The sequence below is a fragment of the Alosa sapidissima genome, chromosome 6 (assembly GCF_018492685.1).
Source record: "Alosa sapidissima isolate fAloSap1 chromosome 6, fAloSap1.pri, whole genome shotgun sequence".
Classification (NCBI taxonomy): domain Eukaryota; kingdom Metazoa; phylum Chordata; class Actinopteri; order Clupeiformes; family Clupeidae; genus Alosa; species Alosa sapidissima.
The window spans coordinates 29837031-29909119 of NC_055962.1; the positions used below are offsets into that span (position 1 = coordinate 29837031).

The 72089-nt window shown below is 44.2% G+C and overlaps 1 protein-coding gene and 2 long non-coding RNA genes across 4 annotated transcripts; 1 reads left to right on the forward strand and 2 right to left on the reverse strand.

Annotated features, from left to right (window-relative positions):
* Window positions 1–25764: 25764 nt before the first annotated feature.
* On the forward strand, window positions 25765–38206 carry LOC121712316. Of its 2 annotated transcripts, none has more exons than XR_006032586.1 (3): window positions 25765–25796; window positions 36534–36585; window positions 37325–38206. It is a non-coding gene; the product is annotated as an uncharacterized LOC121712316 (long non-coding RNA). The 2 variants fall into 2 exon arrangements; XR_006032585.1 differs by lacking the exon at window positions 25765–25796 and having other exon boundaries at window positions 36084–36585; window positions 37325–37492; window positions 38126–38206.
* Window positions 38207–43239: 5033 nt separating this feature from the next.
* On the reverse strand, window positions 43240–54964 carry bmf2 (BCL2 modifying factor 2). The gene is made up of 4 exons (XM_042095690.1): window positions 54830–54964; window positions 52260–52460; window positions 51235–51524; window positions 43240–47241 (listed from the first exon to the last, which is right to left on the reverse strand). Exons 2-4 carry the CDS (start codon window positions 52435–52437, stop codon window positions 47122–47124), a joined length of 588 nt encoding a protein of 195 aa, XP_041951624.1. The 5' UTR covers window positions 52438–52460; window positions 54830–54964; the 3' UTR covers window positions 43240–47121.
* Window positions 54965–58675: 3711 nt separating this feature from the next.
* Window positions 58676–59958, reverse strand: LOC121711880. The gene is made up of 3 exons (XR_006032477.1): window positions 59923–59958; window positions 59584–59656; window positions 58676–59020 (listed from the first exon to the last, which is right to left on the reverse strand). It is a non-coding gene; the product is annotated as an uncharacterized LOC121711880 (long non-coding RNA).
* Window positions 59959–72089: the final 12131 nt, after the last annotated feature.

The window sequence follows — 72089 nt, forward strand, 5'->3', positions numbered from 1 at the left end:
GGCTCCCCCAGGAGCACCATATCGATAGCGAACTTAGCGCGGACACCCGATCGGCATAGTCCGATGCAGCCCAGAACCCCTGCGCTCAAACGATCCGCCAGCCTCAGCCTCCCAAACGCTTGGATTATAGGCGCACGCCACTGCACCCGGCGATGGACACAGTGATTCGGAGAGAACTTCAAGGTGTGTTGCTGTGACGCCGTCAGAGAGTGTTCTCTCTGCGTTGTTTTTGAGCAAAAAGTATCTTTGGATCTGGAAGTGTGTGACATTAAAATACAAGTTACTGAAAAAAGGGACAGCTCTGAATGCTCAGTTGGCCTGATGTGTAGATAGTTTGGTTGCATTTAATTAGGCCACCAGCATGTAAAAATGAGCAAAAAACCTGAAAAAGACAAATTGCACCCACTACAGTGACCTATCAGTACCTTTTTGGATAAACACTGCAGTTCCAGTTTGATTCCTGTAGGAGACAGTGTGCGCTATAGGCATTTTAAGCTAGTAAATAATTGCCTGATAGAAGTTTTTGTTGTGAAAGGCAAATAAGTTGAAGATAAAAGTTATGATGTGTATATCACGTGTTGTGTTTAAACATAAATGATTTTTTGTGGCCAAAAATAAAGAGGCTGAGTTTAAAAGACTGGGTCCCGCTGTATTGCTCAGGCTGCACTGCAGCGCCTATTCACAGGCGCGATCCCACTACTGATCGGCACGGGGGCTTTGACCTGCTCCGTTTCCGACCTGGGTCGGTGCACCCCTCCTTAGGCGACCTGGTGGTCCCGGGCTCCCCCAGGAGCACCATATCGATACCGAACTTAGCGCGGACACCCGATCGGCATAGTCCGATGCAGCCCAGAACCCCTGCGCTCAAACGATCCGCCAGCCTCAACCTCCCAAACGCTTGGATTATAGGCGCACGCCACTGCACCCGGCGATGGACACAGTGATTCGGAGAGAACTTCAAGGTGTGTTGCTGTGACGCCGTCAGAGAGTGTTCTCTCGGTGTTGTTTTTGAGCAAAAAGTATCTTTGGATCTGGAAGTGTGTGATATGAAAATACAAGTTACTGAAAAAAGGGACAGCTCTGAATGCTCAGTTGGCCTGACGTGTAGATAGTTTGGTTGCAATTAATTAGGCCACCAGCATGTAAAAAGGAGCAAAAAACCTGAAAAAGACAAATTGCACCCACTACAGTGACCTATCAGTACCTTTTTGGATAAACACTGCAGTTCCAGTTTGATTCCTGTAGGAGACAGTGTGCGCTATACTGTAGGCATTTTAAGCTAGTAAATAATTGCCTGATAGAAGTTTTTGTTGTGAAAGGCAAATAAGTTGAAGATAAAAGTTATGATGTGTATATCACGTGTTGTGTTTAAACATAAATGATTTTTTGTGGCCAAAAATAAAGAGGCTGAGTTTAAAAGACTGGGTCCCGCTGTATTGCTCAGGCTGCACTGCAGTGCCTATTCACAGGCGCGATCCCACTACTGATCGGCACGGGGGCTTTAACCTGCTCCGTTTCCGACCTGGGCACCCCTCCTTAGGCGACCTGGTGGTCCCGGGATCCCCCAGGAGCACCATATAGATTCCGAACTTAGCGCGGACACCCGATCGGCATAGTCCGATGCAGCTCAGAACCCCTGAGCTCAAACGATCCGCCAGCCTCATCCTCCCAGACGCTTGGATTATAGGCGCACGCCACTGCACCCGGCGATGGACACAGTGATTCGGAGAGAACTTCAAGGTGTGTTGCTGTGACGCCGTCAGAGAGTGTTCTCTCTGCGTTGTTTTTGAGCAAAAAGTATCTTTGGATCTGGAAGTGTGTGACATGAAAATACAAGTTACTGAAAAAAGGGACAGCTCTGAATGCTCAGTTGGCCTGACGTGTAGATAGTTTGGTTGCATTTAATTAGGCCACCAGCATGTAAAAATGAGCAAAAAACCTGAAAAAGACAAATTGCACCCACTACAGTGACCTATCAGTACCTTTTTGGATAAACACTGCAGTTCCAGTTTGATTCTTGTAGGAGACAGTGTGCGCTATAGGCATTTTAAGCTAGTAAATAATTGCCTGATAGAAGTTTTTGTTGTGAAAGGCAAATAAGTTGAAGATAAAAGTTATGATGTGTATATCACGTGTTGTGTTTAAACATAAATGATTTTTTGTGGCCAAAAATAAAGAGGCTTAGTTTAAAAGACTGGGTCCCGCTGTATTGCTCAGGCTGCACTGCAGCGCCTATTCACAGGCGCGATCCCACTACTGATCGGCACGGGGGCTTTGACCTGCTCCGTTTCCGACCTGGGCCGGTGCACCCCTCCTTAGGCGACCTGGTGGTCCCGGGCTTCCCCAGGAGCACCATATCGATACCGAACTTAGCGCGGACACCCGATCGGCATAGTCCGATGCAGCCCAGAACCCCTGAGCTCAAACGATCCGCCAGCCTCAGCCTCCCAGACGCTTGGATTATAGGCGCACGCCACTGCACCCGGCGATAGACACAGTGATTCGGAGAGAACTTCAAGGTGTGTTGCTGTGACGCCGTCAGAGAGTGTTCTCTCTGCGTTGTTTTTGAGCAAAAAGTATCTTTGGATCTGGAAGTGTGTGACATGAAAATACAAGTTACTGAAAAAAGGGACAGCTCTGAATGCTCAGTTGGCTTGACGTGTAGATAGTTTGGTTGCATTTAATTAGGCCACCAGCATGTAAAAATGAGCAAAAAACCTGAAAAAGACAAATTGCACCCACTACAGTGACCTATCAGTACCTTTTTGGATAAACACTGCAGTTCCAGTTTGATTCCTGTAGGAGACAGTGTGCGCTATAAGCATTTTAAGCTAGTAAATAATTGCCTGATAGAAGTTTTTGTTGTGAAAGGCAAATAAGTTGAAGATAAAAGTTATGATGTGTATATCACGTGTTGTGTTTAAACATAAATGATTTTTTTTGGCCAAAAATAAAGAGGCTGAGTTCATAAGACTGGGTCTCGCTGTCTTGCTCAGGCTGCACTGCAGCGCCTATTCACAGGTGCGATCCCACTACTGATCGGCACGGGGGCTTTGACCTGCTCCGTTTCCGACCTGGGCCGGTGCCCCCCTCCTTAGGCGACCTGGTGGTCCCGGGATCCCCCAGGAGCACCATATAGATACCGAACTTAGCGCGGACACCCGATCGGCATAGTCCGATGCAGCCCAGAACCCCTGAGCTCAAACGATCCGCCAGCCTCATCCTCCCAGACGCTTGGATTATAGGCGCACGCCACTGCACCCGGCGATGGACACAGTGATTCGGAGAGAACTTCAAGGTGTGTTGCTGTGACGCCGTCAGAGAGTGTTCTCTCTGCGTTGTTTTTGAGCAAAAAGTATCTTTGGATCTGGAAGTGTGTGACATGAAAATACAAGTTACTGAAAAAAGGGACAGCTCTGAATGCTCAGTTGGCCTGACGTGTAGATAGTTTGGTTGCATTTAATTAGGCCACCAGCATGTAAAAATGAGCAAAAAACCTGAAAAAGACAAATTGCACCCACTACAGTGACCTATCAGTACCTTTTTGGATAAACACTGCAGTTCCAGTTTGATTCCTGTAGGAGACAGTGTGCGCTATAGGCATTTTAAGCTAGTAAATAATTGCCTGATAGAAGTTTTTGTTGTGAAAGGCAAATAAGTTGAAGATAAAAGTTATGATGTGTATATCACGTGTTGTGTTTAAACATAAATGATTTTTTGTGGCCAAAAATAAAGAGGCTGAGTTCATAAGACTGGGTCTCGCTGTATTGCTCAGGCTGCACTGCAGCGCCTATTCACAGGTGCGATCCCACTACTGATCGGCACGGGGGCTTTGACCTGCTCCGTTTCCGACCTGGGCACCCCTCCTTAGGCGACCTGGTGGTCCCGGGATCCCCCAGGAGCACCATATCGATACCGAACTTAGCGCGGACACCCGATCGGCATAGTCCGATGCAGCCCAGAACCCCTGAGCTCAAACGATCCGCCAGCCTCATCCTCCCAGACGCTTGGATTATAGGCGCACGCCACTGCACCCGGCGATGGACACAGTGATTCGGAGAGAACTTCAAGGTGTGTTGCTGTGACGCCGTCAGAGAGTGTTCTCTCTGCGTTGTTTTTGAGCAAAAAGTATCTTTGGATCTGGAAGTGTGTGACATGAAAATACAAGTTACTGAAAAAAGGGAGAGCTCTGAATGCTCAGTTGGCCTGACGTGTAGATAGTTTGGTTGCATTTAATTAGGCCACCAGCATGTAAAAATGAGCAAAAAACCTGAAAAAGACAAATTGCACCCACTACAGTGACCTATCAGTACCTTTTTGGATAAACACTGCAGTTCCAGTTTGATTCCTGTAGGAGACAGTGTGCGCTATAGGCATTTTAAGCTAGTAAATAATTGCCTGATAGAAGTTTTTGTTGTGAAAGGCAAATAAGTTGAAGATAAAAGTTATGATGTGTATATCACGTGTTGTGTTTAAACATAAATGATTTTTTGTGGCCAAAAATAAAGAGGCTTAGTTTAAAAGACTGGGTCCCGCTGTATTGCTCAGGCTGCACTGCAGCGCCTATTCACAGGCGCGATCCCACTACTGATCGGCACGGGGGCTTTGACCTGCTCCGTTTCCGACCTGGGCCGGTGCACCCCTCCTTAGGCGACCTGGTGGTCCCGGGCTTCCCCAGGAGCACCATATCGATACCGAACTTAGCGCGGACACCCGATCGGCATAGTCCGATGCAGCCCAGAACCCCTGAGCTCAAACGATCCGCCAGCCTCAGCCTCCCAGACGCTTGGATTATAGGCGCACGCCACTGCACCCGGCGATAGACACAGTGATTCGGAGAGAACTTCAAGGTGTGTTGCTGTGACGCCGTCAGAGAGTGTTCTCTCTGCGTTGTTTTTGAGCAAAAAGTATCTTTGGATCTGGAAGTGTGTGACATGAAAATACAAGTTACTGAAAAAAGGGACAGCTCTGAATGCTCAGTTGGCTTGACGTGTAGATAGTTGGTTGCATTTAATTAGGCCACCAGCATGTAAAAATGAGCAAAAAACCTGAAAAAGACAAATTGCACCCACTACAGTGACCTATCAGTACCTTTTTGGATAAACACTGCAGTTCCAGTTTGATTCCTGTAGGAGACAGTGTGCGCTATAAGCATTTTAAGCTAGTAAATAATTGCCTGATAGAAGTTTTTGTTGTGAAAGGCAAATAAGTTGAAGATAAAAGTTATGATGTGTATATCACGTGTTGTGTTTAAACATAAATGATTTTTTTTGGCCAAAAATAAAGAGGCTGAGTTCATAAGACTGGGTCTCGCTGTCTTGCTCAGGCTGCACTGCAGCGTCTATTCACAGGTGCGATCCCACTACTGATCGGCACGGGGGCTTTGACCTGCTCCGTTTCCGACCTGGGCCGGTGCCCCCCTCCTTAGGCGACCTGGTGGTCCCGGGATCCCCCAGGAGCACCATATAGATACCGAACTTAGCGCGGACACCCGATCGGCATAGTCCGATGCAGCCCAGAACCCCTGAGCTCAAACGATCCGCCAGCCTCATCCTCCCAGACGCTTGGATTATAGGCGCACGCCACTGCACCCGGCGATGGACACAGTGATTCGGAGAGAACTTCAAGGTGTGTTGCTGTGACGCCGTCAGAGAGTGTTCTCTCTGCGTTGTTTTTGAGCAAAAAGTATCTTTGGATCTGGAAGTGTGTGACATGAAAATACAAGTTACTGAAAAAAGGGAGAGCTCTGAATGCTCAGTTGGCCTGACGTGTAGATAGTTTGGTTGCATTTAATTAGGCCACCAGCATGTAAAAATGAGCAAAAAACCTGAAAAAGACAAATTGCACCCACTACAGTGACCTATCAGTACCTTTTTGGATAAACACTGCAGTTCCAGTTTGATTCCTGTAGGAGACAGTGTGCGCTATAGGCATTTTAAGCTAGTAAATAATTGCCTGATAGAAGTTTTTGTTGTGAAAGGCAAATAAGTTGAAGATAAAAGTTATGATGTGTATATCACGTGTTGTGTTTAAACATAAATGATTTTTTGTGGCCAAAAATAAAGAGGCTGAGTTTAAAAGACTGGGTCCCGCTGTATTGCTCAGGCTGCACTGCAGCACCTATTCACAGGCGCGATCCCACTACTGATCGGCACGGGGGCTTTGACCTGCTCCGTTTCCGACCTGGGCCGGTGCACCCCTCCTTAGGCGACCTGGTGGTCCCGGGCTCCCCCAGGAGCACCATATCGATACCGAACTTAGCGCGGACACCCGATCGGCATAGTCCGATGCAGCCCAGAACCCCTGAGCTCAAACGATCCGCCAGCCTCATCCTCCCAGGCGCTTGGATTATAGGCGCACGCCACTGCACCCGGCGATGGACACAGTGATTCGGAGAGAACTTCAAGGTGTGTTGCTGTGACGCCGTCAGAGAGTGTTCTCTCTGCGTTGTTTTTGAGCAAAAAGTATCTTTGGATCTGGAAGTGTGTGACATGAAAATACAAGTTACTGAAAAAAGGGAGAGCTCTGAATGCTCAGTTGGCCTGACGTGTAGATAGTTTGGTTGCATTTAATTAGGCCACCAGCATGTAAAAATGAGCAAAAAACCTGAAAAAGACAAATTGCACCCACTACAGTGACCTATCAGTACCTTTTTGGATAAACACTGCAGTTCCAGTTTGATTCCTGTAGGAGACAGTGTGCGCTATAGGCATTTTAAGCTAGTAAATAATTGCCTGATAGAAGTTTTTGTTGTGAAAGGCAAATAAGTTGAAGATAAAAGTTATGATGTGTATATCACGTGTTGTGTTTAAACATAAATGATTTTTTGTGGCCAAAAATAAAGAGGCTGAGTCCCGCTGTATTGCTCAGGCTGCACTGCAGCACCTATTCACAGGCGCAATCCCACTACTGATCGGCACGGGGGCTTTGACCTGCTCCGTTTCCGACCTGGGCCGGTGCACCCCTCCTTAGGCGACCTGGTGGTCCCGGGCTCCCCCAGGAGCACCATATCGATACCGAACTTAGCGCGGACACCCGATCGACATAGATGCAGCCCAGAACCCCTGAGCTCAAACGATCCGCCACCCTCAGCCTCCCAGACGCTTGGATTATAGGCGCACGTCACTGCACCCGGCGATGGACACAGTGATTCGGAGAGAACTTCAAGGTGTGTTGCTGTGACGCCGTCAGAGAGTGTTCTCTCTGCGTTGTTTTTGAGCAAAAAGTATCTTTGGATCTGGAAGTGTGTGACATGAAAATACAAGTTACTGAAAAAAGGGACAGCTCTGAATGCTCAGTTGGCCTGACGTGTAGATAGTTTGGTTGCATTTAATTAGGCCACCAGCATGTAAAAATGAGCAAAAAACCTGAAAAAGACAAATTGCACCCACTACAGTGACCTATCAGTACCTTTTTGGATAAACACTGCAGTTCCAGTTTGATTCCTGTAGGAGACAGTGTGCGCTATAAGCATTTTAAGCTAGTAAATAATTGCCTGATAGAAGTTTTTGTTGTGAAAGGCAAATAAGTTGAAGATAAAAGTTATGATGTGTATATCACGTGTTGTGTTTAAACATAAATGATTTTTTGTGGCCAAAAATAAAGAGGCTGAGTTCATAAGACTGGGTCTCGCTGTCTTGCTCAGGCTGCACTGCAGCGCCTATTCACAGGTGCGATCCCACTACTGATCGGCACGGGGGCTTTGACCTGCTCCGTTTCCGACCTGGGCCGGTGCCCCCCTCCTTAGGCGACCTGGTGGTCCCGGGATCCCCCAGGAGCACCATATCGATACCGAACTTAGCGCAGACACCCGATCGGCATAGTCCGATGCAGCCCAGAACCCCTGAGCTCAAACGATCCGCCAGCCTCATCCTCCCAGACGCTTGGATTATAGGCGCACGCCACTGCACCCGGCGATGGACACAGTGATTCGGAGAGAACTTCAAGGTGTGTTGCTGTGACGCCGTCAGAGAGTGTTCTCTCTGCGTTGTTTTTGAGCAAAAAGTATCTTTGGATCTGGAAGTGTGTGACATGAAAATACAAGTTACTGAAAAAAGGGAGAGCTCTGAATGCTCAGTTGGCCTGACGTGTAGATAGTTTGGTTGCATTTAATTAGGCCACCAGCATGTAAAAATGAGCAAAAAACCTGAAAAAGACAAATTGCACCCACTACAGTGACCTATCAGTACCTTTTTGGATAAACACTGCAGTTCCAGTTTGATTCCTGTAGGAGACAGTGTGCGCTATAGGCATTTTAAGCTAGTAAATAATTGCCTGATAGAAGTTTTTGTTGTGAAAGGCAAATAAGTTGAAGATAAAAGTTATGATGTGTATATCACGTGTTGTTTTTAAACATAAATGATTTTTTGTGGCCAAAAATAAAGAGGCTGAGTTTAAAAGACTGGGTCCCGCTGTATTGCTCAGGCTGCACTGCAGCGCCTATTCACAGGCGCGATCCCACTACTGATCGGCACGGGGGCTTTGACCTGCTCCGTTTCCGACCTGGGCCGGTGCACCCCTCCTTAGGCGACCTGGTGGTCCCGGGCTCCCCCAGGAGCACCATATCGATACCGAACTTAGCGCGGACACCCGATCGGCATAGTCCGATGCAGCCCAGAACCCCTGAGCTCAAACGATCCGCCAGCCTCAGCCTCCCAGACGCTTGGATTATAGGCGCACGCCACTGCACCCGGCGATGGACACAGTGATTCGGAGAGAACTTCAAGATGTGTTGCTGTGACGCCGTCAGAGTGTGTTCTCTCTGCGTTGTTTTTGAGCAAAAAGTATCTTTGGATCTGGAAGTGTGTGACATGAAAATACAAGTTACTGAAAAAAGGGACAGCTCTGAATGCTCAGTTGGCCTGACGTGTAGATAGTTTGGTTGCATTTAATTAGGCCACCAGCATGTAAAAATGAGCAAAAAACCTGAAAAAGACAAATTGCACCCACTACAGTGACCTATCAGTACCTTTTTGGATAAACACTGCAGTTCCAGTTTGATTCCTGTAGGAGACAGTGTGCGCTATAGGCATTTTAAGCTAGTAAATAATTGCCTGATAGAAGTTTTTGTTGTGAAAGGCAAATAAGTTGAAGATAAAAGTTATGATGTGTATATCACGTGTTGTGTTTAAACATAAATGATTTTTTGTGGCCAAAAATAAAGAGGCTGAGTCCCGCTGTATTGCTCAGGCTGCACTGCAGCACCTATTCACAGGCGCAATCCCACTACTGATCGGCACGGGGGCTTTGACCTGCTCCGTTTCCGACCTGGGCCGGTGCACCCCTCCTTAGGCGACCTGGTGGTCCCGGGCTCCCCCAGGAGCACCATATCGATACCGAACTTAGCGCGGACACCCGATCGACATAGATGCAGCCCAGAACCCCTGAGCTCAAACGATCCGCCAGCCTCAGCCTCCCAGACGCTTGGATTATAGGCGCACGTCACTGCACCCGGCAATGGACACAGTGATTCGGAGAGAACTTCAAGGTGTGTTGCTGTGACGCCGTCAGAGAGTGTTCTCTCTGCGTTGTTTTTGAGCAAAAAGTATCTTTGGATCTGGAAGTGTGTGACATGAAAATACAAGTTACTGAAAAAAGGGACAGCTCTGAATGCTCAGTTGGCCTGACGTGTAGATAGTTTGGTTGCATTTAATTAGGCCACCAGCATGTAAAAATGAGCAAAAAACCTGAAAAAGACAAATTGCACCCACTACAGTGACCTATCAGTACCTTTTTGGATAAACACTGCAGTTCCAGTTTGATTCCTGTAGGAGACAGTGTGCGCTATAAGCATTTTAAGCTAGTAAATAATTGCCTGATAGAAGTTTTTGTTGTGAAAGGCAAATAAGTTGAAGATAAAAGTTATGATGTGTATATCACGTGTTGTGTTTAAACATAAATGATTTTTTGTGGCCAAAAATAAAGAGGCTGAGTTCATAAGACTGGGTCTCGCTGTCTTGCTCAGGCTGCACTGCAGCGCCTATTCACAGGTGCGATCCCACTACTGATCGGCACGGGGGCTTTGACCTGCTCCGTTTCCGACCTGGGCCGGTGCCCCCCTCCTTAGGCGACCTGGTGGTCCCGGGATCCCCCAGGAGCACCATATCGATACCGAACTTAGCGCGGACACCCGATCGGCATAGTCCGATGCAGCCCAGAACCCCTGAGCTCAAACGATCCGCCAGCCTCATCCTCCCAGACGCTTGGATTATAGGCGCACGCCACTGCACCCGGCGATGGACACAGTGATTCGGAGAGAACTTCAAGGTGTGTTGCTGTGACGCCGTCAGAGAGTGTTCTCTCTGCGTTGTTTTTGAGCAAAAAGTATCTTTGGATCTGGAAGTGTGTGACATGAAAATACAAGTTACTGAAAAAAGGGAGAGCTCTGAATGCTCAGTTGGCCTGACGTGTAGATAGTTTGGTTGCATTTAATTAGGCCACCAGCATGTAAAAATGAGCAAAAAACCTGAAAAAGACAAATTGCACCCACTACAGTGACCTATCAGTACCTTTTTGGATAAACACTGCAGTTCCAGTTTGATTCCTGTAGGAGACAGTGTGCGCTATAGGCATTTTAAGCTAGTAAATAATTGCCTGATAGAAGTTTTTGTTGTGAAAGGCAAATAAGTTGAAGATAAAAGTTATGATGTGTATATCACGTGTTGTGTTTAAACATAAATGATTTTTTGTGGCCAAAAATAAAGAGGCTGAGTTTAAAAGACTGGGTCCCGCTGTATTGCTCAGGCTGCACTGCAGCACCTATTCACAGGCGCGATCCCACTACTGATCGGCACGGGGGCTTTGACCTGCTCCGTTTCCGACCTGGGCCGGTGTACCCCTCCTTAGGCGACCTGGTGGTCCCGGGCTCCCCCAGGAGCACCATATCGATACCGAACTTAGCGCGGACACCCGATCGACATAGTCCGATGCAGCCCAGAACCCCTGAGCTCAAACGATCCGCCAGCCTCAGCCTCCCAGACGCTTGGATTATAGGCGCACGCCACTGCACCCGGCGATGGACACAGTGATTCGGAGAGAACTTCAAGGTGTGTTGCTGTGACGCCGTCAGAGAGTGTTCTCTCTGCGTTGTTTTTGAGCAAAAAGTATCTTTGGATCTGGAAGTGTGTGACATGAAAATACAAGTTACTGAAAAAAGGGACAGCTCTGAATGCTCAGTTGGCCTGACGTGTAGATAGTTTGGTTGCATTTAATTAGGCCACCAGCATGTAAAAATGAGCAAAAAACCTGAAAAAGACAAATTGCACCCACTACAGTGACCTATCAGTACCTTTTTGGATAAACACTGCAGTTCCAGTTTGATTCCTGTAGGAGACAGTGTGCGCTATAAGCATTTTAAGCTAGTAAATAATTGCCTGATAGAAGTTTTTGTTGTGAAAGGCAAATAAGTTGAAGATAAAAGTTATGATGTGTATATCACGTGTTGTGTTTAAACATAAATGATTTTTTGTGGCCAAAAATAAAGAGGCTGAGTTCATAAGACTGGGTCTCGCTGTCTTGCTCAGGCTGCACTGCAGCGCCTATTCACAGGTGCGATCCCACTACTGATCGGCACGGGGGCTTTGACCTGCTCCGTTTCCGACCTGGGCCGGTGCCCCCTTCCTTAGGCGACCTGGTGGTCCCGGGATCCCCCAGGAGCACCATATCGATACCGAAATTAGCGCGGACACCCGATCGGCATAGTCCGATGCAGCCCAGAACCCCTGAGCTCAAACGATCCGCCAGCCTCATCCTCCCAGACGCTTGGATTATAGGCGCACGCCACTGCACCCGGCGATGGACACAGTGATTCGGAGAGAACTTCAAGGTGTGTTGCTGTGACGCCGTCAGAGAGTGTTCTCTCTGCGTTGTTTTTGAGCAAAAAGTATCTTTGGATCTGGAAGTGTGTGACATGAAAATACAAGTTACTGAAAAAAGGGAGAGCTCTGAATGCTCAGTTGGCCTGACGTGTAGATAGTTTGGTTGCATTTAATTAGGCCACCAGCATGTAAAAATGAGCAAAAAACCTGAAAAAGACAAATTGCACCCACTACAGTGACCTATCAGTACCTTTTTGGATAAACACTGCAGTTCCAGTTTGATTCCTGTAGGAGACAGTGTGCGCTATAGGCATTTTAAGCTAGTAAATAATTGCCTGATAGAAGTTTTTGTTGTGAAAGGCAAATAAGTTGAAGATAAAAGTTATGATGTGTATATCACGTGTTGTTTTTAAACATAAATGATTTTTTGTGGCCAAAAATAAAGAGGCTGAATTTAAAAGACTGGGTCCCGCTGTATTGCTCAGGCTGCACTGCAGCGCCTATTCACAGGCGCGATCCCACTACTGATCGGCACGGGGGCTTTGACCTGCTCCGTTTCCGACCTGGGCCGGTGCACCCCTCCTTAGGCGACCTGGTGGTCCCGGGCTCCCCCAGGAGCACCATATCGATACCGAACTTAGCGCGGACACCCGATCGGCATAGTCCGATGCAGCCCAGAACCCCTGAGCTCAAACGATCCGCCAGCCTCAGCCTCCCAGACGCTTGGATTATAGGCGCACGCCACTGCACCCGGCGATGGACACAGTGATTCGGAGAGAACTTCAAGATGTGTTGCTGTGACGCCGTCAGAGTGTGTTCTCTCTGCGTTGTTTTTGAGCAAAAAGTATCTTTGGATCTGGAAGTGTGTGACATGAAAATACAAGTTACTGAAAAAAGGGACAGCTCTGAATGCTCAGTTGGCCTGACGTGTAGATAGTTTGGTTGCATTTAATTAGGCCACCAGCATGTAAAAATGAGCAAAAAACCTGAAAAAGACAAATTGCACCCACTACAGTGACCTATCAGTACCTTTTTGGATAAACACTGCAGTTCCAGTTTGATTCCTGTAGGAGACAGTGTGCGCTATAGGCATTTTAAGCTAGTAAATAATTGCCTGATAGAAGTTTTTGTTGTGAAAGGCAAATAAGTTGAAGATAAAAGTTATGATGTGTATATCACGTGTTGTGTTTAAACATAAATGATTTTTTGTGGCCAAAAATAAAGAGGCTGAGTCCCGCTGTATTGCTCAGGCTGCACTGCAGCACCTATTCACAGGCGCAATCCCACTACTGATCGGCACGGGGGCTTTGACCTGCTCCGTTTCCGACCTGGGCCGGTGCACCCCTCCTTAGGCGACCTGGTGGTCCCGGGCTCCCCCAGGAGCACCATATCGATACCGAACTTAGCGCGGACACCCGATCGACATAGATGCAGCCCAGAACCCCTGAGCTCAAACGATCCGCCAGCCTCAGCCTCCCAGACGCTTGGATTATAGGCGCACGTCACTGCACCCGGCGATGGACACAGTGATTCGGAGAGAACTTCAAGGTGTGTTGCTGTGACGCCGTCAGAGAGTGTTCTCTCTGCGTTGTTTTTGAGCAAAAAGTATCTTTGGATCTGGAAGTGTGTGACATGAAAATACAAGTTACTGAAAAAAGGGACAGCTCTGAATGCTCAGTTGGCCTGACGTGTAGATAGTTTGGTTGCATTTAATTAGGCCACCAGCATGTAAAAATGAGCAAAAAACCTGAAAAAGACAAATTGCACCCACTACAGTGACCTATCAGTACCTTTTTGGATAAACACTGCAGTTCCAGTTTGATTCCTGTAGGAGACAGTGTGCGCTATAAGCATTTTAAGCTAGTAAATAATTGCCTGATAGAAGTTTTTGTTGTGAAAGGCAAATAAGTTGAAGATAAAAGTTATGATGTGTATATCACGTGTTGTGTTTAAACATAAATGATTTTTTGTGGCCAAAAATAAAGAGGCTGAGTTCATAAGACTGGGTCTCGCTGTCTTGCTCAGGCTGCACTGCAGCGCCTATTCACAGGTGCGATCCCACTACTGATCGGCACGGGGGCTTTGACCTGCTCCGTTTCCGACCTGGGCCGGTGCCCCCCTCCTTAGGCGACCTGGTGGTCCCGGGATCCCCCAGGAGCACCATATCGATACCGAACTTAGCGCGGACACCCGATCGGCATAGTCCGATGCAGCCCAGAACCCCTGAGCTCAAACGATCCGCCAGCCTCATCCTCCCAGACGCTTGGATTATAGGCGCACGCCACTGCACCCGGCGATGGACACAGTGATTCGGAGAGAACTTCAAGGTGTGTTGCTGTGACGCCGTCAGAGAGTGTTCTCTCTGCGTTGTTTTTGAGCAAAAAGTATCTTTGGATCTGGAAGTGTGTGACATGAAAATACAAGTTACTGAAAAAAGGGAGAGCTCTGAATGCTCAGTTGGCCTGACGTGTAGATAGTTTGGTTGCATTTAATTAGGCCACCAGCATGTAAAAATGAGCAAAAAACCTGAAAAAGACAAATTGCACCCACTACAGTGACCTATCAGTACCTTTTTGGATAAACACTGCAGTTCCAGTTTGATTCCTGTAGGAGACAGTGTGCGCTATAGGCATTTTAAGCTAGTAAATAATTGCCTGATAGAAGTTTTTGTTGTGAAAGGCAAATAAGTTGAAGATAAAACTTATGATGTGTATATCACGTGTTGTGTTTAAACATAAATGATTTTTTGTGGCCAAAAATAAAGAGGCTTAGTTTAAAAGACTGGGTCCCGCTGTATTGCTCAGGCTGCACTGCAGCGCCTATTCACAGGCGCGATCCCACTACTGATCGGCACGGGGGCTTTGACCTACTCCGTTTCCGACCTGGGCCGGTGCACCCCTCCTTAGGCGACCTGGTGGTCCCGGGCTCCCCCAGGAGCACCATATCGATACCGAACTTAGCGCGGACACCCGATCGGCATAGTCCGATGCAGCCCAGAATCCCTGAGCTCAAACGATCAGCCAGCCTCAGCCTCCCAGACGCTTGGATTATAGGCGCACGCCACTGCACCCGGCGATGGACACAGTGATTCGGAGAGAACTTCAAGATGTGTTGCTGTGACGCCGTCAGAGTGTGTTCTCTCTGCGTTGTTTTTGAGCAAAAAGTATCTTTGGATCTGGAAGTGTGTGACATGAAAATACAAGTTACTGAAAAAAGGGACAGCTCTGAATGCTCAGTTGGCCTGACGTGTAGATAGTTTGGTTGCATTTAATTAGGCCACCAGCATGTAAAAATGAGCAAAAAACCTGAAAAAGACAAATTGCACCCACTACAGTGACCTATCAGTACCTTTTTGGATAAACACTGCAGTTCCAGTTTGATTCCTGTAGGAGACAGTGTGCGCTATAGGCATTTTAAGCTAGTAAATAATTGCCTGATAGAAGTTTTTGTTGTGAAAGGCAAATAAGTTGAAGATAAAAGTTATGATGTGTATATCACGTGTTGTGTTTAAACATAAATGATTTTTTGTGGCCAAAAATAAAGAGGCTGAGTTTAAAAGACTGGGTCCCGCTGTATTGCTCAGGCTGCACTGCAGCACCTATTCACAGGCGCGATCCCACTACTGATCGGCACGGGGGCTTTGACCTGCTCCGTTTCCGACCTGGGCCGGTGTACCCCTCCTTAGGCGACCTGGTGGTCCCGGGCTCCCCCAGGAGCACCATATCGATACCGAACTTAGCGCGGACACCCGATCGACATAGTCCGATGCAGCCCAGAACCCCTGAGCTCAAACGATCCGCCAGCCTCAGCCTCCCAGACGCTTGGATTATAGGCGCACGCCACTGCACCCGGCGATGGACACAGTGATTCGGAGAGAACTTCAAGGTGTGTTGCTGTGACGCCGTCAGAGAGTGTTCTCTCTGCGTTGTTTTTGAGCAAAAAGTATCTTTGGATCTGGAAGTGTGTGACATGAAAATACAAGTTACTGAAAAAAGGGACAGCTCTGAATGCTCAGTTGGCCTGACGTGTAGATAGTTTGGTTGCATTTAATTAGGCCACCAGCATGTAAAAATGAGCAAAAAACCTGAAAAAGACAAATTGCACCCACTACAGTGACCTATCAGTACCTTTTTGGATAAACACTGCAGTTCCAGTTTGATTCCTGTAGGAGACAGTGTGCGCTATAAGCATTTTAAGCTAGTAAATAATTGCCTGATAGAAGTTTTTGTTGTGAAAGGCAAATAAGTTGAAGATAAAAGTTATGATGTGTATATCACGTGTTGTGTTTAAACATAAATGATTTTTTGTGGCCAAAAATAAAGAGGCTGAGTTCATAAGACTGGGTCTCGCTGTCTTGCTCAGGCTGCACTGCAGCGCCTATTCACAGGTGCGATCCCACTACTGATCGGCACGGGGGCTTTGACCTGCTCCGTTTCCGACCTGGGCCGGTGCCCCCTTCCTTAGGCGACCTGGTGGTCCCGGGATCCCCCAGGAGCACCATATCGATACCGAAATTAGCGCGGACACCCGATCGGCATAGTCCGATGCAGCCCAGAACCCCTGAGCTCAAACGATCCGCCAGCCTCATCCTCCCAGACGCTTGGATTATAGGCGCACGCCACTGCACCCGGCGATGGACACAGTGATTCGGAGAGAACTTCAAGGTGTGTTGCTGTGACGCCGTCAGAGAGTGTTCTCTCTGCGTTGTTTTTGAGCAAAAAGTATCTTTGGATCTGGAAGTGTGTGACATGAAAATACAAGTTACTGAAAAAAGGGAGAGCTCTGAATGCTCAGTTGGCCTGACGTGTAGATAGTTTGGTTGCATTTAATTAGGCCACCAGCATGTAAAAATGAGCAAAAAACCTGAAAAAGACAAATTGCACCCACTACAGTGACCTATCAGTACCTTTTTGGATAAACACTGCAGTTCCAGTTTGATTCCTGTAGGAGACAGTGTGCGCTATAGGCATTTTAAGCTAGTAAATAATTGCCTGATAGAAGTTTTTGTTGTGAAAGGCAAATAAGTTGAAGATAAAAGTTATGATGTGTATATCACGTGTTGTTTTTAAACATAAATGATTTTTTGTGGCCAAAAATAAAGAGGCTGAATTTAAAAGACTGGGTCCCGCTGTATTGCTCAGGCTGCACTGCAGCGCCTATTCACAGGCGCGATCCCACTACTGATCGGCACGGGGGCTTTGACCTGCTCCGTTTCCGACCTGGGCCGGTGCACCCCTCCTTAGGCGACCTGGTGGTCCCGGGCTCCCCCAGGAGCACCATATCGATACCGAACTTAGCGCGGACACCCGATCGGCATAGTCCGATGCAGCCCAGAACCCCTGAGCTCAAACGATCCGCCAGCCTCAGCCTCCCAGACGCTTGGATTATAGGCGCACGCCACTGCACCCGGCGATGGACACAGTGATTCGGAGAGAACTTCAAGATGTGTTGCTGTGACGCCGTCAGAGTGTGTTCTCTCTGCGTTGTTTTTGAGCAAAAAGTATCTTTGGATCTGGAAGTGTGTGACATGAAAATACAAGTTACTGAAAAAAGGGACAGCTCTGAATGCTCAGTTGGCCTGACGTGTAGATAGTTTGGTTGCATTTAATTAGGCCACCAGCATGTAAAAATGAGCAAAAAACCTGAAAAAGACAAATTGCACCCACTACAGTGACCTATCAGTACCTTTTTGGATAAACACTGCAGTTCCAGTTTGATTCCTGTAGGAGACAGTGTGCGCTATAGGCATTTTAAGCTAGTAAATAATTGCCTGATAGAAGTTTTTGTTGTGAAAGGCAAATAAGTTGAAGATAAAAGTTATGATGTGTATATCACGTGTTGTGTTTAAACATAAATGATTTTTTGTGGCCAAAAATAAAGAGGCTGAGTCCCGCTGTATTGCTCAGGCTGCACTGCAGCACCTATTCACAGGCGCAATCCCACTACTGATCGGCACGGGGGCTTTGACCTGCTCCGTTTCCGACCTGGGCCGGTGCACCCCTCCTTAGGCGACCTGGTGGTCCCGGGCTCCCCCAGGAGCACCATATCGATACCGAACTTAGCGCGGACACCCGATCGACATAGATGCAGCCCAGAACCCCTGAGCTCAAACGATCCGCCAGCCTCAGCCTCCCAGACGCTTGGATTATAGGCGCACGTCACTGCACCCGGCGATGGACACAGTGATTCGGAGAGAACTTCAAGGTGTGTTGCTGTGACGCCGTCAGAGAGTGTTCTCTCTGCGTTGTTTTTGAGCAAAAAGTATCTTTGGATCTGGAAGTGTGTGACATGAAAATACAAGTTACTGAAAAAAGGGACAGCTCTGAATGCTCAGTTGGCCTGACGTGTAGATAGTTTGGTTGCATTTAATTAGGCCACCAGCATGTAAAAATGAGCAAAAAACCTGAAAAAGACAAATTGCACCCACTACAGTGACCTATCAGTACCTTTTTGGATAAACACTGCAGTTCCAGTTTGATTCCTGTAGGAGACAGTGTGCGCTATAAGCATTTTAAGCTAGTAAATAATTGCCTGATAGAAGTTTTTGTTGTGAAAGGCAAATAAGTTGAAGATAAAAGTTATGATGTGTATATCACGTGTTGTGTTTAAACATAAATGATTTTTTGTGGCCAAAAATAAAGAGGCTGAGTTCATAAGACTGGGTCTCGCTGTCTTGCTCAGGCTGCACTGCAGCGCCTATTCACAGGTGCGATCCCACTACTGATCGGCACGGGGGCTTTGACCTGCTCCGTTTCCGACCTGGGCCGGTGCCCCCCTCCTTAGGCGACCTGGTGGTCCCGGGATCCCCCAGGAGCACCATATCGATACCGAACTTAGCGCGGACACCCGATCGGCATAGTCCGATGCAGCCCAGAACCCCTGAGCTCAAACGATCCGCCAGCCTCATCCTCCCAGACGCTTGGATTATAGGCGCACGCCACTGCACCCGGCGATGGACACAGTGATTCGGAGAGAACTTCAAGGTGTGTTGCTGTGACGCCGTCAGAGAGTGTTCTCTCTGCGTTGTTTTTGAGCAAAAAGTATCTTTGGATCTGGAAGTGTGTGACATGAAAATACAAGTTACTGAAAAAAGGGAGAGCTCTGAATGCTCAGTTGGCCTGACGTGTAGATAGTTTGGTTGCATTTAATTAGGCCACCAGCATGTAAAAATGAGCAAAAAACCTGAAAAAGACAAATTGCACCCACTACAGTGACCTATCAGTACCTTTTTGGATAAACACTGCAGTTCCAGTTTGATTCCTGTAGGAGACAGTGTGCGCTATAGGCATTTTAAGCTAGTAAATAATTGCCTGATAGAAGTTTTTGTTGTGAAAGGCAAATAAGTTGAAGATAAAACTTATGATGTGTATATCACGTGTTGTGTTTAAACATAAATGATTTTTTGTGGCCAAAAATAAAGAGGCTTAGTTTAAAAGACTGGGTCCCGCTGTATTGCTCAGGCTGCACTGCAGCGCCTATTCACAGGCGCGATCCCACTACTGATCGGCACGGGGGCTTTGACCTACTCCGTTTCCGACCTGGGCCGGTGCACCCCTCCTTAGGCGACCTGGTGGTCCCGGGCTCCCCCAGGAGCACCATATCGATACCGAACTTAGCGCGGACACCCGATCGGCATAGTCCGATGCAGCCCAGAATCCCTGAGCTCAAACGATCAGCCAGCCTCAGCCTCCCAGACGCTTGGATTATAGGCGCACGCCACTGCACCCGGCGATGGACACAGTGATTCGGAGAGAACTTCAAGATGTGTTGCTGTGACGCCGTCAGAGTGTGTTCTCTCTGCGTTGTTTTTGAGCAAAAAGTATCTTTGGATCTGGAAGTGTGTGACATGAAAATACAAGTTACTGAAAAAAGGGACAGCTCTGAATGCTCAGTTGGCCTGACGTGTAGATAGTTTGGTTGCATTTAATTAGGCCACCAGCATGTAAAAATGAGCAAAAAACCTGAAAAAGACAAATTGCACCCACTACAGTGACCTATCAGTACCTTTTTGGATAAACACTGCAGTTCCAGTTTGATTCCTGTAGGAGACAGTGTGCGCTATAGGCATTTTAAGCTAGTAAATAATTGCCTGATAGAAGTTTTTGTTGTGAAAGGCAAATAAGTTGAAGATAAAAGTTATGATGTGTATATCACGTGTTGTGTTTAAACATAAATGATTTTTTGTGGCCAAAAATAAAGAGGCTGAGTTTAAAAGACTGGGTCCCGCTGTATTGCTCAGGCTGCACTGCAGCACCTATTCACAGGCGCGATCCCACTACTGATCGGCACGGGGGCTTTGACCTGCTCCGTTTCCGACCTGGGCCGGTGTACCCCTCCTTAGGCGACCTGGTGGTCCCGGGCTCCCCCAGGAGCACCATATCGATACCGAACTTAGCGCGGACACCCGATCGACATAGTCCGATGCAGCCCAGAACCCCTGAGCTCAAACGATCCGCCAGCCTCAGCCTCCCAGACGCTTGGATTATAGGCGCACGCCACTGCACCCGGCGATGGACACAGTGATTCGGAGAGAACTTCAAGGTGTGTTGCTGTGACGCCGTCAGAGAGTGTTCTCTCTGCGTTGTTTTTGAGCAAAAAGTATCTTTGGATCTGGAAGTGTGTGACATGAAAATACAAGTTACTGAAAAAAGGGACAGCTCTGAATGCTCAGTTGGCCTGACGTGTAGATAGTTTGGTTGCATTTAATTAGGCCACCAGCATGTAAAAATGAGCAAAAAACCTGAAAAAGACAAATTGCACCCACTACAGTGACCTATCAGTACCTTTTTGGATAAACACTGCAGTTCCAGTTTGATTCCTGTAGGAGACAGTGTGCGCTATAAGCATTTTAAGCTAGTAAATAATTGCCTGATAGAAGTTTTTGTTGTGAAAGGCAAATAAGTTGAAGATAAAAGTTATGATGTGTATATCACGTGTTGTGTTTAAACATAAATGATTTTTTGTGGCCAAAAATAAAGAGGCTGAGTTCATAAGACTGGGTCTCGCTGTCTTGCTCAGGCTGCACTGCAGCGCCTATTCACAGGTGCGATCCCACTACTGATCGGCACGGGGGCTTTGACCTGCTCCGTTTCCGACCTGGGCCGGTGCCCCCTTCCTTAGGCGACCTGGTGGTCCCGGGATCCCCCAGGAGCACCATATCGATACCGAAATTAGCGCGGACACCCGATCGGCATAGTCCGATGCAGCCCAGAACCCCTGAGCTCAAACGATCCGCCAGCCTCATCCTCCCAGACGCTTGGATTATAGGCGCACGCCACTGCACCCGGCGATGGACACAGTGATTCGGAGAGAACTTCAAGGTGTGTTGCTGTGACGCCGTCAGAGAGTATTCTCTCTGCGTTGTTTTTGAGCAAAAAGTATCTTTGGATCTGGAAGTGTGTGACATGAAAATACAAGTTACTGAAAAAAGGGAGAGCTCTGAATGCTCAGTTGGCCTGACGTGTAGATAGTTTGGTTGCATTTAATTAGGCCACCAGCATGTAAAAATGAGCAAAAAACCTGAAAAAGACAAATTGCACCCACTACAGTGACCTATCAGTACCTTTTTGGATAAACACTGCAGTTCCAGTTTGATTCCTGTAGGAGACAGTGTGCGCTATAGGCATTTTAAGCTAGTAAATAATTGCCTGATAGAAGTTTTTGTTGTGAAAGGCAAATAAGTTGAAGATAAAAGTTATGATGTGTATATCACGTGTTGTGTTTAAACATAAATGATTTTTTGTGGCCAAAAATAAAGAGGCTTAGTTTAAAAGACTGGGTCCCGCTGTATTGCTCAGGCTGCACTGCAGCGCCTATTCACAGGCGCGATCCCACTACTGATCGGCACGGGGGCTTTGACCTGCTCCGTTTCCGACCTGGGCCGGTGCACCCCTCCTTAGGCGACCTGGTGGTCCCGGGCTTCCCCAGGAGCACCATATCGATACCGAACTTAGCGCGGACACCCGATCGGCATAGTCCGATGCAGCCCAGAACCCCTGAGCTCAAACGATCCGCCAGCCTCAGCCTCCCAGACGCTTGGATTATAGGCGCACGCCACTGCACCCGGCGATAGACACAGTGATTCGGAGAGAACTTCAAGGTGTGTTGCTGTGACGCCGTCAGAGAGTGTTCTCTCTGCGTTGTTTTTGAGCAAAAAGTATCTTTGGATCTGGAAGTGTGTGACATGAAAATACAAGTTACTGAAAAAAGGGACAGCTCTGAATGCTCAGTTGGCTTGACGTGTAGATAGTTTGGTTGCATTTAATTAGGCCACCAGCATGTAAAAATGAGCAAAAAACCTGAAAAAGACAAATTGCACCCACTACAGTGACCTATCAGTACCTTTTTGGATATACACTGCAGTTCCAGTTTGATTCCTGTAGGAGACAGTGTGCGCTATAGGCATTTTAAGCTAGTAAATAATTGCCTGATAGAAGTTTTTGTTGTGAAAGGCAAATAAGTTGAAGATAAAACTTATGATGTGTATATCACGTGTTGTGTTTAAACATAAATGTTTTTTTGTGGCCAAAAATAAAGAGGCTGAGTTCATAAGACTGGGTCTCGCTGTCTTGCTCAGGCTGCACTGCAGCGCCTATTCACAGGTGCGATCCCACTACTGATCGGCACGGGGGCTTTGACCTGCTCCGTTTCCGACCTGGGCCGGTGCACCCCTCCTTAGGCGACCTGGTGGTCCCGGGATCCCCCAGGAGCACCATATCGATACCGAACTTAGCGCGGACACCCGATCGGCATAGTCCGATGCAGCCCAGAACCCCTGAGCTCAAACGATCCGCCAGCCTCATCCTCCCAGACGCTTGGATTATAGGCGCACGCCACTGCACCCGGCGATGGACACAGTGATTCGGAGAGAACTTCAAGGTGTGTTGCTGTGACGCCGTCAGAGAGTGTTCTCTCTGCGTTGTTTTTGAGCAAAAAGTATCTTTGGATCTGGAAGTGTGTGACATGAAAATACAAGTTACTGAAAAAAGGGAGAGCTCTGAATGCTCAGTTGGCCTGACGTGTAGATAGTTTGGTTGCATTTAATTAGGCCACCAGCATGTAAAAATGAGCAAAAAACCTGAAAAAGACAAATTGCACCCACTACAGTGACCTATCAGTACCTTTTTGGATAAACACTGCAGTTCCAGTTTGATTCCTGTAGGAGACAGTGTGCGCTATAGGCATTTTAAGCTAGTAAATAATTGCCTGATAGAAGTTTTTGTTGTGAAAGGCAAATAAGTTGAAGATAAAAGTTATGATGTGTATATCACGTGTTGTGTTTAAACATAAATGATTTTTTGTGGCCAAAAATAAAGAGGCTGAGTTTAAAAGACTGGGTCCCGCTGTATTGCTCAGGCTGCACTGCAGCGCCTATTCACAGGCGCGATCCCACTACTGATCGGCACGGGGGCTTTGACCTTCTCCGTTTCCGACCTGGGCCGGTGCACCCCTCCTTAGGCGACCTGGTGGTCCCGGGCTCCCCCAGGAGCACCATATCGATACCGAACTTAGCGCGGACACCCGATCGGCATAGTCCGATGCAGCCCAGAACCCCTGAGCTCAAACGATCCGCCAGCCTCATCCTCCCAGACGCTTGGATTATAGGCGCACGCCACTGCACCCGGCGATGGACACAGTGATTCGGAGAGAACTTCAAGATGTGTTGCTGTGACGCCGTCAGAGTGTGTTCTCTCTGCGTTGTTTTTGAGCAAAAAGTATCTTTGGATCTGGAAGTGTGTGACATGAAAATACAAGTTACTGAAAAAAGGGACAGCTCTGAATGCTCAGTTGGCCTGACGTGTAGATAGTTTGGTTGCATTTAATTAGGCCACCAGCATGTAAAAATGAGCAAAAAACCTGAAAAAGACAAATTGCACCCACTACAGTGACCTATCAGTACCTTTTTGGATAAACACTGCAGTTCCAGTTTGATTCCTGTAGGAGACATTGTGCGCTATAGGCATTTTAAGCTAGTAAATAATTGCCTGATAGAAGTTTTTGTTGTGAAAGGCAAATAAGTTGAAGATAAAAGTTATGATGTGTATATCACGTGTTGTGTTTAAACATAAATGATTTTTTGTGGCCAAAAATAAAGAGGCTGAGTTTAAAAGACTGGGTCCCGCTGTATTGCTCAGGCTGCACTGCAGCACCTATTCACAGGCGCGATCCCACTACTGATCGGCACGGGGGCTTTGACCTGCTCCGTTTCCGACCTGGGCCGGTGCACCCCTCCTTAGGCGACCTGGTGGTCCCGGGCTCCCCCAGGAGCACCATATCGATACCGAACTTAGCGCGGACACCCGATCGGCATAGTCCGATGCAGCCCAGAACCCCTGAGCTCAAACGATCCGCCAGCCTCATCCTCCCAGACGCTTGGATTATAGGCGCACGCCACTGCACCCGGCGATGGACACAGTGATTCGGAGAGAACTTCAAGGTGTGTTGCTGTGACGCCGTCAGAGAGTGTTCTCTCTGCGTTGTTTTTGAGCAAAAAGTATCTTTGGATCTGGAAGTGTGTGACATGAAGATACAAGTTACTGAAAAAAGGGAGAGCTCTGAATGCTCAGTTGGCCTGACGTGTAGATAGTTTGGTTGCATTTAATTAGGCCACCAGCATGTAAAAATGAGCAAAAAACCTGAAAAAGACAAATTGCACCCACTACAGTGACCTATCAGTACCTTTTTGGATAAACACTGCAGTTCCAGTTTGATTCCTGTAGGAGACAGTGTGCGCTATAGGCATTTTAAGCTAGTAAATAATTGCCTGATAGAAGTTTTTGTTGTGAAAGGCAAATAAGTTGAAGATAAAAGTTATGATGTGTATATCACGTGTTGTGTTTAAACATAAATGATTTTTTGTGGCCAAAAATAAAGAGGCTGAGTCCCGCTGTATTGCTCAGGCTGCACTGCAGCACCTATTCACAGGCGCGATCCCACTACTGATCGGCACGGGGGCTTTGACCTGCTCCGTTTCCGACCTGGGCCGGTGCACCCCTCCTTAGGCGACCTGGTGGTCCCGGGCTCCCCCAGGAGCACCATATCGATACCGAACTTAGCGCGGACACCCGATCGACATAGTCCGATGCAGCCCAGAACCCCTGAGCTCAAACGATCCGCCAGCCTCAGCCTCCCAGACGCTTGGATTATAGGCGCACGCCACTGCACCCGGCGATGGACACAGTGATTCGGAGAGAATTTCAAGGTGTGTTGCTGTGACGCCGTCAGAGAGTGTTCTCTCTGCGTTGTTTTTGAGCAAAAAGTATCTTTGGATCTGGAAGTGTGTGACATGAAAATACAAGTTACTGAAAAAAGGGAGAGCTCTGAATGCTCAGTTGGCCTGACGTGTAGATAGTTTGGTTGCATTTAATTAGGCCACCAGCATGTAAAAATGAGCAAAAAACCTGAAAAAGACAAATTGCACCCACTACAGTGACCTATCAGTACCTTTTTGGATATACACTGCAGTTCCAGTTTGATTCCTGTAGGAGACAGTGTGCGCTATAGGCATTTTAAGCTAGTAAATAATTGCCTGATAGAAGTTTTTGTTGTGAAAGGCAAATAAGTTGAAGATAAAACTTATGATGTGTATATCACGTGTTGTGTTTAAACATAAATGATTTTTTGTGGCCAAAAATAAAGAGGCTGAGTTCATAAGACTGGGTCTCGCTGTCTTGCTCAGGCTGCACTGCAGCGCCTATTCACAGGTGCGATCCCACTACTGATCGGCACGGGGGCTTTGACCTGCTCCGTTTCCGACCTGGGCCGGTGCACCCCTCCTTAGGCGACCTGGTGGTCCCGGGATCCCCCAGGAGCACCATATCGATACCGAACTTAGCGCGGACACCCGATCGGCATAGTCCGATGCAGCCCAGAACCCCTGAGCTCAAACGATCCGCCAGCCTCATCCTCCCAGACGCTTGGATTATAGGCGCACGCCACTGCACCCGGCGATGGACACAGTGATTCGGAGAGAACTTCAAGGTGTGTTGCTGTGACGCCGTCAGAGAGTGTTCTCTCTGCGTTGTTTTTGAGCAAAAAGTATCTTTGGATCTGGAAGTGTGTGACATGAAAATACAAGTTACTGAAAAAAGGGAGAGCTCTGAATGCTCAGTTGGCCTGACGTGTAGATAGTTTGGTTGCATTTAATTAGGCCACCAGCATGTAAAAATGAGCAAAAAACCTGAAAAAGACAAATTGCACCCACTACAGTGACCTATCAGTACCTTTTTGGATAAACACTGCAGTTCCAGTTTGATTCCTGTAGGAGACAGTGTGCGCTATAGGCATTTTAAGCTAGTAAATAATTGCCTGATAGAAGTTTTTGTTGTGAAAGGCAAATAAGTTGAAGATAAAAGTTATGATGTGTATATCACGTGTTGTGTTTAAACATAAATGATTTTTTGTGGCCAAAAATAAAGAGGCTTAGTTTAAAAGACTGGGTCCCGCTGTATTGCTCAGGCTGCACTGCAGCGCCTATTCACAGGTGCGATCCCACTACTGATCGGCACAGGGGCTTTGACCTGCTCCGTTTCCGACCTGGGCCGGTGCACCCCTCCTTAGGCGACCTGGTGGTCCCGGGCTTCCCCAGGAGCACCATATCGATACCGAACTTAGCGCGGACACCCGATCGGCATAGTCCGATGCAGCCCAGAACCCCTGAGCTCAAACGATCCGCCAGCCTCATCCTCCCAGACGCTTGGATTATAGGCGCACGCCACTGCACCCGGCGATGGACACAGTGATTCGGAGAGAACTTCAAGGTGTGTTGCTGTGACGCCGTCAGAGAGTGTTCTCTCTGCGTTGTTTTTGAGCAAAAAGTATCTTTGGATCTGGAAGTGTGTGACATGAAAATACAAGTTACTGAAAAAAGGGAGAGCTCTGAATGCTCAGTTGGCCTGACGTGTAGATAGTTTGGTTGCATTTAATTAGGCCACCAGCATGTAAAAATGAGCAAAAAACCTGAAAAAGACAAATTGCACCCACTACAGTGACCTATCAGTACCTTTTTGGATAAACACTGCAGTTCCAGTTTGATTCCTGTAGGAGACAGTGTGCGCTAGAGGCATTTTAAGCTAGTAAATAATTGCCTGATAGAAGTTTTTGTTGTGAAAGGCAAATAAGTTGAAGATAAAAGTTATGATGTGTATATCACGTGTTGTGTTTAAACATAAATGATTTTTTGTGGTCAAAAATAAAGAGGCTTAGTTTAAAAGACTGGGTCCCGCTGTATTGCTCAGGCTGCACTGCAGCGCCTATTCACAGGCGCGATCCCACTACTGATCGGCACGGGGGCTTTGACCTGCTCCGTTTCCGACCTGGGCCGGTGCACCCCTCCTTAGGCGACCTGGTGGTCCCGGGCTTCCCCAGGAGCACCATATCGATACCGAACTTAGCGCGGACACCCGATCGGCATAGTCCGATGCAGCCCAGAACCCCTGAGCTCAAACGATCCGCCAGCCTCAGCCTCCCAGATGCTTGGATTATAGGCGCACGCCACTGCACCCGGCGATAGACACAGTGATTCGGAGAGAACTTCAAGGTGTGTTGCTGTGACGCCGTCAGAGAGTGTTCTCTCTGCGTTGTTTTTGAGCAAAAAGTATCTTTGGATCTGGAAGTGTGTGACATGAAAATACAAGTTACTGAAAAAAGGGACAGCTCTGAATGCTCAGTTGGCTTGACGTGTAGATAGTTTGGTTGCATTTAATTAGGCCACCAGCATGTAAAAATGAGCAAAAAACCTGAAAAAGACAAATTGCACCCACTACAGTGACCTATCAGTACCTTTTTGGATATACACTGCAGTTCCAGTTTGATTCCTGTAGGAGACAGTGTGCGCTATAGGCATTTTAAGCTAGTAAATAATTGCCTGATAGAAGTTTTTGTTGTGAAAGGCAAATAAGTTGAAGATAAAACTTATGATGTGTATATCACGTGTTGTGTTTAAACATAAATGATTTTTTGTGGCCAAAAATAAAGAGGCTGAGTTCATAAGACTGGGTCTCGCTGTCTTGCTCAGGCTGCACTGCAGCACCTATTCACAGGCGCGATCCCACTACTGATCGGCACAGGGGCTTTGACCTGCTCCGTTTCCGACCTGGGCCGGTGCACCCCTCCTTAGGCGACCTGGTGGTCCCGGGATCCCCCAGGAGCACCATATCGATACCGAACTTAGCGCGGACACCCGATCGGCATAGTCCGATGCAGCCCAGAACCCCTGAGCTCAAACGATCCGCCAGCCTCATCCTCCCAGACGCTTGGATTATAGGCGCACGCCACTGCACCCGGCGATGGACACAGTGATTCGGAGAGAACTTCAAGGTGTGTTGCTGTGACGCCGTCAGAGAGTGTTCTCTCTGCGTTGTTTTTGAGCAAAAAGTATCTTTGGATCTGGAAGTGTGTGACATGAAAATACAAGTTACTGAAAAAAGGGAGAGCTCTGAATGCTCAGTTGGCCTGACGTGTAGATAGTTTGGTTGCATTTAATTAGGCCACCAGCATGTAAAAATGAGCAAAAAACCTGAAAAAGACAAATTGCACCCACTACAGTGACCTATCAGTACCTTTTTGGATAAACACTGCAGTTCCAGTTTGATTCCTGTAGGAGACAGTGTGCGCTATAGGCATTTTAAGCTAGTAAATAATTGCCTGATAGAAGTTTTTGTTGTGAAAGGCAAATAAGTTGAAGATAAAAGTTATGATGTGTATATCACGTGTTGTGTTTAAACATAAATGATTTTTTGTGGCCAAAAATAAAGAGGCTTAGTTTAAAAGACTGGGTCCCGCTGTATTGCTCAGGCTGCACTGCAGCGCCTATTCACAGGCGCGATCCCACTACTGATCGGCACGGGGGCTTTGACCTGCTCCGTTTCCGACCTGGGCCGGTGCACCCCTCCTTAGGCGACCTGGTGGTCCCGGGCTTCCCCAGGAGCACCATATCGATACCGAACTTAGCGCGGACACCCGATCGGCATAGTCCGATGCAGCCCAGAACCCCTGAGCTCAAACGATCCGCCAGCCTCAGCCTCCCAGACGCTTGGATTATAGGCGCACGCCACTGCACCCGGCGATAGACACAGTGATTCGGAGAGAACTTCAAGGTGTGTTGCTGTGACGCCGTCAGAGAGTGTTCTCTCTGCGTTGTTTTTGAGCAAAAAGTATCTTTGGATCTGGAAGTGTGTGACATGAAAATACAAGTTACTGAAAAAAGGGACAGCTCTGAATGCTCAGTTGGCTTGACGTGTAGATAGTTTGGTTGCATTTAATTAGGCCACCAGCATGTAAAAATGAGCAAAAAACCTGAAAAAGACAAATTGCACCCACTACAGTGACCTATCAGTACCTTTTTGGATAAACACTGCAGTTCCATTTTGTTTCCTGTAGGAGACAGTGTGCGCTGTAGGCATTTTAAGCTAGTAAATAATTGGCTGATAGAAGTTTTTGTTGTGAAAGGCAAATAAGTTGAAGATAAAAGTTATGATGTGTATATCACGTGTTGTGTTTAAACATAAATGATTTTTTGTGGCCAAAAATAAAGAGGCTTAGTTTAAAAGACTGGGTCCCGCTGTATTGCTCAGGCTGCACTGCAGCGCCTATTCACAGGCGCGATCCCACTACTGATCGGCACGGGGGCTTTGACCTGCTCCGTTTCCGACCTGGGCCGGTGCACCCCTCCTTAGGCGACCTGGTGGTCCCGGGCTCCCCCAGGAGCACCATATCGATACCGAACTTAGCGCGGACACCCGATCGACATAGTCCGATGCAGCCCAGAACCCCTGAGCTCAAACGATCCGCCAGCCTCAGCCTCCCAGACGCTTGGATTATAGGCGCACGCCACTGCACCCGGCGATGGACACAGTGATTCGGAGAGAATTTCAAGGTGTGTTGCTGTGACGCCGTCAGAGAGTGTTCTCTCTGCGTTGTTTTTGAGCAAAAAGTATCTTTGGATCTGGAAGTGTGTGACATGAAAATACAAGTTACTGAAAAAAGGGAGAGCTCTGAATGCTCAGTTGGCCTGACGTGTAGATAGTTTGGTTGCATTTAATTAGGCCACCAGCATGTAAAAATGAGCAAAAAACCTGAAAAAGACAAATTGCACCCACTACAGTGACCTATCAGTACCTTTTTGGATAAACACTGCAGTTCCAGTTTGATTCCTGTAGGAGACAGTGTGCGCTATAGGCATTTTAAGCTAGTAAATAATTGCCTGATAGAAGTTTTTGTTGTGAAAGGCAAATAAGTTGAAGATAAAACTTATGATGTGTATATCACGTGTTGTGTTTAAACATAAATGATTTTTTGTGGCCAAAAATAAAGAGGCTGAGTTCATAAGACTGGGTCTCGCTGTCTTGCTCAGGCTGCACTGCAGCGCCTATTCACAGGTGCGATCCCACTACTGATCGGCACGGGGGCTTTGACCTGCTCCGTTTCCGACCTGGGCCGGTGCACCCCTCCTTAGGCGACCTGGTGGTCCCGGGCTTCCCCAGGAGCACCATATCGATACCGAACTTAGCGCGGACACCCGATCGGCATAGTTCGATGCAGCCCAGAACCCCTGAGCTCAAACGATCCGCCAGCCTCAGCCTCCCAGACGCTTGGATTATAGGCGCACGCCACTGCACCCGGCGATGGACACAGTGATTCGGAGAGAACGTCAAGGTAGGGTACGTGTAATCGACGTCACATTTCCTGCGTATTTTTTCCTGAGCAGTAGAGATCACCATTGCTCTTATTTTTACGAAATGTGTGCACTCAGTCACTTATTGTGTATGGGAACGTTAACTGAGAAGAAATAATAAAGGTCTGCACATTGATTAAAGCTTCCAAACGTGGATTTATTTAGTACAACGTTTCGGACATGTTGTCCTCCATCACAAGTGCAACTGCACTCTTGTGATGTGCGTGCATGCACTCCTTCGTTTCCTAACTTACTGTTAACCTCAGAAGTTAACACTTACCCTACTTTAAACAGTTAACATGACATTTTATGTTTTCAATTGCTGCGTTCCTTGTTCATGAAACCATGATTCACTTAGCAATATGAGGTGGCCCATGGTGTCTACTCATTTACCACCGAAGTATTTAATTGAACAGTGTAGAATGGTGGGCCATAGATCTTGCATCCAGAACACCATTTGTTTTTGTAAATCTTGGCCAACACGGTTAATCTGTTTATGTTTATGTTTCGACTGCTGCACTTTGAGGGCTAAGTGCTTGGTTTATAGATGGTCATGTCATTGTCAGGTAGGCTACCCTATGTTTTTTGTTTCTTACCTCTGTTCTGTTCTAATCTTTTCTTGAGTGCTGCCAATGCCCATGGTCACGCAACAATGATAGGAAGAGAGATTCTGTCTTGACCTACATGTCTACCAAAGGTGTCCATGACTATTTTAGACCTGTGGTAGGTGCCATATGTGAAGAACTTGTAGGCCTATCTCAGAAGATAATTCTGCTCATCAATCATCTCCACAGAGGTGATAATAACTCTGAATGAAATTAGCCAAGAACATGAGAGGGTCACAATAATTTGCAAATCCATTAAGTTCATGCATTATAAATGTTCCAATATAAGAAATAGGCTCAGTCTGTTTGTAAATTCATGCTCAAGGAATTCAAAACCTGTTGCTATTTTTTCCCCCACTTCAGATTGTATGAAAATATAATACAGAAGATGACCTTTAAGAGGTTTGTGAAATGGTGAGAGATGAATTGGTGCCAGTGACACGGGCCTCCTCTCACGCTGTTATGTGACAGCAGGTCCTGCCAATAAATCTGTTTGTCATCACAACAGTTTGACAGGACGGGGGGTATAGCCTACTTATTTGTCAATTATGAGGACACTCAGACTCAAACACTGGAAAAAACAAAGACAGGCACACTAAACTTGTTTTCCATAAACTAATAATCTCAAGTGGTTTGTTATAAACTCACCTCACATATATAAACAATAGTCAAGTAATAAGACCTCGAGTGAACAATGTTGGAGTTAAGCTAAAGCACCGTGGTGTAGTTCTTTTACCTGAAAATAATGCATGCAAACTCATTTTAATGCCACAGTGGTTTAACATGAGGTGAATGGAGTCTCTGATATTGCAGATGTGCGCCCATATTGCCTTTTCTTCCTCTATGTAATTTTATTTTCACAGGTAAGAGCATGACCCTTTTCATAAGTTTGAGATGAGTTGGACTCCCCTTAGTGCTAAATGGTTACCCAATATGTTGACCCTGACAGAAAGGGGAATTCCTATATCCTGTTACTTAAACTCTGGCCTCCTAATGCCTTCAGTGAGGCACAGAAAGGGTTTGATTTAGATAAGCCCCGTTTAGTGTGCAGCTGGTCGTTCCATATCTACCAGTGCAGGTGGAAGCGTTGGTCTCTGCACAGCTGTGTCGGACCATGTAGCTTTTGGCAGTCAGGCTGAACATTACAGTGACTCAGGCCAGTGGAACAGGGAGTAGTATATTTTACTTGAGCCAGCCTCGGTAATGATTCTTACCAGCTGGTGCTTCAAATTTAGAAGTCGGGAATGTTTAAGATAGGCAGGGAAGGATCATGCTACGTTTGATGAGATCTTTGTGTAGGCCTATAGTGTACGCATAAGATGCGGTGTGCTTTTCACTTTTAATATGTAGCTTTTTTTCAGTCACCATAAATATTTGAGTAAAGGTGATCATCATGTTATTAGATTACTATAGTCATTGTATAGTCTGACCTGGCTATGAAGAGACTGTATGTTTTGTTTGATTTTGACATACACAAAGGGTCTATTGACAATGTAGGTTCAGAGGCTGAAGCTGCCATCCTCCTCAGAGTGACCTCTGAAGTTGATTGAAGTCATGATTAATGGGATGTAGAGATGGAAATCACCACGAGAGCAGTTCTCAGGTGAAACTGTCCTGATATGAGATTTACCTGCAGGTACATTTCTGCTCCCAAGCAGACGTTGTCAGCACTCACCTCGGACTGAATGCACATGTGCAGAATAATGTTGGGAGGAGTTGAAAAGAGCCATCATGGACTATCCAAATGGCTCTAGTCTGTCTTATTCCCACATGGCTATGTCTTATTCCCACATGGCTATTACTGTTTTGAGAATTCAAGGGTATGAGCAGGCTTAACTCAGTCTCTTTGTTTGTTTTTAATAGTGCTGGGCCAACTTTAGAAATAATCAGAAAAGGATATGGCTGAGGAATAAAGAAAAGACCATGAAGTTGCCATACTACTGAACTACTGTACAGGCCTACTGTAACACAACTGTTATTATACAGTAGCATCACAGTTATGCAAGCTATAGGGGAAAAAAATGTTTATTGTAGGCTTGTTTAATAGATTTGGACCTTGAGCCCCAACGAGAGGCCAGGCTGTGCTGGAGGTGGTGGGGTGAGTGGGCTGGTGAGAGAGTTAGTTAGTGTGGTGGCAGTGACCACATGGGCGGCGCGACAGACACGTCTCTGTAGGGGTTGTTGTTGTGACAGTCACAGAACCTTTGGCAGGCCACTTCATTTCTGCACTTAATGTGATATTTCAGCAGCACAATGTCCAGACTGTCAGATTCAGTGAACGCTAAGTGGAAGCTTTGGATGGAATGCACAACCTATCCTTTCGTTGCTGTCATTTTTAGCAAACTGGGGAGAATCACTCTTGCTATACATAGTTTGAAAGACAGCTATTGTTGTGAAAGAAACACGCATATTTTTCTAGTTGAGTTGAGTTATTAAGGAGGTATTAACCTACTTAACTTAAAATAGCTTAAATAAGTGTACATGACCTGAGACCTTTCCTGTACTCTACACTTATTTCAACCCCAATAACCAGGTGAAATTTACAGGGCACATGTCCTGGCTATTGGGTGCTCTGTGTTAGCAATATTTCTCACAGTAGAGAATAAAAAAAACAAGTCACTTTGTGTCTTTCTTGATTGACTACTTAATGTGAGCATAGACGTGACAGATTGTACTGGTGTGAGTGGCTGTGGACATGACCACATTGTGTGAACTCTCTGGGGGCATTTGAACAGGGCTTTTAAAAACAAGGTCATCTCTGTCCTCTGTTTATGACTGCTGTGGAATAGGCTTCTGATTTAGTCTTAGGCACTGCCATTCATCTGAGTTTAGGCATTTCCCCGCTTTCTTCTGTGTTAAAAACCCCATATATGTTCACTCATTCTAAAATATAATCAGTACTTTATTGTTACTGTTTCACTCACTAAATAAAATACACATACACTCCAAAATACACATAAATCTTTTTGTCAGATCAGGCAATATGCAAAATGTTGTCTGTATTCCTGTAACTGTATTTGTTTATGTTGTTTGATGTTGGTTACAACATGTCTGGCACAGCTTGCACTTCATTTCCATATTAAGTGGAACAGCTCGTACAGTGGACCGTGGAACCATCCATAAAGCTGTACTTGTTTACATGGATAAACACGTGTGTGTGTAACAGGACAGGGTAGGGTAGGGCAGCCGATACTTCACCACATTGTTTTGTTGATGTGCGGCTACCGTAACCAGGGATGATGACATCCTTATCCCCCATTGCAGAAAGAACATTTGAATGTACAGCAGACAGTTGAGCGAGCCCAGTTTCGCTTGAGTCCGGCTGACAGTTCCCCTTGACCAGAGGGTTTTATGTGCACCAAGTCCTTGGCAGTCGCCCACCAAGTGAATTAAGGCTTAATGAGAAGAATGGGTGTTCTAACTCTCCATATCACTCACAATGAAAGTATTGCCACTGGATGTCTAATTAATATTGGTAATGGTTTTAAATAGGGCTCACGTGAAACAACCATCATAAAAATGCGGAAAACAAACATGAACAACCACTGACCCATTACTATCCACGTAGTAGGTCAAAGGTCAAGGAAATAATGGAACAGTGCCAGCTGGTGACAATCTAGAGCAGAGTTTGTGATAAGAGTTGATGAAACTGTTAGCATTAGGGTACTGTAGCTTATTAGCTTAGCATATTATGAAACCGATCACATGCTAGATAGCATGTGCTGATTTGTTCACTTCCAGGCCTCCAGTGACACAGTGAGAGTGTGGTCCACTTTGCATTGTCTTTGCATTGAATGTGGACTATATTCTTCTCATAAGCTCCTAATTCTGATAGAAACTGTTAAAACACCACTCAGCAAAAGGTTTTGTTAAAGGTGCCATGTGTAATGTCCGCCAAAAATCAATTCATACTCCACATTCCATAAAAAATGGGGGCAGTATACCTCCAGAAAGTGAGCTGGTTTACCCTAGAGTAACAACCGAGACTCGTGTATTGCAGTTTGGTTAGCGGTTATGTTGTCCGCATACTGCCTCCCATGGCCGAAACTGGTATTATGACACCTGTCGGGCTGTGGCTAGTAATTTAGCATGCTAATTCAGGTTGATATCTCTGCAGCACTATACCTTGTTATTTTTTTAATGACATCATCGCCCTTATTTCTTCTCATTCTTTTGATGCGTGTAGCTCATCTTTTGGATATTTTTACCTCAATTCTTACACATGGCACCTTTAATGGCATAGCCCCTGTAAGAATGGGAACCAGATTGTGTGGTTAAACTGTCCCAGGGTGACCCTATTTGATGTTCACTATTACTGTACCTCATTTAAGCCCATCTGTGCTCTTGGAGCAAGCACCATTGACTCGTGCCAAGGACAACACGCCTCTCTGCCTGGCCTCTAGGTTTTTGACTCAGTGCAAATTTCCCACCCCACTTTTATTACAGGCATGGAAAACTCCACTACTCTTCTGTGGGAATATCTGATCCTCACCTGAGACCTGAGGCATCCCAGAATCTGCCCTCACGTTAAGGCCTTTGTTGTTTGCAACGGCAATGTTGTTACAAATGCCATTTAGTCACTAAATGTAGTGACTTTAGTGCAATTTCCCTCACAATTACTGCTGTAATGGCATAGCCTAACATGTTCTGTACTTGTTCTAAACCAAAGAGCTATAGGAATTTAATATGGATATCTATGTTCTTTAAAGCAACACCAAAGAGTTTTTTGTACCATAAAATAATGTTTCCAAAATCGTTTCAGTGGTTCATCAACTCGTAACAGGTTGAACGGCACTTCTGCATTCGCTTCGTGGCCCTCTATATATATATAACCGCACTATGTAAGTTTGCCAGATCGGGTAGCGGATCTGTAGTTCGATGGAATGACGCATAAGAAACTACAAATTTGACTTGCATCTGATGTCGCAATACATCGTATTTTCATAAAATCATGCAACATATTCTACCTTGTCTGTGGACATCGTTATTTCCAAAGCCAGTGCTGGATAAACAAATAGTGCGTGCGACAGAGGAAAAGTTCTTTGGTGTTGCTTTAAGAGTATCATTTGAAGGAATGTAGCAACTTGTTATGTAGGTGTGTTATGTTTTGTTCATTTTATATTCATGTATTTTTCAGTAATTCATGACAGCATTGTGAGAATTGTGTGTCAGTGCAGAACTTAGTCCTAATTAAAGTTAATGGGTTGGTTTCTAGTACCGGTACATGGATCAGGTCCTAGTCGAAAAAGAGAACTGTAAGAAAGATCTCCATTGAAAAAAAACATTGAAAAATCCATGTATGGGAACATGTGTTAGCAGTCATTCTTTGACTAAAATACGTAGATGTGGAATATGAAATTCTACTTTAGTAAAATTAGAATCTCAGAATCTTACACAGGATAGAAAAGCACTAATGTTTTCTTCACCTCTCTTTCAAAGCTGTTTACAGAGTCACCTGTTTCTTCAGTCTGCAGCAGGTGTCAGACTTGAGGTATGTCTTTGTTTGCTAAATTATTTATTTTGGTTTGTGTGTGTGTGTGTGTGTGTATGTGTGTCTGAGATGTAGAGAGAGTGTGTGTATTTACATGTTTTGGTTGGATAGCTTACATGCTGTAATTGCTCCTGCCACCATACCAAACCTGTCTTTCCAAAAGTACTAGATAAACTAGATCTAGATCATACTAGATCTATTTATTTATTTAAATATACTGTAGAATATTTGCTTAACTATATTTAAATACCTTTAAATACCTTATATATACACTATAGACAAAAGTATTGGGATGCCTGCCATTACACCCCCAGGAACTTCAATGACATCCCATCCCATTCTAGGGTCTAGGTATTAATATGAAATTGAACCCCCCCCCCCCCCCATAGCTGTAACAGCTTCCATTCTTTTGGGAAGGATTTCCACAACATTTTAGAGTGGCTGTGGAAAGTTTCCCCCATTCATTCAGAAGAGTCTGGCACTTGAATTCTCATTTGAATGGACTGAGCAATTAGTTAGATGGATGATTAAACCGCATAATCATAAACTGAGTAAAAGTGAGAGTGTTGAGATTTAAATTGACCCTTCAAGAAAGCATTCACCCATTAACATCTGTAAAGCATTTTATCATAGACTCAAGATCTCCTCTTAAGTAACAATACAGTAAGCTCCGTGTTAAGGCTCCCCTTATCCAACCCCGCGCTGGTCTATATCTCTTATCACCTTTCTGTTTGTTCAGTGTTACCTGAGGCCCGTGTTTTGGAGGTGCCCTGCTGGGAGGGAGGTGGGATTCCTGTTGGACTGGTTGAGCCTGTTCCTCCAGACAGACCCGTATGAAGTGCGGTGCACTCCTCCTTGCACTGTTGCTCTGAAGACTGGCCCTTATCTGCTCGTGCACAGTTCCACGGTGTGTTTCAAGAAGAAGTACTGTGCAAGGGCTATATTTAGAAATGGTGACATTGTCGCTAATGTTTATTTGGATGGCCATGCTGTATGACGCGTGGAAATAATATGTTAACTCAGTGAATGTTGTTGATCATGAGTGAGGGTGGTGTTGAGAGTGAGAGAAAAGCTCCCGGTTAGCCACCGTATTCAAGTGCATTCAAGTAATTCATTACGTCTTTTGTTCGCTGGCTTCCCTCCATGTCAAAGGAAAAACCCCATTTGAGTCACGACTTGGTGAAATAGCATGTTAATGATGTAAAGCTTAATGTAATTGTGTGCATATAAGACCTTTATGCATACATAACACTGAAAAAAAACACCTTATAGTATAAGTATACAAGCAATCTATGTGACAATTTAGGTCAAAATGATCCAAATTGTAGTTGTAGCAGGCAACATTGCAACAGGTTAGGTCATGTGTCGAGTCATTTTTGTAGTTAAAGTATTGTCGCAACTTACTTCTGCGCAGCTCTGTGCTAATTGTTAGCATCAGTAATGTGTCTGGAGGAAATAGGATGCAGCAGCCGAGCAGACTGAATAACATAGAAGTGATTCAGATCAGATGTCCATCTGTGAGTTTCCCCCCTTTTGGCAGGTGCCAGCATGATGAAGCCCTCCTTCGGTCTCGACCCCTAGAGATGGACTTTGCCATGCCCGGGCGTGACCTGGCACATCTCCCTGCAGCCAAATACCTCTATATTTATGGGGCTGAGAAAAGGCGGAAGCATGCCATTTTAAACAGGTAATTTGCGTTGTTTCACCCTCTTTTAAAATGAATCATTACAATTTTCATTGCATCCTCAGCATTTAGAGGAGTTGCCATACCAGAAGCAAGTGGTCAGTGAAGGTGATGTCAACACACAGATGATGTGTCTGTCAATGAACTTAAACACTGACCAGCAAGAGGTCCGCTATTTCAAAGGCCATAAACTTGTTGAGTCCTGTGGCTGAATGTCTCTTGGTGACATAAATAAAACATCTCCTGTTCAACACATTTCTTATGTGTTTAATTGATTTGGTGAAGGCTGACTCGGTTTTCGCCAACTTGGGAACAGTAAAGTTTAAAATCTTCTACTTCAGCTCAAACAGTTTATGCCCACATAAATTGTGATTACCGTACCCACATTTATTTATGACCTAGGAGATTTAGTTTTTTCTTAAAGGGACCATGTACAAAATGCATAAGGGAGATGGAAATTATGCTATATACCAGATTTAGCTACCAGCTCATTTTCATCTGCAGTAACTGGGCAGGTGAAGAACAGTAAGATGCCATTGAAATCTAACAGCGCACACAGATACACACACACACACACACACACACGCCCACACATACACACACACACACACAAGCTCCTATTATGATCTATGTCTATAAACAATGGTTGAACACAGTTCCTGACTACCTCGATGGATGTGAATGAGGTCTTCGTTAATCACTGCTGTCAAATCACGCAGCTGTTTACATAGGACAGGTTCATGCACTGACCTGGCAGTGTGGGGGCAAAGGACATCCAACAACAGCCCCAGCTGAGGGCGTTTGATGTTTATAAAGCAGCACCCTAAGGGCTTGATGCTTCCTGCACTAACTCTCCTCCATTTTGCTGTGGGATGGGGGCATCTGCTGTCACGTCCAAACATTGTTTTTGGCACTTTTTCCTCCAGGCTTTCTCCCAGCTAGAGAATGTCACCGGGAGCTATTTTTGTCCTCTGGGAAATAGATAGCTCGAGTCAACATGCTCAACAATGCCCCCCTGTCCCCCCTGCCTCCCCTCCAGTTCTCCAGCTGTGTGTAGGATAACAATGACCGCTGACTGACGCGTCGCCCGACAGCGAAAAACAGCCTCGGTGGGGTCGCACGTTTTCAGTAGACAATCTCAGGGGTCAGGAGGCTTCTGACAACCTGTAGGGCCCCATCCTCAACCTGAGGTCAACGAGGCCTTTTGTATTCGGGTTCCCTGGTTCCAGTTTCACATGACACGCGGCCATCAGGGGACCATCGCACACGGGTCAACATGTATGTGCTCTGCAGACCTTGTTTTTCTAAGATGGCTGTGTGTTCTGAGACTAAATTTGACAACTGGATCTAAACAGTCTTGTTACTCTTCATCAGGGACTGCTGCCAAAATGTCTTTTTTAGAGACATTCAGCACCCTTTCTGCCAGTTAGATGGAACCATAGGCCTAGGCTATATTGAATATTATACAACAATTGGGTTCTATGGAACTATTTATTTGTTTCTGATTGGCCGAGAGACGTTCCATGAGTTGGAATATCCCTGAACATTTCAACTCAGACTCAGCACAGCAAATAATAAATCACTCCGCGATACAATGCGAAGATTTGACACCCAGCTCTCCACTATTTCAAGCAATGGGTTACTCCTTAGCAAACCATAACGAAACAGTGCTTCACCACATCTGTGGATTAAGCCACACAGTCAACTCAATGTAAGTAAGATAAACGAGAATGCTAATTGTTCTCAGCATTGCCAGCATTATTGTGTATAATATGATTGTCACTTGGAGGAGACTTGTAGATAACTAACGTTAGCATAATTAGCTAACCGCTGCTAACGTGCTAGCATCGTCACGTCAGGCTGTGCACAGTAGTGTAACATTTATTCACTATACATTAATAAAGTTGAGTGGTTCTGCAATGTAGACTATTTTTCCGTTTTTTTGCAGTACCATGTCCCTTACATGACATGGCCCAGGGTCCTTGTAACATGCATGCAGCAAACCTAGATATGAATATGATTTTAACATTTCTTTCAAGAAAACATGTAAACCACAAAGACCCGTAATGATGGGTCTGGAATGTTGGTTACCTAGCAACCAAGACGCTGTCTATTGAAAAGGGAACTATGTAAGAACGATGTCGAAATTAACATTTTTAAACAATAATGGGGTGTTTTCAGATTATTTAGTTTGTGGTAGAATTGTTGTATAAAAGCAATATAGCACTCGTGATCGTGGGATTGGTCATGGATATTCCCAAGGCTGTTGTTGCCTGCGCCACTCGGCCTCCGGCCTCGTGGCTACGGCCGAACAACACCCGTGGGAATATCCATGACAAACCCCACTCTCACTCGTGCTATATTGCTTAATTCAGGTTTCCTTATTGATAACTTATTTTAGTTGAAAAGTCAAAAGCAAAACACTGTCCCATTATCTGTCCTGTCCCATGTTTTATATAGGGGGGGGGGGGGGGGGGGTGTACAATGTGATGTGAGCTTGTGCTTTCAGAGTAGATTTGGCTCTGTGCAGTGTATTATTACTACTTTAAAAGCACATCCAGAGTACTATCCGACTTTTAAACACCTCTGGATTGCTTTAATTTGTTTGTCTAGGCTACTTGTGTGTGCGCGCATGATTGGATGAGCACCATCACTAAGGTGTGTGATGTGAGTCATGGCCTTGCCATCCCTCGTCTGTTTTGAATTAAACTGCGCGTCCCCTCTGTCTCAATGCCTCTCAATTGTCACTGGGGCTTTCGCTGCCGCTAAAGAAAAGAGCTTGTGTTGACAGACATAATAGACTGGGCCTGGTCTTGGGATGCCCCCAGGGCATGTCTGGTCCGCGTGCCTGGTCTCGACTCCGCTGTCCGAATGAGATCATTCCTCTCCTCAAGTAGCTCTCTCTCTGGTCAGACAGAGGAGGCCGGCGGACATTGGCGAGCCAATACTCCTGGGTTGCATGGGGGATTACTGTGACTCACCGACACACCGTCTCTACCCACAGCATTTCCCCCATGAGAAGTATGTTGTGACAGCAGGCTTGAGACACGGGCAAAACCTCATTACATAAGTAGATCTATGAAATTGTGTCAGATGTGTCACGCTATTTACGTGTGCCACATCATAGAATAGAATAGATACAAGGATACAAGGAAGTTTATTGTCACATGCATATAGTTACTGGACGTAAGAAATGCAGTGAAATTATGAGCCTATTTGTGCAAAGTGGGGGGGGGGGGGGGTAAAAAGTGCAGTAGAAGAGGGGTTTAAGTAATAGAAATAATTCTATTTAAGAATAGAATAGAATAGAATAGAATCTTTATTATCCACTCACATGGAAATTCAATCTATGGTCCCAAAAACACCTAGCACATACACACAACTTCATAACAAACATCATTGTGTTCATTAAAATTTAAGTAAGAGACTAAGGTAAGGTAACTTTATTTATACCCAAGGGATTAGATTTGGTTTGCAGTAGAGTGAGTCGGCTGCTTCCACACACACCACTTAGGACAACAATAGAGACAGTGAACATGACAGTGACAACAGTGCTGCAAACTGTGAAATAGTTCCTATTATATCTAACACTGTTAACAATCTCTCCATCTTGTCCCCCAGTTGTGACTAGCGGATATGATAACTTCCTTTGAATTGGTAATGCTCTTGGGCTTTCTGATATGGAACTATAATTTCATATCCTCATGGGGGCATACACACAGGGTTAAGTGAGCTATTATCTAATTACCCATGTACATTAAATAACAAAAATATTTAATTTGTTTTAAACTGTGAATGAACATTGAAAATAGCTAAATTGGGATATCATGCTGGAAGGAAATCATTCCTGGTAAATTCTGTGACTGTAGATGACAAAACCGGTTGTTTTCACAGTGTTTATGGTGCTGTGACTCAGCTACTTATCAGTTTGTTGTCCTACAAAACATGGACAGTATCCCACTGACGTCAATGTAAAGAAGTGCATTGAAAGGAGAGCCCTGTCTGACCATTCTTAAGAGTATCAGTTGGCAGTCTGTCAGCACGTCGCTCTGTAAACAGAAACCCCATTGTTTGGCTTTAGAAAAGTGCTGAGCAAAGCTACCTCTATTGCCCCTCCTGCCCCTCGATCACTGATTCACTGATCAGCTGTTGTGTTAACTTAAACAACAGAAAGAAATCATGTCAGTTCAGTGAATTTTTGCCCATTGCAAATTTGTTATAGTTTCTAATCATGCTGGTCACTCAGTGTTTCTTTATGTGGTTATCAAAATAACATCTCAAGTCAGTAGGTGGAGATTCATGGCCAGACTTAGTTGATTCAAATAGGCCTACACGGCTGAAAAAGCTTTTTAGTGGATTGTTATGTAATATGTTTATGTTTTTATTTCTTGGCAGACACGTTTGTCCAAACCAACTTACATGATCACCAAACATGATCAATGTCAATTATTAACATTGATAGTTTCAAGTAGATAGGCACTCACTGTTATCTGTTTCTCAGCATGGATGACAGTTAGCATTACTCTCTGTGGAAGGGTATCTTGTGTCGGTAGGCTACTTGCACTTCAGTCTAGAATTACTGTAACTCACACACCAATGTTGCCGATGATGTTGGCATCGGCAACATTGGTGTGCGAGTTCAATCTAGACTGAAGGACTGATATTCTATTGGAACTAATGCACCCGCCAGGCCTGGAGTCGTTGGCGCGATACCCTGTTTGCCCCATACCAGAACAGTAGGCTACTTGCAGAAATGGGGGCAACTCTGATGCTGCTCACATACCGTAATATGACTGAAAACTGTTCATTGTTGCCACTGAAGCGGTCATAAGCATTCACACTTAACTGAGTAAACGGAGTATTCAGTATTCTGACCTGGTGTTCTTACTACCAAAGTGTTTCATGAATGGTCTGCACTGAGAATGAGTGATGAGCCCCAGTTCCTTACAAGGAATAACAACAACAAAATATTTGAACTTTTGAAAAAACTTTTAATGAAAAATGACAATAATTTCCCATTGAACAACGAAAATGCAAGAAAGGAATGATTCATAGAGCCAAGCTCCTATGTACAGCATATTGCACTTGAGAAACAAATGTCCTTGACCTCCCTCGCACACTACAATAGACAACAAAGCGCCACAGCTACCTGCCTAAAATGGCATAGATGTCAAAATAAGTCATGGCATCACAAATCCATATAAGCTGTTCCCCTCCACGATTGTCACCGTCACCCCATAATCACTGGAGGGGAACCATAAGACTGTGGTGAGATGGCTTCTCATTTGGTGTCACCTGGTGTGCTTTGGGCTCCATTGTTTTACAGCCTTTGCTGTACCCTCTACTGTACATAACGAGGCTAGACTAGTCTCCAAGAAAACAGTTTATGCTTTTTCTCTCTTCTCAACAGGGCACTACCACTTTGTACAGCAGGCATTCAACTGTTAAGACAGCACTGATAAAATGCCATTGTTGTTGAATGTAATCTGAAGGTATTGGTTAAGATAGATCCATCGCCTCCTTGTGTGGTTTCACTTTACTGTTCATTTGTGACACAGATCAGACTTAAGTGATTGTCAGATATGCGTCTCACAAAGTTTACTGACAAGACTGGAGATCTGAAAATGACATTCAGAAACATTTCTTAACATTTACTTAACCGATTGCCTTTTTTGGAGGGGGGGGGGGGGTGTTGAATGATTTGATCTGTATTGCCCTTAACTTAAGAACATCATTGTTTGAATTCAGTTACATTACATTCAAAACCTTTAAGATACAAATTTCATAAGTTATTCACATGCAATTTTAGATTAATAGAAAATGTGTTAAGGTGAGCGACATGGCAAACCCTCCTCTCTTTCAATTTTTCATTTTTGTTCTTTTGTTCTTTTTTTTTTTACAAAAGGATGTTTCCATAGAAACTTGTTCTTATTCCAAAGTTACAAATAGCAGTGAGACTTGAAAGTCCCTGGATTTCCTTTAGGAAAAACAAATGTTTGTTTTTTTGCCAACAATCTCAAAAATGTTCCTTTTAAAGGCATGTTTTACACAGAGTCACTAATGAAGGAATTTGAAGAGAGGATTCAACCTGGGCTAAAAATCCTCCTGAAGATAATACTGAATATATTCGTACTGTCTTATTTCGACAAAAATAAATTGACCAGCCCTCAGGTGACATAGAATTTCATTAAAATTACACTTCCACAAAGTCGTGTTTTAAGAAGCTTGTGAGAGCAAGGACAGAGGGTCAAATCCAGAGAATGCAAAGAGGTATAAAAACATGTCTTTTCAAAGACGTTCCAGTGCACACGTTGTTGCAGATGGTCTTTTTGATTTGAACAGTTTGGGGCTATAAAGACTGTGGGCCGTGGAAGCGGTCAAAGTGGACAGGAGACAGCATATCATGTCAAACTCATTATTCCTGACAAGCGTCTGCCCATTCGAAGCCTTGAGATTGTTTCGTCTCGCATAGAACACAGACTGCAGAGACTCGCTGATTGTGTTGCGGGTCTGCTGGACACAAGGCACATTTGATGTCTTTTTGATTGTCTACAGGTGTTTTTTGTTATATATTCTCTGACCCACAGTTGTAAGAGGCACACCAAACTATCCATACTGAATGCACAAGTAACCTGCACATATCCAGAAATCCAAATATATAGTAGCACTGAGCAAAATACAGACCAAATAAATTACAATAAATTATTTCAAACAAACTACAATGACTTGAGGCAAATAATATAAAAAAAACATGACATTAAGAAGGAGTGACATTGGAAAAACGCAAGAGTATGTGCATGCACACAGTCTTTGGATGAATGGCTCAGTGAACGCTGAATTACAATGATTGCCATCTATGAACATTACTCCATTGGTCAGGAAATCCAAAGGTTGGGGAATGTACAGGAATTGACATTGTACATGGTTTATGGCTCATAAAATCCTTTTCCTAAGAACCGAAATAGTTGAGAGCTACTGGACGAGGCAATGACTGATGGAAGATGGAATTTGGGTGATATGAATCTCTGTATCCATCCAATGTCACTCAGTCTTGGCTTTGCAAAAAATAAAGTCGAATGTTGGGGACAGTGAAATGCTTCCCAAGTCTGAATGTACCAACCCCTGAGATTGTTTGTTTACAGAGGCAAGTTCACTTTCGTTTTTTTGTTTTTTTGTTTCTTTTGTGTCTGACTCTCGACAGGTGTTTTACTCTACTGAGAACTCATAACTAAGACTTAGAATGTAAAACAAACATAACCAATGTCTTCAATCACTTTTGTAAAAAATATCTAAATATAAACATCTTCTTCTGTTGTGAAATCTTCATAAAACTGTTTTCTCTGCTATTTCATTAAACTCTTCACCCCCCCACCCACCCACACACCCACCCACACACAACACTCCTCATTTATTGTCTTAAGGGACTCCGGGTAGATTAGACAAATAAGGCAAAGATGATTGATCCTAAGGGAATCGGCCATTATTTGTGCTGATCTGACTGCAACAGCATTTGATCTTTAAGGTTCCAGAGCGACTACTGGCCTCCATCATAGCGATGCAGCTCCGGAGAACCAGGGAGGGCTTATCAGCTCGAGTGCAACTGAGTGCCCGCTGAGGGGGTGTTCAAAGAGACTCGTACAAAAAACAGCAAATCATCCTTTTGAATATATATGTACACTCAGTTGTGTACAAGAGTTGAAAGCAAAGGCCAAGAGAACTTCTTAAAGTGGTCGAACTGTGTCATAACCAAACAGTAGCACCTTTATACAACCACCACAGGTCAAGTCTGTTTGGATCTGTCTTCAGCTTGTTGTTTTGTTTTTGTATGAAATAATTTTGTGCTCACAGTAAATGTTTCAGAAAATTTCAAAATTCATTTTTTAACTGCTTCGTTTCAGGTAAGAAACAAATGTTCACAGAAAATGTAAAAACAAAACATTTGTTTCTCAGTGACAATTCACAAGACAGTTCTTATTGTGGTTATAAAGGCTTGCCTAGTCCACAAGAGACAATATATGGTATAAAAGAGCTCATGTCTCTTGATCTGCTCAGTATAAAAAGATCAGGCCCAATTTTTGAGCCTGTGACACAAAAAAGACCAGCATACTGAGGACCTTAAAGGTCCAAGCAGACCCGGGTTTAAAGACCGCAGGAGATAAGACACAGGCAAAAGAGATACAGAAAAATCTCAGTCAACAGCCACTGGCAAATAAGTCAAACTGACCTATTATCTAAGAACAATTCAGTACTACAGAAGAGAAACCTGTCCAAATGAGCCAGCAAGGAACCGCAACCAACTACGGTGGAATTAATAGTGCACTGTGGTCATGTCATCAAGTTCAGATTCTTCAGCATGGAATCTCCACCAAACGTTCCCTTCCCATTCTCCGCCATTCTGTTTTGTTGTTATATTCCACTGTTGCAGGAAGGAGTAAGGCAATAGCTGAACTGTCAAAAGGTCCTTAAAAGATGAACGAATGAAACCAATAAGGAAAAAAAAAACTTTTTCAACATACTGAACAAAATACTTTATCTTACATTTGTTTTTCATTAAAAATATCTCTTCACAAAGCATGGCTTCTTCATAACATTGAAAAAAAAAAAGAAAAACTAGCAAACAAACAAACAAACAAACAAACAAAAAAGATTCTGTCTCCGTCCTGCGGAGAGAGCCACCTTCTTCATCACCCACCCTTCCCTGGTAGTCAGTCTCGTTCAGTCAATTATTCCCATTCGTGCCATCCAAACCCGTCGTAAAGTCCTACAGTGCCATCAGAAAATGAAAAAGTCTCTTGAGAGTGCTGAGGGGGGCCCCTGTGCGCATGCCTGGGAAACCCCTTGCGGCTCCCCTCTCATCTTGGGTTGCCGTGTCGGGCAGCAGGGGCCACATCTACCCTCTGGAGCAGGTAGCCAAAGACGGCGGCACCAGCGCGCCACCACAGCGGCAGATGGTCTCTTTGGTGTCGGGCAAGCTGCAGCGGGACAGACAGAAGACACAGGTATATATTATTGACCGTTTCAAGAGAGTTCCATTATCAGCATCATAGTTTTTCCCATAAGGCTTCCGTTTTAACATTCCATATGTTATCTTAATGAAGCGAAAGTAGATTGGGAACAAAATAGAATAGAAAAGCATTGTTTTTGTTTTTCTTGTTGAAAACCCATACCTTTAAAAAGTAACTCAAACTGTTTGACAAAAGTGCATACATTCATCCTAATGGAAATAACACTTCAAACACGTACGCTATAATGTAAGTTGGTTTGGAAAATGTTTAACTAAATGTTTGCAATAGTAGTCAGGGCCATCACGTCTCTAAAGGTTTAAGTTATAAAACAGATAAGTATATTAGTAGTTTAATGTAACATTCTAAGCTTCTAAACTTCTGTTCCACATCAATGTGTGGTATTCAGGTGGTTGCATGCTACTTATAGCCATATACCCTAGAGTGACTTGTTCAGCATTCATGCAAAGTTCAAAAGTCTGGTGCAGAAGAAAACACTGATTTCTTGGCTAAAAACATGACTGGTGTGTCTAGACTGACATCCTCTAGAGACCGTGTGGGTATTGTCACAACAGAGGCTTTGTTTACTGTCCTGCATGGCCCTGTGTCAAGTCTATACTGCCTGAACCAGCCGATCGCACCCCTGACAATCAAACACGCCACAGAACCGGAGGGAGGGGTGGGAGGGGGGTGTATTTAGTTCTCCTAAAGAGGATTACTTAGACTGACTCTTCCATGTATCAAAAAAAACAAGTGGGATAAATCAAATGGTGCCTCCTCCTGACACACAAGGTTGTTGATGAGCCCATTTTTTTTAAATTTTTTTTTAAGTAAACCATGTTTGTGCCTGAGGGGGAGATGAAGATCAGTGTTTAATTAAGAAGGGAACTGTTAAGAGAAAGCAGACCCCGTGTCCGTGGGATTAGGAGGAAGTGGGGTGGTGTGTCTGGGCTAAACAGGGGGAGGCTGTCTTAAATGAAACATAACGGCTCATTGGAGCCAATCATTCCTGACAGAAGAACATGGATTTGTTTCTTTTTTTCCTCCCCCTTCCCCCCCACTTGCTGACAAAGTCGAACTGAAGTGTTTCAAAAAGAGGGAGAGGGTTTCAGTGCTGTGGAAATGGGAATCTCCAATTAGGAGAGGGCAAGTGAAGAGCTGAGGAATGTGTGTGTGTGTGTGTGTGTGTGTGTGTGTGTGTGTGTGTGTGTGTGTGTGTGTGTGTGTGCGCGGAGGGGGGTGGGTGGGTCAGGGAGTTCAGGGGTTCACCAAGCGACGTCCCACTGTGACTCAAGGCTAATACAGCTCATCTCTGCTCCATCACGTCATTCCACCCCACTCCCCAGCCCCCTTTTCATGCCACACCAACGAGCACATCAACGAGGGTACACGCGTTTGGAGACCCGCTTTCTGAGAAATATATAGAGATTTCATCATTTAGTCTCTCTCTCACTACCCCCCCCCCCCCCTCTCTCTCTCGCACTCTGTCTCTACAAATGAGGTGTTACACTGAGAGATTATCTGAGTACGGCAAAAGGACGCGGCTGACAGCAATTCCCCCCGGGGGAACAGACACTTCCCCGAGTCTGCCAGTCAGCCCTGTTCCACTTCTCCACCACCCGACTGTGTGCGGACATCAAAGGTCCCCCTCCGTCACCACCCCACCCTACCCCTTCAACCCTCCAACCCCTCCACCTCCAGCACCACAGCCTCTCATCCAGCCATTCCCCATCAGCCCATGAGCCTTGTGTTGCAGGGCGTTGCGTAAGCGCCTCACAGCACCAGAGTGCTTGGTAAAGAGGGTGGAGGAGTTTAGAGTGCAAGTTCAATTTACTGATAAACCTACTCTGAACAGTTTTGATAGAAAACAACAGAAAATCTTTATTTTCTGTTGTTTTATTTATCTAGTTGTGTTTGCGCAGTGATACGTTTAGATACTTAGGAAGACCTCCATTAGATTTAGACAGAACACAAAGTAGTTTACAGTTTATTAGTTTACAGTTTTACTTTGAATCTCTGGAGATACAATGTGACGGCAGTTAGTAGACAAACATGTAGACAAAGCATATTGACAAAACCAACCTTTAGCAAAGAGAGACGTAGCAATTACGTCAACAGCAGCTAAAAATAACTATGTCAGATGGTTTTGTACATAAGGAGCCTCTAACACATGCACACACACACACACACAAACGCACGTTCATCTGTCAGCAGATCATCTGCAGTGAAAAGCTGTATGAACACCAAAGAGGCCTCGCAGGGTAACTAACGTGTTCTAGACTCATGTGAATGTAAACACAGATTTGCGTTTCATTCTCCTGGGTTGCCCAATCTCACTCCACACAGGACCCTTGGAGATAAGGCCCCCTGGATCGGCCGACCACACCTCATGTGCTAACACTCAATTGGTAAAATATTTACAACTGCTGATAACCTCCTTGCCACCATAGCAAGAGGCCAGGGTAAGGGGCGGCTATGAGATAATCCAATGTCCAACTAATCCAGTGGTTCTCAAAGTGTGGGGCGGGCCCTACTAGTGGGGAATAGAGACATGTCAGATGGGGCGCAATTAACAGGAGGATTTTTTTTCTTTTTTTGACTAATGCCTGTTTTTATTTTTACAAGGTCATAGATTCAAAACAAAATAGCCACGTTCAAACGTCATAAATATACCAACATATGAATGAAAATAGCATCTGATCCAAGAAAATAGCATCGGACCATGACAGGAAATGCAACGTAGAACCATTTTTTTAACATTGCCATTTTGCCGAGTTGATGAGGTCAGGTGGGGATTAAAAATCCCCCACTTACAAAGTGAGGAATGAGAGTAAAAGTTTGCGAACTGCTGAACTAATCCAACTTTATAAATAAGAGATGGGAAACTGATTAAAAACTAGGAAAACGGCTGCATTTGCATCACAATACAGGTAATGAATGTGTATCAATGTAGGACTGTGTCCTGAATAGCCAAAGAGTATATCTCAATAAATCCCCATCTTCATCAAAGGCCACGTGACAGCAACTTATATAACGGACGGAAAAAAAGATAAAAGGTATCCAGCTATGACATTCAGACTGTATCACCTTCTCTTAGTTATCCCAGGATAAGTATCTAATAATAATAATATAATAAGCTAATTTCTGCTTATTGTGACTATTACAGAGTATAATGTTTATATTCTTAAATGTATGTGCTCTTGTATATATAGCAGGATAAGCTCACAGATCTCTGACATCAACACATGTGGTTTAGCATATTTGAAGCGCAATCTTTGTGGTCAACACATGAGGTTTCTTTACACTTATTACAGTAGGTGGCCCAGCCACCTGAACCCGCCCAAAACCACTTTCACTCTTTGAGAGACTGTCATAGTAATGATGTTTTAAATGTAACATTCAAGAACGTATTCATGGATTGCATATGCACCACTAAACAGAGACCATAAGAAAAACACCTGAAATGTTGACACACAGAACAGACCAGTCTGACACGTGGAACTGTTATTTGGGCGCACCCTTTCACCTGCATATCCAATATCCGCAAGTCCTCTTTGTGTATGTGTCTGTGTCTCTATCTGTGTGTGTGTATGGGTGTGTGTGTGTGTGTGTTACATGTGAACTGTTATTTGGGTGCGCCCTTTCACCTGCATATCCAATATCCGCAAGTCCTCTCTGTGTATGTGTCTATGTATGTGTCTGTGTGTGTGTGGGTGGGTGTGTGTGGGTGTGTGTGTGTGTGTGTTACATGTGTACATTCTTACATTACAGTCTCCTATTCCAGTAAATGAGGTCACCACTGTGAGTTCAGTAGTGTCGAGTACAACATTACTCAACAGGGATGACTATACTTCAGTAGCTATCAAAAAGACCACGGACCACATTACACTAGTGCCATTGACCCCCCCCCCGAATCCCACCTGACTCCACCCTACCTAGTGCCAATGTTTCTCGCTTACTCACCATCTGCAGCTGCTCCTGGTTGAAATGGTCGCCGATCTCGCGCAGCTTGCGTCCGATCTGCACCTCCACGCTCATGTGGGCCTCCTCCTCCTCCTCCTCCTCCTCGGCCACCCTCAGCGGTCTCTGGGCTAATCTGGGGCCATCCTCCAGCACCGCCCGCTCCTCCGCCACCTCCCGCTCCTCCACCTCGCCTCCCTCTGGCCGCGAAGCCTCCCGCTCATCCTCCAGGCCCCCAAGGCCCTGGGCGGGCTCAAAGAGCGCAGGGAAATGCCAGCGAAGTCCAGCGTTGCCTTGGAGACGAACGAACAAACACACACACACACACACACACACACACACGTTAGCATAAGCTAGCCTCTGACAATGCTGGACAATTCATGTGGCCAAGAAAACAAAGCTTTCACAAGGCCTCAATGATTAATACTAATGGACTGGTGTTAACTCTTTCAGAGTGGATACTCTTTCAATGTAGGTCTTAACAAAGTAACAAATTAGCGTGTTTGGTTATAGGCTGAATTTTCAAGACACCAAGGTTTTAATTTGTGATAATGACTACACATTTAACTTTCTCTAGATGCTTCTGTATACCCATGAAGTCATACGGGATTTTCTCAGCCCTGCTCTGGCTACGGGTAATCCAATTGTGTAGGAGAATTCCCTTGGCCTCCAGACATGTCTCATGACAACAATAACAATAACGTCATAAATCTGACAGTGAAGCGTGCCTCTCTGGAGGTAATAACAATAAACAGGGCAATCGCATTCAGGTTATATCACCCATCCAGACGAAACTGGATCACCCAGTTAACCCTTCAGGTAGACCAGCTCACTATGTAATATACTTATGGACACTGAACAGATTTGTGAGGCTGCAGATCACCAGAAACATTTAAATCACCAGTAGATAGTCCACTTTTTTAATTTCAAATTCTGGGCAGGTCATGTCAGAAACGTATACGTTCACGCATTATGGCACAGCCATCGATTCTGTTATAATACCAAAGCGCATAAGCGCGTAAGCGTACCACGGAAGAAGGGCCTGGACTCTTGTGCTAATCGACAGGGCAGCATGCCACTGCCTCTCCCAGGGACAATGGCCAAGCTGTTTGTCTGTGTGGTTCGTTCCTCGAATTTGACATCCATGAAAGGGGTCCCCCAGCAACGCGAAATGGGTCGAAACATGTCCTCCTCTTCATCGTCCATCAGCAACCTCAGCGGTAATCCCCCTGGAAGGATCAGTATGAGTATTAGTCAGTGTGTGTGTGTGTGTGTGTGTGTGTGTGTGTGAGTTCATGTTTAGCGACTTTAAAGCTAGGCATTCCACTGAGATATCCAAATAGTAATGCAAATATGGGGAAACATACAGTATCGTATTCCTAATCTCTAATCCCTAATACAAAGGCACCCTAACGAAGATTTGATGCAAAATGATCTGAGGTGAATATTCCCTTTGTTTATCTGCCATTATACACCAAAGGACGCACCTGACCGTCCTGCCATTACCTCACTGAAAAGGATTGCATTGTTGGGCATCCTGGCCGAGGCTGAAACAGCAGAGCGTGTAAACAAACACCTCAGAAAGGTCAGATGATGTTGTCTCATACCACAGATGCAAATGATGGATAATGAGACTATCATCATGGTGTTGCAAAGAAGAAAAAACGTTTGACCATTTGACGAAAACAACCCTCTGGATTTGTTTATACTGTAAATGTGACCGAAACGGAAAAAATGCAAATTACCTTCACAAACAATTCTCTTAGACACAATTTAACTGCTCGCTCACTGGAGGTGTAACTCTGTTAAGTCTTAGGTAGCTCCACACACACACAGACGATGTGTGACACTACAGAGAGGAAATATAAGGCTGAAACAATAAACGCCATGGCGCTTGTCTCTGGAGATAAAGTCAAGTCTGCAGTGCAGTCACTGTGGAGTGCTTGCTACAAAGACACGGATTTGACAGTTCCTCTTGCTGAGATGGCAAACTGCGAGTGGCAGCAAAAAGATCGGTCTCTAAGGCACTTTCCACCTGCAAAAACCCCCCCTCCCTCTCTGGAGAAGTCAGGTTTCAACCAGCCCTCATGACAATTTCTCAAACACACTGGAGTATGGAAATTACTAATTAACTCAAAATTTTGGGATCTTTAAGTGGGTTCTGCCCAATTCAATATAGTCCAAGTAAATTTCAAGCATGAATAAATACAAAAATGACAAAGCTCAAAGTGTGCATGGAAGCTAAAATGGGATTCTGCATTGCTTAACACAAGATTTTAGTACTGTATGTGATCATAATTTTAGGATCTTGCGCTGTAAAGAGGAAAATTCAATTAGGCTAATTGGGAGAGAAAATGAACCGCCACCAATCATTCTTAACTTCTGCTTGAGGGCACCTTTACTACATCAAACCATTAATATATCAAAGTAGGGACAAATGCCCCAAAACCCACTACCCTGCAGGCGGAGATTTTTCTGCACTTGACAGGGGATTGGAGAAACTGCATCTGCCCAGCGACAACCTAGAGCTCCCCCTACCGAATATTGTGTGCAGTGGCATTCTAAACTCGACTCTGGGCACGCCTTTGAGTTCAGCGGCGGACTTGGAACATGTCTCGACAATGCCCCATCACCCAGCTGAGACTACGAGAGCCATTCTGCAGTCTAAATACTGCAAACTTAACTTTCAACAAGTTGTTCAGTAGACATCGTCAACATAAATTGACCAACGCAGATTGATGTTAACAAAATGCGCACTGCCTAATGTAGCTACTTTTATTCATCTCTAGATCATAAGTGAAATACACCATCATTTGACCAATTTCAAAACAGCTTCCACTGAACATCACATTCGATTTAAATCAGTCAGTCTGTTTATTACAACCTGACTGAGCTAAACGCATTTAAGGGATCTCTCCAAAAAGTTACGAGGTTAGTCTCAAAATAGTAGAAGTCACAGCGAAACGTCGGAACACCATGGACGCAAATTAGCCTACTTTTGATGACAGTTAAAACAGATAGAACTACAATGCCTACAGTAGCCTACAAACTTTAGCCCATCGCGGCTGCAACATTTAGCGTTCCGAACAACAACACGCGTAGCCTTGTTTGACATGTTTTGACATGCCAAGATGTCAATGGGGGTTCACGAGAAGTGATAGCCCACGTACCCCAGGATGCTGTCCGTCCGATCTCAGAAACTGACACTTGTTACAAACTAAATGTCAAAAACAGAAAAGCAGTCTGTTTGACAACAATCAAAACAGTGGTGCAGCCGCCGTCCAGCCTTGCAGAGTGGGCAACACGGTATTTATCACAAAAGATCGTTTTTCATCCTGCTGGGGCAAATGCCCCCGACGACGATCCGTTAGGTTAACGCCAGCTTAAACGTTAGGCTACTGCAAGAGGCGTAACACAATCTGCAGTTAGGTAGGCTATACCTACAATAACAAACAAAACTGCGAGCAAGCTACACTAAAAACATGAGACACGTTAGTTCTCGACTGACATGCGAAGAGAAGAGATAGCCTTTTTCATCTTGGACAGTGGGTCAATCGCCACATTTTCTGAAAATAAAAAAACAGGATAGGATACTCACCGCCAGTTGACAACTCGTCCTCCGTTATTGGGGGTATTTTGAACCTTTTAACGAGTTTTATCCTGAAGCGAAAATATATAGCCTGCTCTATGCGCCTCGCGTAGCACTCACACCGATGTTGCCAACCTAAACTGTTGTGGTGGGCAAATGTTTTTTCGCGACTCGCGAGTTCGCCGTGCCCCGCCCAGTCTCAACACGTCATTGTAGTATGGTAACAGTAACACTTAAAGACGCGACAAGCTATCCAGCATTTGGATGCTTTCAGCACAGTAGCCTACAGACAGGCATGGTAGGCTACCTGCTGAGCCCACATACATCATTTTTAGAGCGGTGGGATAAATGATCAAACGAATTGGTGCAACAGCCTAGCCTAGTAGAAAGCCATCATAAATGTTCCACTTGCAGGCAGCGGGTCAGTTATTGTATTGCAATTCTAACGCAAATTTCCAAACAGGCTCTAACCCGTTGATGGGGGCTGATTTTGTCTAGGGCATATAATCAGCATTATTACTGACTTTTCCTTCGGCTAACAGTGTTTTGTGACCATTGACACTTAGAGAAATGCTCTCAAACAAGAGAGTGTGTAGCCCTTTAAGACGTTGCCCGTCTCTCTTTACTATGGAACTGGTGAGGCATGGCATAGCCAATAGGATGGTTTGTTATGATCCCGCCTTCTGTTTCGTGTATTTTGACACGTGGAGGAAAGTGAAAAACGTTTTCAGAGGTAAACATGTGATCATCAATTTTCTTCTGTGTTAGCTACACATGAAACTTGGTAGCCTAAGGGGAGAAAAATGGCTATTTGTTACGCTAACATCGAAATGTTTGGCTATTTTTTATTAGGCCTATTGTTTTCATCCTTTCTTCAAACATTCTAAACACTTTAACAAAGGATAAGACCACTTGGGGATGCAAACAATATCGCCTTTTTGGTTGATTTGACAATCAGTTCACTTCGAAACAGGCACTTTACTTTGGAGTATAGGCTAGTATAATATAGACTCCCCCGATTAGTGTTCTAAAGACGTCAAATAGCCCGTAGTTACCAAATTGATAGCCAAGGAGCCAGAAGTGAACACATGGATGGCTATAAAAAAACTGCGCTTTCATTACAACTAAACACGACAAAATACTTTTATAACCCTTCAGCCAGTTCCTTACTATGTGATCTCAATGGCGATGCAGCGTTTGTTTGCACCTCCAACAGCATGGAATACGGTTACCACCTAGAAGTGCCTCCAAACGCCCACAAATTCCCGTATGTTTGTGTGAAAGAATAGGCCTATTAAGATACTCTAGTTTAGATTGTTTGATATTAATCACTCCTATGATGTATTTCTATTGTCTATCCAAAGTAAAGTGTGTGTTTCGAAGTTAACGGTCAAATCAACCAAAAATCCGAGATTGTTTGCACCTCCAAAGTCTGACATGTTTGTATGAAAGGAAAGAATAGCCTAACAGACTGCTTTAAATCTTGCAGGCTAAAAATGCAATTATTAATCTCAAGAACCCTGCTTGTAAGGATAGTTTGAACCTGAGACCTGTTTAAAAGGCTGAAAAGGGCTTTCTGTAGAAATCAGGTTTAGCCTATGCTTGGAAACGGCCAACTACCAACCCTTGATACAAATAGAATGCAATGTAGGCTAAATACATAAACATTTGTGGCAATCAACTTTCTGTCTTTATTTTATAGGCCTTGTTAATTCCACCAGATGACTTCACATTCGTTTTAAGAGTGTGTGGTGACTCGCCAGTACGGTGGCCCAGACGGCTCAACGGAATGGGCACTGTACGCCAGGATGCAGAGACCGGTAATAATGACAACCAGTCTAATGCCTCCACAGTGCCATTTCCATTACAGCAGTAGGCCTAGGCAACAGCTCACCAATCCACCAGCTTCTTAGAGAGCATCTCCTCAGTATAGGCTGAGGCTATATCCTCGGCATACGGGAGCATGAACTATCGTTTCTGTCCTCCTCCTCCACCCTCTCTGATTGGCGGGGTGAGGGTGGTGGTGGGGGCGGGCAGGTTGTGTGTGTGTGTGTGTGTGTGTGTGGTTGTTTTTTACTACAGCAACCATTCCCCCTCCAGGCAAGCACGCAGATCATCGAACAGCAAGTCAAATGCGATTTGATTCATCCAACCAAAGCCCTACTGTACAGCTCTGCAGTACTGACAGCAGTATCTCTAGTGTTCTATTTTAGCTTGAAACAAAACAAAACGTTTTAACGTTACATTCACTTGTGATGAGCACATATTGACTGTGCTAGATCTGTCATCTTCAATGCTGTGTAATGTATACAGTATGAAGTTACAGTTCACCAGCTCAGTTTACACATAGTCATATCACCAAGAATGGTAATAATATTAATTATTATTATTATTATTATAATAATAATATTTACCTTTCCAAAAGCCATGAGTAAAATTCTTCTGGCATGGCCTGAAGTATCATTCAGTCATGCATGCATGCACCATCTTGTTGTGACATGTGAATGATGAAGTCATGGATACATGTTGTTTCGTCGGGGCATGTTTTGATTTTGGTATGAATGCACAAATGTGACACGAATGCAAGTCTAGAGACAACTTGTTGAAATCTACCTCTACTTTGAATGTCTTACTCTACTCTTTGTGTTTGTAAATTGCCTGTATTTTTCAATTACTTTTGTGAAACGACCTTGGGGGTATTGAATGGCGCTTTATAAATAAAATGTATTATTATTATTATTATTATTATTATTATTACAGTTGTTCCCAGTACAATTTCACAGACAGCCTTCCTCAACAATAACACATATCTGATATGTGTTATAAAAAACCTCAACATATTTCATGCATTCACTTCCTAAAGAAACCTTTTAAATTAAAGAAGGACAATGTGTTTTTTTTTTTTTTCAAAAGAAGCATATGTCTGCTGTTTTTTTTTTTTTTTTTACATGGGCACACTCAGAGCTGTGTTAGTTCCAACCCGGAGGAGCCCTGCATAAAGCTTAATGAGTGCTCTGCGGGTCTCATTTGGCAAAACAAACAGACATTAAAGGGGGAAAAAATGAAACCATTCACCAAGTGATGCCCCAGAGGCACGCATTCACATGCTTCCCCTTATTTTGTGAGGAGATCCTTCTCCTAACCAAATTCATAACAAAAAGTAGGTAGAAGTAGGTAGAAGTGCCTAGAAAACAGAGGAATTCTTCCCAACACACTTGAGCAGACTTTTCTATCCGATACCAAGGGTGATGTATAATTGAGTTTTATATTTTTGAAGGTACTTAAGGAAGGTTAAGGAAGTTTGAGGATACTGTATTCTATTTGTATATCTGAAGCTTGTTCGCATGCACACATGCTTATATTTTAGCAACAGCACCTGGTAAGTTTTTTAATATGGCTCAATATGGTATAGGTAAGGTCTTCATAGATTTCTCCAGAAAGTAATGATCTCATGTTCAACTGTGAGATCCAGGCTAAAGCTTATTGCAAGCCTTTCATAGGCTAACTGTTAAACACAACATAGGGTATAATAACTGATATAATCCCAGGAGTCACGCCAGTTAGACTCCTTTAGTTCTTGAAGTAAACAATCATGGCTGCCCACTGTCATCTGGTATGCCACAACTGTAAGAGGATTACCATCTTGAGTAGAGTCAAAACCATAAACCAATTTGTCTGATCCCACGAAAGAACATCAATTTATAACAAGAGTTAATTTAGTGAATATATAAAGTGAATTCATTTATACTGTGGTGGAGGCTTTGGTCAATAATTCACGTCTGTTTATCATGGTTATTTTGTGGTATTACTTAGATTGAAACACAGTTCTCTTGACTTGAAAATCAGACTGGCCAATCAACACAGCAATAGATGTTTATTCAAAGACTGTTGACTAGACTAGACAATAAGACAAATCAGTACAGGTTAGCATGTGATTAGCATTATTGTACTATTTCTCACAATCAGTATAGCATTATACGTTTACTGTTATAAGTCTACGGAGAGTCCTGTGCATTTGGTGGCAGCTATACATGCACTTTAAGGAATTCTGAGATCTCATCTGAAGTTAGTCAGCATATCTTTGAAGGATCAAAACAAACTCGGCATGAGCTGAGCTGGGGGTCAAAGCGGCCGTGAGAGGGCTTGGATCTGTCCATGTGGGCTCAGGTCTGCTCGGGACCTGGGTCAAGGTTGCGTCTCCTGAAAGCACAGTCGAACAACTACCATACTTAATGATAGAGAGACTATCATTGTGAACACTCGCTTTCCCTCCACAGTTACCAATGTGGTCACTCAACAATGCTTTCTGGGAATGCAGTCAAGGTGTGTTCAGGGAGCCAGTACATGCCGGAGCAATATAGCTAATGTATGGCCAGTCCATAACTGTTTTGATATTTCAGTAAGTTAAACCACTGTACTCAGGGGACACAGTGAGTGGATATTTCCTTAAAGTTTTGTCCAGGTTGCCTTGATGTCTCTTTTGAAGAAGTAAATACTCACCTGGGCATTGATACAAGAGTATAGAGGTAAGTAAAACCTGCTAGGGGAAGAGCTTATCTCCCACAGAGCACCAAATGTGTCCAAACAGCTTTATATATCTTTGACTTGTGCTAATGTAATCTTACAGAGATGCCTCTCTATTGGAGAGTGTGGTGCAAGTGTAAGGGGAAAAAAATCCACAATAAATCATTGAAGGAAGAGGCATGGATCGAAATAGAGTCTGAGTTGCTCTGTTTCTACGGCAACTGTGGATGGGGAGGTACCTGGGATGAGAGAGGAGGCAAAACAAACCTCCCCCGCTCCGGTGGCAACAGCTACGCAATTGGCTCTCGTTTCCTGTGATGGTGGGGAAAAAAAGAGAAAATATCAAAACAAGGTCCCTCAGAAACCCCAGAGACGCCTCCCCTCACCCCTAGATGTTGCATCAGAAAGATCCAATGAGCGTGAGAGTAACACATGCACACACACACACAAACACACACATTCTCTCTCTCTCTCTCTCTCTCTCTCTCTCTCTCTCTCTCTCATACACACACACGCACACACATACACACACACACACACACACACACATAGCTGTACAATCACATGCTCCACTTCACCCTGCAGCGGCTGCCCTTCCCTCACCAGCTCTAGCTCTCCCGCCAAAACATCCCTTGCACGTGAATCCTGCCTAGAAACCAGGGGGGGGACTTCCGCTGTGCTCTGATTGGCTGAGTTCCCTAGCAACGGCGTGCACTCTAGCAGCCAGTCAGCTGTGGTCTGCGTGGCACACTGAACCAATGACACGGATTGCTGTCAGACTTGAGGCAGGAACAGTGACCTGGTAACAGTCAGCGGCCAGAGCCGGGAGGAGAGGCAGGACTGCTGCTGATTGGCTCATGGGACTACACTCTCCTGATTGGCTGTGCTCTCTAAGTTCTTTGGTCATTCATACATTTTGCCTCTGCCTCCACTCCAACCCCACACACCCCACAAGTCCTCTCTCACCAAGAAAGGCAGCCGCCCCTCCCTAAAGGGACTCCACCGGCCAAGGTCAATGCAGAGGCGGCTCCCTCCAATCCGGATTGGTTCAAACCAAAATACAATCCTAGTAACAAGTCTTGCTTGCCACAGCTGGGTGGGATTAGCCCTTAGTCTTGTAACTAGACTGGGCAAAAGTGTGTTGTTGTTGTTATTGTTGTTGTTGTTTTGGTCACACCATACGATCTACCTCGCTGGCCCACTGCCCGGAACAGGTGTTTGAGCATGTGTGTGAATTAGAGTAATAACTAATAGAAGAGGTTAACGCCCCTACGTGATCCGTGGGGAATTTTCATTCATTATTCACTCCTGTGGTTTTTGCAATTGTATGCTTTGTTTTTGCGGCTTTGTCTCATTTTTGTATGCATTCTGTTTTGTAGTATGTCCGTGTTTTCCATCCGTTGCTTTAAGAAACTTGGAGAGTCACTTGCAGTGATACCCTCCTTCACATGGCCAAACACTGAAGTTTGATACACTGCCGTTCAAAAGTTTCTGGTCACTTAGAAATTTCCATTCCACTCCATTATAGACAGAATACCTGAGATCAGTTGCATTGTTTTTTTTTTAATAAGGGCAGCAGTTTTCAGATTACATAATTGCAAAAGGCTTCTCCAATGTTTTCTCAGTTAGCCTTTTAAAATTATATTGGAACATTTATTTATTTTTCTTTATTTAACCAGACTATAGTCTCTTTTTCAAATGGTCCCTGATAATGGGCAATGTAGATATTGCATTAAAGATCAGCCATTTCTTTCTACAATAATGATGAACAAGGACATTTGACAAGTGACTCCAACGATGAACGGTAGTGTATGCTCAGAAAAATTCTAAAATACTTTGAGCTGGTGTGCACGTCTATGTCAGCCATGTCAGTAATCTCCCCAGGGTGGATTACGAATGAGGTTTTTCTGTAATTGCAAATTGGATTGTGAACTTGTCTAGAACAGAGTGAAAGGGAAACAGAAATGATAGTTGGGCAATATTACAAGACTAATTTCCCCTGGTGTGCACCAAGCTATGGTGGTCATCTCTCTCTAGCCTACATAGTGTTTGGAGTAATTTAGCTTTTGCACTGTTAGCTATTCCTATGCATTTAGTTGCTTATTCAAAGGTCATGCAAATTATTTCAAGAGTATATTCTAATACTGTTATTTGCTAACTTCTTATTTTTTCAAGGTTAGACCCTGGAGGAAGAAGTTAAATCCTCTTTAGACGACCAATACCCTGACTAACAGAATTGAGACAAGTTACAGATGGTAAGTCAAAGACAATTTCATGGCATATTCATATCTTCAAGCCTCTAGGATGAAGTTTCACTTTCCCAATCTCAGCCTCAACTCACCACAGCTAAATAAGTCATGCAATTACCATATGACAATTCAATGTGAAATTAGCTTGCAATCTATTTTCCATGTGTAGTCAAATGACCAGGTACAGTAAGGGAGTTGTGTGTAGGATCTATAGGTCTGTTCAGATAATGTGAGAAATGAGAGCCTTGTGTTTTTATGGAAAAACTCATTCAACGCAAATTGAACACAGGTGTAGGTCAGCGGTAAAGCTAAAACAACAAAAAAGGCACGTATGCACACTGATGTTTATGCTATCAGCTTTTTAAAAATATGTGTAGTGCTTCTCCTAGTCAGATTGATATGCCATGAGTTTCTGTTTACAGTAAAGAGGATGCCTGCAGCTCTGACTGTAGCTGCATATACATGACATGTATCATGCAGCATGGATACTGTACATGCAGGAGGCCCCAGCAAAGTTTAGGTCATGCCATTTAACATCAAACTGTGTGCGTGTGTGTGTGTGTGTGTGTGTGTGTGTGTGTGTGTGTATCTGTATCTGTGTCTCTGGTGTGTTAATGTGTGTGTGTGTGTGTGTGTGTGTGCGTGCGTGTGTGTGTGTGTGTATCTGTGTCTCTGGTGTGTTAATGTGTGTGTGTTAATGTGTGTGTGTGTGTGTGTGTGTGTGTGTGTGTGTGTGTTGGGGTGAGGGGGGGGGGGGGTGTAATATTGACATTTTGGATTTAAGTGTTCGGATTGCATGCATGCATGCACCACTACTCAAAGTAGCTAAACAGTGCAACTCCAATTCATTCTAAAATCAGTACCCAGCCATAGCAATTGTTTGCTGAAAGTGATAGGCATCCATTTCAACAGAGAGCTATTTCCCCCAAGGCTGGTGCCCAGATAAGTCAACGTTTTGCATGATGGGTGAGGGCCTGGTTTTAACCGTTAAACTTCTGTGCCTTATCAGTTCAAGGAAGTCATTTGTTACGAAGCACACATGCCTTCAGACATGTTCAAATAACAAGGACTGCGCTATTTTGCCACTCATCCAATGTACACTATTAATCAGCAGTGCCCATAATGTTTCTAGTGTTCTGTCTATGGGTCTGCTGGAACTTGATAGGAAGTTTTAACATGATGTAGGGACCAAAGGATTCCTTAGTGGGTTTGCTCAGTGCACATGCATATTGATGATAATGAAATAGTCCAGCTGGTCTTGGATGAGATATCAAGCATGTGCAGAGGAGCCTGCTTGGCAAGGAGAAATGTGCAAGGCAGACCAGTTTGATTTTGTCACATGGTATATTATGCACCAAAGCTATGGAACACCCTGCCTCTGTACATCAAACAGGCGAGTTCAATGAATATCTTTTTATCTTGTAGATTTACTTTTTCAGATTGTTCTACAACTTCAACTGCTGCTATTAGAGCTGCAGCCAGCCAGAAGCAGATGGGCTATTAAGTCGGGTTCTGCTCAAGGTTTCTTCCAGGAATATGGGAGTTTTTCCTTGTCACTGTTGCCATATGGCGAGCTTGTAGGGGGTTAAGGGTTAAGGCGGCCAGTCTTCCGGTCATTGTGTTCCTTAAACATCTGTATATAAATTCATATAATCACAACAAATACTAAAAGCATATCATACTATGAACATGACCGCTGTAGTTCTGAAGTATTTCTGATATTGCTTGGTATGTTAATATGTTGCTGATCGGATCATAAACGGCCACAGCAACGAAGCAACAAAGTGGAATGACTGAAGAACTTGGTAGGGCTTGTGGTTTGTAGGGTTACCGGTATGGTTATGGTTATGGTTATGGATTTAGCAGACGCCTTTGTCCAAAGCAACACATAAATACAAAACAACATAATCATATTTAAAATTGAACAGGGAACAGATTAAAAATGTAGGTCAAATATAGTAAGGAGAATAGTTGTAGTACACAATAATATCAATTCAAGCAATAGCCTAATAAAAAGCAATGTAAAAAAGGGGAAAGGCAATAATAAAACAATAATGTCAATTCAATCAATAATATAAAAACAATGACATGCAAAGACTACATTAAGGAGAATATCAATAATAAACAATAATGTCAAATTAATTAACAGCCCAATTAAAATAAAACAACATTATATAAACCATAACACATAAGCGCTTAAACAACTAAGTATATGTTGAATAGGAATGTCTTTAGACCCCTCTTAAACGACCCAAAACTACCACAGGAACGGAGAGCACTGGGCAGTTCATTCCACCAACATGGAACCACTGAAGAAAAGAGTCTGGAATTAGACCCAGTTTTCATGACTGGTCAACACAACATACGCTCACCAGAAGACCGCAGTGGGCGGTTGGGGATGTAAGGCTTGATTATTGAATTAAAATAACTAGGAGCAGATCTAGTTAGTGTCCTATAGGCCAAAGTGAGAGATTTAAATTTAATTCTGGCTACTATAGGGAGCCAATGGAGAGTAACTAGGAGAGGAGTTACATGTGTCCTCTTTGGCTGATTGAAGACCAGGCGTGCTCCAGCATTTTGAATCAGCTGTAATGATCTTGTTACACAAGCGGGTAAGCCAGCTAATAGTGAATTACAATAGTCCAGCTTAGAGATGACCATGGTCTGAACAAGAAGTTGTGTGGAATCTTGTGTCAGATAAGGTCTGATCTTCCTAATGTTGTAAAGCATAAACCGACATGATTTTGCAATAGAAGCTATATGCTCAGAGAAGTTAAGTCGGTCATCATTTACAACGCCCAAGTTTCGTGCCGATCTAGTTGGGGTCAGTGAAGTTGAGTCAAGCTGGATGTTAATCTGTTGGGGAATAGCTGTTTTAGCTGTAAACACCATAAACTCTGTTTTTGAGAGATTAAGCTGAAGGTGCCGATCTTTCATCCAGGCTGAAATATCCTTAAGGCATGCAGAAATCCGGTGGGAAACACTAGAGTCATCAGGTGGGAAAGACAGGTAAAGTTGAGTGTCGTCTGCATAACAGTGATAGTCAAATCCATGGGAGCGAATGGTATCACCTAAGGAAGTGGTGTAAATAGAGAAAAGCAAGGGTCCTAATACTGATCCCTGAGGCACACCTGTGGTGAGGTCATGAGACTTAGATACCTGTCCCTGCGAGACACGTTGAAAGAACGCCCTTTAAGGTAAGATTCAAACCAGTCAAGAGCTTTTCCAGAAATTCCCAGTTCAGATAGTATAGATAGGAGAATGTCATGGTTAACAGTATCAAAGGCTGCAGATAAATCTAGTAGAATTAATACTGATGACTGAGCAGAGGACTTAGCTACTCTCAATGCTTCAGTCACAGACAGAAGAGCAGTTTCAGTAGAATGACCACTCTTGAAACCAGACTGCATAGGGTCTAGTAGATTATTCTGATGAAGAAAGTCACAAACTTGCTTGAAGACCACTTTCTCCAAAACCTTTGACAAGAAAGGAAGAAGGGAGACAGGTCTGTAGTTTTTCACCTCAGTTGGATTAAGTGTACTTTTCTTTAGCAGAGGTGTAACCCTAGCCTGTTTAAAAGAATAAGGAACTATTCCAGAACTGAGTGAAGCATTAAATACATGTGTGACTGCTGGTAGAAACATCATTTCCATCTCTGGATTTACGCCATTTCCTCTCAGCAGCTCTAAGTTCCTTTCGTACTGAGACTATACTGTTCGTCAGCCATGGATGGCGAGGTTTAGAACGAGTAGGTCTTGAGGAAAGAGGACATGCTGCATTCAGACAAGATGCCAGTGTAGAGCAGAGAGTATCTGTAGCGTCATTAACCTCAAGTGCCAAGAATGAGCTAGGATTAGGTAAAGCAGATGTTACTAATGTTGCAAAATGGTCGCTTGAGAGGCTTCTGAGATTACGCCGGAACGAAATTATCGGAGGAGGAGCTGCTGGGTTATCCAGGAGATGCACAGAGAATCTGATAAAGTGATGATCCGATACATGTAATGGATTAACCAAAACGTTGTCTGTATTACAGTTACGTACCAGAATTAAATCAAGATCTTTACCAGCCTTGTGAGTAGGAGCACTGTGGACACGTGTGATATTAAATGAGGAGAGTAAGGACAGGAAGTCAATTGAAGACGAGTTATCCAAATGAATATTAAAATCGCCAAGGATTAATAATGGGCATGCATCCATTGGAATAGCAGACAGTAGAATGTCCAACTCGTTCACAAAGTTCCCAAGTTGTCCTGGAGGGCGATAAATAACCACCAAGTATAATTTGTATGGTTCAGTTATCATGATGGCATGATATTCAAACGAGTTGTGGACCTGAGCAGGCAGCAACTGTGTAAACCTCCAATCATCAGAGACGAGAAAGCCTGTCCCGCCTCCTCTACCAGACGAACGACTGGTATGCGAAAAAGCATAACTGGTCGACAACGCTGCAGGCGTGGCAGTATTCTCCGGCCTAATCCACGTCTCTGTAAGCGCAAGCAATTGAAGCGATAACTGTGAGGCCAGAGCAGGAATGAAGTCCGCTTTATTAACTGGCAATTCCACAACCCTACAGAAAAAGTAGGACAAGCCTGCTGAACTGATTGTTGCCTTTCAACACCAGTACGCTTATTAACCTGACCGGATACAGGGATATGTTGAAGGCACATTATTAGAAGGATTGTCAGCTAACAAGACAAGGTGAGACAAGAGTGAAACTTATCTGAGAGGTGCCTTGCTTGTGTCCTTGCTTGGTGGACTCGTCGCAGGTAGACTCGATTCGTCTTGACACGAGTAAGTCTTCACACGAGGATGGCTGCACACGAGCGCTGACGCCTCCGCTGACGCTCCAGCACAATAACCACTTTAAATGCTAGTCCTAATTGATCACGCGGAAAACCACCCCCTCTAAAATGGTATGTAAGCATTTGTTAGCAAAGCCTATATATATATATATAAATATACTACCGCAACAACTTGCTGCGTTAGCCTGTAGCCATGTTCCAAATGTAAAGCACTTTGAGCTGGATTCGGTGTATGAAAGGTGCTACACAAATAAAGCTTATTATTATTATTATTATTATTATGACCGCTGCGCAGCGACAGGTCAGATTTTTTTTTTTCTTTTTCGCATGCCCAAATTTCCGTCAAGGATTCCCGGGACACTGAAAGACCGGGGTACACAAAACTTGGTGGGCATGTAACCCCACATGGATAGCATGTGTTTTGATCTGTAGCCCCCCCGCTGGACTGGACCCCCTGAAAGGAGGGTAGGGCAGACACAGTTCTTTGTGAATATCTTGAGAACTGTAGGGACTAGGATGACCATTTTTTCCGTATGTTTGCCTCCAGGGGTCATGTTAACCCATTTCATGTGCACACATGTGCACAAACAGATACACACACACACACATACATTCACAGTAATCATACGTATGACACATGCTCACACAGTAGACATATGTACACTTGCATGCACAGGCACATACGCAGGCACACACACAAGCATGCACACACACACACACACACACACACATAACATAAACATGTACATGCACACATGCACACAATTCAAGAATTTCTCAGAATTATGAACAGGCAAGATGGAGGTAGGGTTGTATAAAATGAATTTTACATGTGAAATCTATGAACTAATCATGTTTTGGTACTTGTTGTCTAGCAGATACCAGTGAGAATTGAGTGTGGATAATGCAATTTAGTGAGACCGTTAGAATCATATAGGCCTTTCAGCGTGATTTATTTTTGTGGAAAAAATGTGCTGGACTGGGCGGCGGTCATATTTTGTACCGCTCTGCGGTAGATCTAGTTATTATTATTATTAGTAGTAGTAGTAGTAGTAGTATTATATAGAGTTTTATATAGAGTATTATATATAGTATTATATAGAGTTTAACAGGCCTACAGACACATGCTAACATGCAGCATTTCTTGTAGTGTAGTGTGAGAGTTCACACAGGCATTAACTATTAATCTGTATGCAGACGTGTTATGTGATATGTACACAGGAGTGAATGATGGTGAAGTGCACAATATAAAAACACACACTAGTGTTTTACTGAGTCAATATTGTGTATTAATTAGTGGCCCAGTTTCCTTCATGAATACAAGCTGATAGTTAATGACAGGGATATGAGAACCATCCAAGGTATTTTCATACGAGGTAGATGCAAATATGTCAAGTCAATGCGCTGATGTAATTGTAGAACGTAGAATGAATGTATTGTTTACAGTGTGAGAAGCAATATCACAACAAACTGTATGGACACCATGTTTAAACTACATCCTCTACAATTCTCTACTATAGAACTACAAAGGAATGTTCCGGTTTTCATGTTCTCTGAAAATGATCTGAATTGAAAAACATTTCTAGGCGAGTATGGTTCTTCGAATTAAAGACTTTTCATACATAGTGTGTATATTATGCAATGACTCCTGGTAAAACACACAATATTGTAACTAGCTCAATACCCCTGAGCAGAGTGTCATGAGAATATTTAATTTAGATATAAAGCACTATCAAAGGCCCTGCCCAGGGGGGTGGGGGAGGGGAGGTGAACTGGTTCAAGATTAACAAGCCAATTAAGACTTTTACTCAAACACACACAGCACTTAAGATGGTCGTTCCGCGTGGAGAGGAGAGGAGTTTGTACCCTGGCTCATCGGTAAGACCTGGGGAACCCTCCTCGTCCTCGTCCTCGTCGTCCTCCTCCTCCTGCTCGCTGGCTAATCATGTGTCACTGCAGTGGAATCCTCACAGACTCAATAAGATTGGACCATGAGGCACCAGAATTAGGCCCCTGCCTTTTTTAAGCCCCCACCACACACACACACACACTCACACACACACACACACTCCCCAGGGGGAATCCCCACGTTGTAATTTATGGGAGTGCATTACATCATTTCTGTCAGAAAGAAAGAATTGTGTGGTGTTTTTAAAATTTCATCCAAGGGGATTAGTCGTGATGCTTGTTCTTCCATGAAATTCTAGAAAAGAGGCCCAGTTTGTTTTATGTGTACGTACTGGTGCGAAAAGAAGAGGCTGTCAGGACGATTTGCTGCTTGTAGAAATCATTCTCATTTGACTTCATCCCAATTCATTGCGTTTTATTCATGAAAGACAAGATATACTTAAATTGGGGTGATTTATATGCATACACATGCACAGTCATGTTCATAGACAGTTGAAAGATGTTGTTAATGAATCATTTTTTTTTTTTAAACGCCTGAATCAACGTTATTAAAATTTGTACATTTGACATTTGTTCTAAATGTACAATTTTCAAATTTCCCTTCTGGGTCCGGTGTTAAGAATATATAGGTAATCCAAGTGATATAGTTACCTATGTTATGTGAAATATACTTACAATTCTGACACAACATTGATATCTGGGTGTGTCACTAGAACTTACAACACCAATGGAAAACAATAAGTATATATTGATTTGAATCAAATACATCAAACATCCGAACTTGACATATTGTTTCTCTCCCCTCATGTGTTCCCTGTGACCGTGGAGTGCTCAGGTACAAGTGTTCACTGAACTGAAATGGTCAAACTTCACCCTAGCAGCCTAGCAATCTCACTACTGTATCTTGCTTTGCATTGTAGTCGCGATACCCATGTAAGAGAAGCATGCGTGCCTATTGTCCTGACTACATGCCTGAGGGCCAGCGGTGTTAGTCCAGGACATTTCTTGACGACATATTTTGCCACACCCATAATATTAACAGTGTGAAAGGTTCTAAGGACACATCCCTCCCTGAAATAAATGAAGAAAAAGAAGCTGAAAATGTAAGTGGAGTTCTAAATACTGCAGGTGAGCATTTATGTCATAGCGAGTGTCAGGGGTAGAGAGAGAGAAAGAGAGAGAGGGGGGGGGGGGAGGGGGAGTGCCCTTAGACTTTGACTGAGTAGCAGTTCCTTTGCTGTGGCTTCACTCAAATCCCACCCTTGCGCTCATCATCAATGGCTGCTTTCATGAGAGGCCAGGCGCCCGAGGGACTCCATGCCTGGGTGGCGATGGGTGTGTCCCGGTTCCCGCGGTCAGCAGCACCTGTTCATTTGAAGCGCCAGAAGGGACCCACCTTTGGACCACCCCGCGTCTGGGTCACTCCATTCCAATGGGATTGGGCTAGACATGTTCAAGTTCATATAACTACCCCAGGGAAGGGCAACAGGCCCCTGCGTATAGGTCACAGACTTCGGGCAATCCTTTGTGCGCACATTCCTGTCACACCAAAAGAGTCACAAAGTAACCCGGCAACTTTTTGAAAACAAAAAAAAAACACAACAAAAAGTTGATCACTGATCAAAAAGATAAATGAAAAGGGAGTGTGTTAGCCGAGTTGAGTGTTTTTGAGGGAAAGGAGTAATAAAAGAGACAAAACAGACTAGGAGAACATGGAGGATGAGTACGTCTGGAGGATGAATATGTTGCTGATCAAACGAGCGATGTTGAAACAAGACAAGCGGGTGCAGCGTTCTCACAGCATGCGTCAGAGCAGTTCAAAGTTTTCACTTAATGAGAACTCAGTCAGTGCTGGAATTAAATATGCATCTTGCCAGGACTGCCAAATCTTTTTAAACTGTGATGTCAGTCTGACATCAATAAGAAATACCAAAATAACAGTGGGGATAATAGCTGTGAATACGTTTTCGACCAATATGAATGAGAGTTGTTGCTAGTGACAGGGACATTTTTACTTTATATGTCTTTTTTTTATTATTCATTTGGTGAGACTCTTCCAGCCCCTTAATCAAAATAAAATGACTGGATCGTCCAGTCTCTTCTGTCAAATAGTCAAACTTTGCTTTGAAACTAATTTGACTTTGAAGCCTGTATTCATATTTTGGCTTTACTGACTTCATCCTATGTCACTGAAAGTTGGACTTGTTTGGTAGTTGTCACTGACAATGTGAAATGTGACACAGAGATCTGATAATAATCTACATGGATCAAATGTACGGAAATGTGACTCTCTCTGGGCCCTCATCCACTTTTGCTTGCTGCAGGGCTTCACTTAATCCTGGTTAAGTGTGCCTGATTCAGGTTTATTGTTTTACATTATATTTTAACAATCACTTGCTTTATCACTTGCCGTTACTTTATTGAATATAGCAAGATGAAAATGTATGAAAATGTCATCTTAAAAATTTGATTCAGGTTAGCATGGGTCCATTACCCATTCATAAAATCTTGTGTGAAATTAAATGGAACCTTAAATGAAACACCCAGCTCTGATCGCTGAAGTCAGGTCCCTGCAGACGGTACAAACTGAATAGACCTCACTTGCAGAGCCACTGTGCAAAGCCACAATGATGTCATGTGTTTTGCCACACTGAGTCACTTGAGAGAAACACAATGAGCACATTTCCTGCGCCATGGGTTTTGAAGGGACTTTCACTTCACAGCGGAGAAACATGTGACTGAGTACAATCGAGTGAGTGAAGTTAAGTTACAATCAAAGCCGGCCTCGGCTTCAGAAGTGCTAAGCTAGACCTGAGTGACTTCCTTTTAACCTCATAGAGGATACAGTTAAAGTTATGCCTTTTTATCAGAAATGCAAGACAGTATGGATATCCTCTATGTAGCAGTTGTCGTAGTATTGATTTTTTAAACAACATATGCAGCACTGTTACTGAGTGAAAAAGGAAAGGAAGGAGTATGACAGTAACTGGCAATCACTAATGAAAATTAGGATAGTGTAGCATTTTTACAGGGAAAACATAAATCAACTTTTGGAATACAATACAAAGCATAACACACACTAAGAAGAGGATATGGTGTTGTTGTTGTATGTATTGTATGTACATGTATGCTGTGTTCCACTTTACACATACACTCTCAACACACTCCACCACACCAGTGTTGGTATAAATCAATAAAGTACCATAATCTTATTTTCAAATGTTTTGCAGACAATTACACATAAGATGCAACCTCTGAGCATCCAAATGCCACATAAACCAAAGCAGATTGAGATTATCAGCGTATCTGCTCTTTTTCGCCTCACCAGACCACTGTGCTACACAGTGCTACCAAATCCACTTTTAAATACAAATCAAAGTTTTCTATCCCCCATCCAATCTCACTCCTCCTGGAGAGAGAGAGAGAGAGAGAAATGTTTGGTGCATTATATTGCTCGATTGCTTGGCAGCAAATTATCACTTGCTCCATATAATTGTCCCAGCTTTGACTCCGACAATTGTTTTGGCTTGGCAGGCCTCACTATAATTAACTTCCTCAAAAGTTGTCTAACTTCATTAAAACGGTGAGATCAGACTGTGAGTCCCTGTCAGCACGGGACCTATTGTATGTCTCCAGAGGTCAAATGTGTGTCTTGTGAGAGCAACCTTGATTGGAACAATAATGTCATTCTGACAAACTCAAACAGGCAGGAGAGAGGGTCAGTGTTATGACCATTAGACCCTCCCTACATACACACACACACACACACACACACACACATTCAGA

Bases quoted from the DNA above. Each gene is read 5' to 3' on its own strand.
- bmf2 (XM_042095690.1), bottom strand. From the start codon at position 52,437: ATGGACGATGAAGAGGAGGACATGTTTCGACCCATTTCGCGTTGCTGG. The intron at 51,525-52,259 runs GTACGCTTACGC...TTCGTCTCCAAG, and splicing joins GTCCAGGCCCTTCTTCCGTG to GCAACGCTGGACTTCGCTGG. The intron at 47,242-51,234 runs GTGAGTAAGCGA...GTCCCGCTGCAG, and splicing joins ACCAGGAGCAGCTGCAGATG to CTTGCCCGACACCAAAGAGA.